At 46.8% G+C, this 65226-nt stretch overlaps 21 protein-coding genes across 21 annotated transcripts in view; 14 read left to right on the top strand and 7 right to left on the bottom strand.

Annotated features, from left to right (window-relative positions):
- Positions 1-1416: 1416 nt before the first annotated feature.
- Positions 1417-2864, bottom strand: HD556DRAFT_1302785 (uncharacterized protein; the record flags this gene model as incomplete). The annotated part of the gene is made up of 10 exons (XM_041299536.1): positions 1417-1464; positions 1514-1536; positions 1568-1768; positions 1876-1919; positions 2099-2175; positions 2225-2301; positions 2393-2427; positions 2477-2548; positions 2598-2607; positions 2678-2864. The coding sequence occupies 10 exons, from the start codon at positions 2862-2864 to the stop codon at positions 1417-1419; spliced, it is 774 nt and encodes a 257-aa protein (XP_041166736.1).
- Positions 2865-3272: 408 nt separating this feature from the next.
- HD556DRAFT_1302786 (uncharacterized protein) lies at positions 3273-4651 on the top strand (the record flags this gene model as incomplete). Its single annotated transcript, XM_041299537.1, has 6 exons — positions 3273-3410; positions 3462-3665; positions 3717-4124; positions 4176-4309; positions 4358-4554; positions 4575-4651. The coding sequence occupies 6 exons, from the start codon at positions 3273-3275 to the stop codon at positions 4649-4651; spliced, it is 1158 nt and encodes a 385-aa protein (XP_041166737.1).
- A 645-nt stretch (positions 4652-5296) lies between these two features.
- Positions 5297-7695, top strand: HD556DRAFT_1468175 (uncharacterized protein; the record flags this gene model as incomplete). The annotated part of the gene is made up of 7 exons (XM_041308400.1): positions 5297-5473; positions 5540-5859; positions 5912-6040; positions 6092-6207; positions 6262-6426; positions 6484-6950; positions 7002-7695. The coding sequence occupies 7 exons, from the start codon at positions 5297-5299 to the stop codon at positions 7623-7625; spliced, it is 1998 nt and encodes a 665-aa protein (XP_041166738.1). The 3' UTR covers positions 7626-7695.
- Positions 7696-9165: 1470 nt separating this feature from the next.
- On the bottom strand, positions 9166-10874 carry HD556DRAFT_303938 (interferon-inducible GTPase-domain-containing protein). Its single transcript, XM_041310208.1, has 2 exons — positions 10716-10874; positions 9166-10662 (listed from the first exon to the last, which is right to left on the bottom strand). The coding sequence occupies exon 2, from the start codon at positions 10626-10628 to the stop codon at positions 9306-9308; it is 1323 nt and encodes a 440-aa protein (XP_041166739.1). The 5' UTR covers positions 10629-10662; positions 10716-10874; the 3' UTR covers positions 9166-9305.
- Positions 10875-11545: 671 nt separating this feature from the next.
- On the bottom strand, positions 11546-14075 carry HD556DRAFT_1428478 (Metallo-dependent phosphatase-like protein; the record flags this gene model as incomplete). Its single annotated transcript, XM_041304716.1, has 13 exons — positions 11546-11863; positions 11916-12359; positions 12478-12540; positions 12588-12628; positions 12766-12849; positions 12903-13036; positions 13087-13117; positions 13300-13317; positions 13373-13494; positions 13548-13566; positions 13625-13710; positions 13764-13907; positions 13972-14075. The coding sequence occupies 13 exons, from the start codon at positions 14073-14075 to the stop codon at positions 11546-11548; spliced, it is 1608 nt and encodes a 535-aa protein (XP_041166740.1).
- Positions 14076-16588: 2513 nt separating this feature from the next.
- HD556DRAFT_1320926 (uncharacterized protein) lies at positions 16589-18569 on the top strand. The gene is made up of 2 exons (XM_041301321.1): positions 16589-16890; positions 16968-18569. Exon 2 carries the CDS (start codon positions 16987-16989, stop codon positions 18253-18255), a length of 1269 nt encoding a protein of 422 aa, XP_041166741.1. The 5' UTR covers positions 16589-16890; positions 16968-16986; the 3' UTR covers positions 18256-18569.
- A 1219-nt stretch (positions 18570-19788) lies between these two features.
- Positions 19789-21132, top strand: HD556DRAFT_1320931 (uncharacterized protein). Its single transcript, XM_041301322.1, has one exon. The coding sequence runs from the start codon at positions 19972-19974 to the stop codon at positions 21007-21009; it is 1038 nt and encodes a 345-aa protein (XP_041166742.1). The 5' UTR covers positions 19789-19971; the 3' UTR covers positions 21010-21132.
- A 72-nt stretch (positions 21133-21204) lies between these two features.
- HD556DRAFT_1320933 (Lipin/Ned1/Smp2-domain-containing protein) lies at positions 21205-25249 on the top strand. Its single transcript, XM_041301323.1, has 9 exons — positions 21205-21701; positions 21762-22164; positions 22215-22283; positions 22329-23395; positions 23445-23624; positions 23676-23818; positions 23870-24109; positions 24158-24385; positions 24439-25249. The coding sequence occupies exons 1-9, from the start codon at positions 21474-21476 to the stop codon at positions 25109-25111; spliced, it is 3231 nt and encodes a 1076-aa protein (XP_041166743.1). The 5' UTR covers positions 21205-21473; the 3' UTR covers positions 25112-25249.
- Positions 25250-26440: 1191 nt separating this feature from the next.
- HD556DRAFT_1302793 (uncharacterized protein) lies at positions 26441-27125 on the top strand (the record flags this gene model as incomplete). Its single annotated transcript, XM_041299538.1, has 4 exons — positions 26441-26680; positions 26833-26881; positions 26918-26968; positions 27007-27125. The coding sequence occupies 4 exons, from the start codon at positions 26441-26443 to the stop codon at positions 27123-27125; spliced, it is 459 nt and encodes a 152-aa protein (XP_041166744.1).
- A 138-nt stretch (positions 27126-27263) lies between these two features.
- On the top strand, positions 27264-28653 carry HD556DRAFT_304271 (uncharacterized protein). The gene is made up of 5 exons (XM_041310209.1): positions 27264-27317; positions 27376-27841; positions 27913-27943; positions 28002-28469; positions 28519-28653. The coding sequence occupies exons 2-5, from the start codon at positions 27750-27752 to the stop codon at positions 28525-28527; spliced, it is 600 nt and encodes a 199-aa protein (XP_041166745.1). The 5' UTR covers positions 27264-27317; positions 27376-27749; the 3' UTR covers positions 28528-28653.
- Positions 28519-29137, bottom strand: HD556DRAFT_304363 (uncharacterized protein). The gene has a single exon (XM_041310211.1). The coding sequence runs from the start codon at positions 29043-29045 to the stop codon at positions 28620-28622; it is 426 nt and encodes a 141-aa protein (XP_041166746.1). The 5' UTR covers positions 29046-29137; the 3' UTR covers positions 28519-28619.
- A 2262-nt stretch (positions 29138-31399) lies between these two features.
- HD556DRAFT_1302795 (uncharacterized protein) lies at positions 31400-34523 on the bottom strand (the record flags this gene model as incomplete). The annotated part of the gene is made up of 15 exons (XM_041299539.1): positions 31400-31895; positions 31945-32090; positions 32151-32288; positions 32350-32494; positions 32635-32762; positions 32811-32894; positions 33024-33180; positions 33235-33273; positions 33331-33532; positions 33619-33672; positions 33694-33704; positions 33836-33997; positions 34052-34120; positions 34251-34354; positions 34401-34523. The coding sequence occupies 15 exons, from the start codon at positions 34521-34523 to the stop codon at positions 31400-31402; spliced, it is 2058 nt and encodes a 685-aa protein (XP_041166747.1).
- Positions 34524-34725: 202 nt separating this feature from the next.
- Positions 34726-35698, top strand: HD556DRAFT_1302796 (uncharacterized protein; the record flags this gene model as incomplete). The annotated part of the gene is made up of 5 exons (XM_041299540.1): positions 34726-34929; positions 34987-35150; positions 35417-35432; positions 35507-35568; positions 35617-35698. 5 exons carry the CDS (start codon positions 34726-34728, stop codon positions 35696-35698), a joined length of 528 nt encoding a protein of 175 aa, XP_041166748.1.
- Positions 35699-49888: 14190 nt separating this feature from the next.
- HD556DRAFT_1436250 (uncharacterized protein) lies at positions 49889-51247 on the bottom strand (the record flags this gene model as incomplete). The annotated part of the gene is made up of 2 exons (XM_041305537.1): positions 49889-51070; positions 51125-51247. 2 exons carry the CDS (start codon positions 51245-51247, stop codon positions 49889-49891), a joined length of 1305 nt encoding a protein of 434 aa, XP_041166749.1.
- Positions 51248-52408: 1161 nt separating this feature from the next.
- HD556DRAFT_1436251 (uncharacterized protein) lies at positions 52409-53050 on the top strand (the record flags this gene model as incomplete). Its single annotated transcript, XM_041305538.1, has 3 exons — positions 52409-52456; positions 52515-52982; positions 53036-53050. The coding sequence occupies 3 exons, from the start codon at positions 52409-52411 to the stop codon at positions 53048-53050; spliced, it is 531 nt and encodes a 176-aa protein (XP_041166750.1).
- Positions 53051-53600: 550 nt separating this feature from the next.
- On the top strand, positions 53601-54510 carry HD556DRAFT_304464 (uncharacterized protein). The gene has a single exon (XM_041310212.1). The coding sequence runs from the start codon at positions 53804-53806 to the stop codon at positions 54473-54475; it is 672 nt and encodes a 223-aa protein (XP_041166751.1). The 5' UTR covers positions 53601-53803; the 3' UTR covers positions 54476-54510.
- Positions 54511-57083: 2573 nt separating this feature from the next.
- On the top strand, positions 57084-58136 carry HD556DRAFT_1302799 (uncharacterized protein; the record flags this gene model as incomplete). Its single annotated transcript, XM_041299541.1, has 6 exons — positions 57084-57093; positions 57171-57262; positions 57325-57501; positions 57557-57613; positions 57666-57791; positions 57843-58136. The coding sequence occupies 6 exons, from the start codon at positions 57084-57086 to the stop codon at positions 58134-58136; spliced, it is 756 nt and encodes a 251-aa protein (XP_041166752.1).
- A 409-nt stretch (positions 58137-58545) lies between these two features.
- On the bottom strand, positions 58546-60008 carry HD556DRAFT_1302800 (uncharacterized protein; the record flags this gene model as incomplete). The annotated part of the gene is made up of 3 exons (XM_041299542.1): positions 58546-58602; positions 58645-59808; positions 59859-60008. The coding sequence occupies 3 exons, from the start codon at positions 60006-60008 to the stop codon at positions 58546-58548; spliced, it is 1371 nt and encodes a 456-aa protein (XP_041166753.1).
- Positions 60009-61112: 1104 nt separating this feature from the next.
- Positions 61113-62818, top strand: HD556DRAFT_1532454 (uncharacterized protein). Its single transcript, XM_041309529.1, has 6 exons — positions 61113-61180; positions 61240-61316; positions 61386-61707; positions 62159-62311; positions 62359-62399; positions 62458-62818. The coding sequence occupies exons 1-6, from the start codon at positions 61133-61135 to the stop codon at positions 62600-62602; spliced, it is 786 nt and encodes a 261-aa protein (XP_041166754.1). The 5' UTR covers positions 61113-61132; the 3' UTR covers positions 62603-62818.
- Positions 62819-63244: 426 nt separating this feature from the next.
- HD556DRAFT_1320985 (uncharacterized protein) lies at positions 63245-63909 on the top strand (the record flags this gene model as incomplete). The annotated part of the gene is made up of 2 exons (XM_041301324.1): positions 63245-63306; positions 63367-63909. The coding sequence occupies exons 1-2, from the start codon at positions 63259-63261 to the stop codon at positions 63904-63906; spliced, it is 588 nt and encodes a 195-aa protein (XP_041166755.1). The 5' UTR covers positions 63245-63258.
- Positions 63910-65113: 1204 nt separating this feature from the next.
- HD556DRAFT_1320990 (uncharacterized protein) overlaps positions 65114-65226 on the top strand; it is a gene marked incomplete at its 3' end in the record, with an annotated part of 628 nt that continues 515 nt past the window's right edge. The window contains exon 1 of the mRNA XM_041301325.1: positions 65114-65175. Coding sequence (XP_041166756.1) covers positions 65128-65175 — 48 coding nt within the window. The 5' untranslated portion in view covers positions 65114-65127. The remainder of the gene's footprint in view (positions 65176-65226) is intronic.

Genomic DNA, 65226 nt, shown 5'->3' on the forward strand with positions numbered 1-65226 from the left:
TAATACTTCGTTAGCTACACCTATACTGTAGGGTATTGAAAATGTTTTCTTTGTTAACCGAAGAAAACATTCTCAATACCCTGCAGTATAGGTGTAGCCAACTTACCTCTGAGGCAGAACTCTTAACACGAACAGTTTTGAGGGCGGGCTAGCCTCTAAGTGGCCTGTAGGGTATTGAGAATGTTTTCTTCGGTTAACAAAGAAAACATCTTCAATACCCTACAGTATATGCCTCAGAGGTAAGTTAGCTACACCTATACTGCAGGGTATTGAGAAACCCTGCAGGCCACTTAGAGGCTAGCCCGCCCTCAAAACTGTTCGTGTTAAGAGTTCTGCCTCAGAGGTAAGTTGGCTACACCTATACTGCAGGGTATTGAGAATGTTTTCTTCGGTTAACAAAGAAAACATTTTCAATACCCTACAGTATAGGTGTAGCTAACGAAGTATTACCTCTGAGGCAGAACTCTTAACACGAACAGTTTGGAGATACCTCTGAGGCATATACTGGCTAGCCGCCCTCAAAACTGTTTGTGTTAAGAGTTTTGCCTCAGAGGTAATACTTAGTTAGCTACACCTATACTGTAGGGTATTGAAAATGTTTTCTTTTGTTAACCGAAGAAAACATTCTCAATACCCTACAGTATAGGTGTAGCTAACTAAGTATTACCTCTGAGGCAGAACTCTTAACACGAACAGTTTTGAGGGCGGGCTAGCCTCTAAGCGGCCTGTAGGGTATTGAGAATGTCCGTCAGTCCAAAATATGCTAGCAGCCCAGGCAGATGGTGACAATGACGCCATATGATGACTCCCCTCTGTGGTCAGAAGGCAATTTCAAAGAAGAATCAACCTTCTGACGGGAAGGGAAGTTTGTATCATATGGCGTCATGGCTACTTGTCCTAGTGTTCTGCCACCATCTGCCTATGCCAATAGTATATTTTGACTGGCAGACAATAATCAATGATAGCGTCCTTCAGCATGTCAATGGTGAGCCGCATCAAGGCAGAATTGAGATCTACATAACACATTATCTATCTAAGACATGTAGTAGATAATAGTTGCTTTGGTCTGTGCAGCGTTTGATTATTATACACTACTGTGCTTTTGCGCTTGCTTTCTTAATAAGGCTCTTTGCTAATATACACACGGTCACGTGACCTTTTCAGCCGGCAGCAAATAAAGTGCATCCATCAACATACATTTTCAAATACAAAGTACGAGTGACAATAAATTTTACTACAAGTAAGCAAACAAATAAAGTAACAAATACAAAAGGGGAGGCGAGACTTCAATGAGGGGGCCCTCCTCACCAAAGCCTCAACACTCCAGGTGAAAATGTATGTAGCAAATATATATATAATACAATACAAATTTGTCCTGTAGAAACGTTAGACCGAAATTTAAGACAAGATTAACACTTAACTAGAGAGCACTTGCCACACAAAAGTACCGGCAGGTTCAGCAGTCTAGAGAACAAAACAGATCAGTTAAGGTCATCAGGAATTGAGCGCTTACCACCATTAAAAAGTTGGAGCAGGCTATTAAAAAGTCGGAGCAGGAGCCACTGACAAGTGGCATGCACTGCGATACCGCCAATTCCAAGAAGCAGGAGCCACTGACAAGTGGCATGCACTGCGCTGAGCCCCAGTCCCAATAAGCAGGAGCCACTAACAAGTGGCATGCACTGCGATACCGCCAATTCCAAGAAGCAGGAGCCACTGACAAGTGGCATGCACTGCGCTGAGCCCCAGTCCCAATAAGCAGGAGCCACTAACAAGTGGCATGCACTGCGCTACCGCCAATTTCAAGAAGCAGGAGCCACTGACAAGTGGCATGCACTGCGCAACCCCCAGTTCCTATAAGCAGGAGCCACTGACAAGTGGCATGCACTGCGCAACCCCCAGTTCCAATAAGCAGAATACTAAATAGAACAGACATTAGCAAACGGACGCGAGAGAAGAAGGACTTACGTTTAAGGAACTGGAAGGCGCTCAAAGGGAGGAGTGGCTCTAACTGCGCCATCCAAAGTCCTGAAATTCGTAAGTATAATACTAAATAGAACAAACGTTAGCAAACGGACATGAGAGAGGAAGGACTTACGTTGGGAACTGGAGGGCGCTCAAAGGGAGGAGTGGCTCTAACTGCCATCCAAAGTCCCGAAATTCGTAAGTATAATCCTAAATAGAACAAACGTTAGCAAGCGGACGCGGGAAAAGAAGGACTTACGTTGGGAACTGGAGGGCGCTCAAAGGGAGGAGTGGCTCTAACTGTCATCCAAAGTCCCGAAATTCGTAAGTATAATCCTAAATAGAACAAACGTTAGCAAGCGGACGCGGGAAAAGAAGGACTTACGTTGGGAACTGGAGGGCGCTCAAAAAGAGGAGTGGCTCTAACTGCCATCCAAAGTCCCGAAATTCGTAAGTATAATCCTAAATAGAACAAATGTTAGCAAGCAGACGCGGGAAAAGAAGGACTTACGTTAGGGAACTGCCAGGAGGGCGCTCAAAGGGAGGAGTGGCTGTCACTGCGCCATCCAAAGTCTCCAAAATCCTAAGTACAACAGACATTAGCAAGCGGGTGTGAGCAATTAAGTACTTACCTTGAGAAACCTCAAGGGAAAGAGAGTATATGTAAATGAAAACAGTTAGTAAGTAGGCGCACCACCAAAGTTGAACTTACTATGTTTGAAGGGCGACTGTAGGGTAGTACCTTTGAATTCTTGCAGCTGCAGTCTGCAAGAACCCAAAGGAGTACACCGGAAGTCGCCCTGAAGTAACGGCACTGGCAGAAATAAAGGATGAAGGAGAATGATGAAGGTAAGACGAAAGAAGAGATTGAACCGTGAGAACTGATTGTTGTTGTTCATATTCACGTGTCAGTTTGTTATTGTTTGTAAATAGTCACGTGATTATCAACAATGAACTCAACAGCGTCATAATATTGGCTAATCCACAATTCAACGCGTCGCGTGTCAAAAATCCACAAATTCAACACGTGCCGGCGCGCCGGCACGTGTTGAGTGGATTTTTGACACGCGACGCGTTGAATTGTGGATTAGCCAATATTATGACGCTGTTGAGTTTATTGTTGATAATCACGTGACTATTTGGATCTGTTTGTCACAATCAACCAACGTTCAAACTTGTTCATTTCTTTCTAAGTACATTCAGCCGGCGCTCTCCTCTCTTTGCATCTGTTTGAACTACATAACTGTAAGTGCTATTTGCCGTGTCATCTACTAATTTGAATATATCTATAATAGTCTCTCTTCACCATGGTGAAGTCTAAACAAACCTGCAAGAAGTCCACCGGTGGCACCGCGCCACGAATTGCCTTGTCGTTGCCGGCATCTACTGGAGCGGTCACTGCGCCGGGTGAGCTGAATGTGAGAGAGCCGTCTGAACACAACGAGGTAAGTGATTAGTTACCTACTATTTGCACTAACACGCGTCTTTATTTGCAGTTTTGTCTCATCTGCAGAGACGGTTCTGTAGGGGAAGATTGCCTCTTCCTCTGCAGCACCTGTCCGCGGGTGATGTGTTCAAACTGCATGAACATCCCGCCTGCCAGTGCACACGCGGTGCAGGCCGATGACGTCACGTTCGTCTGCATATCTTGCCATGTTGGCATGGAACGACACGGGCGCGCATCTCAGTCGCCCTATTTTGTAAGTTTTTTCGTTTATTTCATGCTAACTAACATTCACTTCATTTTATAGGGTTTTTACAGGAAGGGGCAACCGCTCCTTCCTTCATTCCTCCAAATTCGTGCTACGTTGGAGGTTTCACTCCATTCCCAACTGTCTTCGGCACCCACGCTCATGCTCCATCTCGTCCTCGTCGACCATGACGTCACCGGCGGCTGTTTCGAACTGGCCTCCGAATTCCTTCAGCCATACTTCCCCAGCGGAGGGTTTGAATTTCGGTCCATCGTGTTCGACATCGGCAATGCCTCAAAGATCGACGAGTACCGGTTGCAGGCGACTGCCATCATCCAGTCGCTGATGAGCTCCAACTGGGCTCGTGTCGTCGTCGCCATCACTAACCACACCGACAACGAGCATGGAGATCCATTTATTGGGTACGAGGGCAACAAGAAGTCATACGTTTCGGCACGCGTTCACTCTGTAAGTGGCATTTTTTTGACTAACATTGTATTTGCTCATTTGACACCAAAGGTTCTCGATGTTCTGCTTTCACCTTGGCATCCCCTGATTCATGGTGCCGCGGAATCATACTTATGGCTGTTTTCGTGTGGCGCGCTCATCAACAACGTCACTTCCTTTTCAGGCTTGCAACAGGCGGTCATAGAGTAAGTCCATTTGATCTTATCTTTGCAAATACTAACTAACCCTAACAGTCATCGCATCACAGCCACTATTGGCTTTAATGCTGTTCGTTTTCAGCCGAGTTTCGCCACCCACCTTTTGCTCGCATTCGCGGAGCTGGTCATCATCGAGCGTTTGCCCATTCACATCGTCTTCCCTGACATGTTGGGCCAGTCCTACAAACTTGGGCGCCACACTGACGTGTTCTTGCTGATGCCTGACAACTCAGGTTCGTTGGCCGTTACCAAGTTCGCCTGGACGCATTCCCAACTTCGCCCCTGGGGTCAGTACCTGCCGGTCCAGTGCCCACAGTGTGGGTGGAGTAACGCCTGGTGTTCTGTCAACATGCACAAAGATTACATCTTTGAATGCAAGAATGGCCAATGTAGGAAAAAGTATGTATTCTCACAACCACCTCATTCCAGGATCCTTTTGCCAGGCAAAAGACCTGGCTCCTGCTGGATTTCAGTTGTCTTGAGGCCCATGCCTAGTGTCCCTGATGAGGATGAGGATTAGGATACAATTATTTTGTCTTAGCTTTTTCGTACATCCCTTCATGTTTCATTTTTCTTCATCTTACTTGATTAGATACCCTCACCGCTCAATGGAAGTATAACGTGTTTTGGATCTTTTTACCTGATGTGAATTTGTCTATTATCTACACTGTCTAACTCCACTCAATGGAAGTATAATGTGCCTTTAATCTTGTTACTTGATGTGAATTTGACCGTCTCAATATATCCAATTTGATAATTGATTCAAGATAAAAATTGCAGGTAGGCTGGTACAGGCGGTAGGAGGGTGGCTAGCCGAAATTAATTTGAACACCCATGTTTATCAACAATAACGTGTGACTTATGAAAAGTCACACGTTATTGTTGATAAACATGGGTGTTCAAATTAATTTCGGCTAGCCACCCTCCTACCGCCTGTACCAGCCTACCTGCAATTTTTATCTTGAATCAATTACGATGTCTACCGACTGGTCTATTGCCTTTAAGCCAATTCTCGACCTTCACTCTAAGGCCATTTTTGCTGCAGGTTCCTCATCTGTTGGAAAGCCTGTGGTGAGGAAGATTCGGAGGGCCATACTAGCTGCTCAAGACGAGCAAGAGGAACCCATTGCCTTGCCTACTTCCTTGAAAAAGGTCACAAAATTCTTATACTGTACATGTATTTAGTTGTCTGATGATATACATAAATGTTACCTACAGGCAATAAAAGAATACTATGCCAAAAGTCTCAAAGACAAGGAAGAGGCAGACGAACGTGAGGCAGCGAGTCGCCCAAGAGAACCATCTTTCTATAAGAAACCCCTGTCTGAGTGGGACGTAGCACAGAAATTATTTAAGCAGGAGATCGACTCATATGACAAGGCCCAACAACAGAGTAAAGGCTTGGAGTATTCAATCAAGTACCGCACTGGGAATGCCAGGGAGTGGTTCAACAACATGACACCTTCACAACAGCAGGAGGTCAAGTTTGCCATGAAGAAATGGAATGAGGAGGGGGCGCCAGAAGAAACTCAGGCAATGTAAGTTTTACTTCAAATCTACAGTTATTCCAGTCTAACACTTTGGCTTGAGATATCGTAAGAATAACCTCAAGAAAACTCTGGAAGATTTTGCAGAGCAAATTCGGCGCACCATGGGTTGTCGCATAGTAATGCTTGTTAGTCATAAGAAAAAAGCTAGTCAGACATTGTCCGTCAGTCTGTAAGTCATCAAATCAACATGGAAATCTCAAGACTAACTAAACTACTATAGACACGAAACTACGCCTCAGAATGCCAAGAAAAAATTTTCTGTGAGCTCGAGTGGTATCAAGGAGTGGGCTGCAAATGGATTTGAATCCTTTGGAGAATGGTCTAAGACTGAATTTTGTACGTGTTTCATTTGATTTTAAATATCATGCTCACTGACTATTAAATTGATAGACCCTTCAGAGGATTCAGACCATGCGGCTTCAGACTGTGAGGATGGACCTGTCTTACCTGAAATCATAGTAGATGATGAGGGGTATGCAAAACTTCCTCTTCGTGATGGTATTGGCCTCAAGGGCCAACACGAATTGATTAGAAGTATCTTTCATACTTCATACAGTAAGATCTAACATCTTCAATATGTGCATGACATTTGATTGACTCAATGGTTTGTAGAAGTCTGCACAGGTGGCTCTAGACCTGTACCTTGGGGCGTGATAACTGCCAGCCCGTCCAATTATTTGGAACCTGGTTCAGTTCCCACAGGATTTGTGGTCAAAGACCCTTCTCATATGAAGACAGAGGAGGTAAATCGTCTATGGATGCATTGGGAACGACGTTCTGCTACAAATCAGAAGCTAGTTGTCTTTATTAAGGCCAAGGATGCTGATATTCGGGTCACTGGGAAGTCCAAGACGAAAGTAGTGAGCACCCTAGACTTAGATGAAGAAGATCAAGGCCGGCCGGCTCCATTTGCCTCTCATTTCACAGAACGTACAACACAGCCGGCCGCTCATGAGACAACACCAGATGATGTTGCCATCAATGACCGATACACATTTTTAGAAACCCTTAGCAAGAATGAAAACTACTTGGAGCTTGTGGACGCCACTAGGGACCTGGCAATATTAGCCAAACAGAATGTTAGTGTCACTTGGTGCTGTTTTCAATTTTATGGCTTATATGTCCAACAGCCAATTTCAGAGCGACACCAAGATTTGCCTACCTGGGCTGACTGGTCTTGGAGCGAAAATTATCTTTCCGAGGACATTCACACCTCATATGCGACATTGATGGCCAGCTTAAACAAGCTACAGACCTGTCCAATCTCAGGGCCATCATCGGCAATGCCAGTAATACTAGGAATTGGGCTCCTCTATAGGGAGTCTAAGCGTGTGATAGAGTATGAGGAAGACGAGGCTGATCCCAATACCCCTTTCTACCTACCTCATTCTGCTATTGATCTACAGTTCTTGGTCGCTCTGGATGAGGCTGTCCGGGAAGTCTTATTCTCAGTTGTTGGTCAGATTGAGAGGCTGAACAAAGAGGGACTCAGTGACGAGGTTGAGGATGAGGAGATGAGGATGGTGGTAGAGAAGGAAAGGCATGAGGTTGAGGAGAAGGATGTTGAGTCAGAGGAGAATGTAGTTGGGGGAGAAGAACAGCAGGAGCAGGAGGTTGAAGAGGTGGTGCAGAAAGGAAGGAAGAGAAAAATTAACCATGCTTCATCAAGTAAGTCCAAGAAGCCTAGGACTGAGCCTGTGGTTCGTAGATCAGGTAGGGTGAGGCAACCCTCTAAGAGATCCCAGAAGATATGATCTTGTATCCTCCATTGTCTTCATTGCTAGTCAATCTTGTACAGTAATTACATATGCTTGTCTAGACTCTCGCACTGCCTGGTGATAAGTTATGACTTGAGTATAAACTGGCTTTCCTCGCTCTATGTACATATATATTGGCCAGCCTGACTCCTACATAGGTAAATGCAGGACGGCCGGTATGCTAGTTTAATACCTGCAAACAGGCCAGCCTGGCTCCTACATAAGTAAATGCAGGACGGCCGGTATGCTAGTTTAATACCTGCAAACAGGCCAGCCTGGCTCCTACATAGGTAAATGCAGGACGGCCGGTATGCTAGTTTAATACCTGCAAACAGGCCAGCCTGGCTCCTACATAGGTAAATGCAGGACGGCCGGTATGCTAGTTTAATACCTGCAAACAGGCCAGCCTGGCTCCTACATAGGTAAATGCAGGACGGCCGGTATGCTAGTTTAATACCTGCAAACAGGCCAGCCTGGCTCCTACATAAGTAAATGCAGGACGGCCGGTATGCTAGTTCAAAACATACAAACTGGCTAGCCTTACCCATACATAGGTAGATGCAGGGCGGCCGGTTTGCTAGATTAAGACCTACATACTGGCCAGCCTGGTTTCTACTGAGGTAGAGATATGGTTGGCCAGTATAATCTTAATCCCACATATTGGGCCACCCCACGTCTGCCTATGTAGAAGAAAGGCTGGCCAGTTACAAATATAGATGTGAAACAGTCAGCATCCTAATACACCAGCAAGCCTTGATATTGGTATACCTACAGCCGGCAGTTGTCTTACATCTACTGGCTGGTCATGCTTTTACAATAGTATGGTAGTGTATTATACATGTGGACTACTACTATACAAGGCCGGCCAGCATGTATTCTACATAGACCGGCCGGGGACTGGCTGGCCATGATTCTACAGGGTTTTGGCACATCCGGGGCACTGGTTCTACATGGGAAATTGACTGAAGTATGTGCCCTCAAGTTGTCGAGCACACCCAAGGATGCCCATCCCCGATTCGTTTACAAAACAGCCTTATGGCTACAACCTTTTTATCGCATATACAAATACAAATATGAGCGCTGAGCTTCGCTACACTAGAAATCGATTACCTCTCATCCAAAATATTACTCCTCAAATCACAAACTAGAAATCCATCCCATCGTTGACTCGTTTACACTGTTCGACCGCTACAATTATCGTCCGGTCCAAAGAAATGTACATACCTATCGATGAAATTGCAATTTCAGGCCTTTCGTGTAGCACGTATAGCACTAACGTAGAACGACGCCTTGACGGCGACCATGCGAAGATGCAAATAGATGCAAACGCGACCTTCACTGAGTACTGCACTTATGATGCTGCTGCGCTGCGCCGACATGCCGTACGTCTTACTTGAATCAAGACCACGACTGAAGAGGAGACGGGTCCGGGATTCATCGCTTGGGAGTCAGAGTCAGCGGAGAAGGTCGGTCAATCGGTTACGAGCAGTATTGTGAACAGATTATGAATATGTCAAAAATGAAGATGCGAACGACACCAGCGCAGAGAAAGAAATACATCACTGACTACGAGTCGGCAGCCAAGATCGGTCACAAGCGATAAGATCGTGTCGAGAACAGAGAAATATCAACAAGAGCCCAAAGGAAGAAATATAGGAGGAACTTTATCATCACCGACTACTTCTCCTTTACAACAGTCGCTGCATCAGCATCACGGCGTGCTCGCCTGGTCTGAGCTTCTCCGATTAAGTCGTTCAACAACTCAATCTCGTCGATGACCTTCTTCGGCCGCTTTTCTTTCATGACACCGAGCATAGGTTCGTTCGAAACGATGTAGACCCTTTGGTCGGGCATGTTGGCATTCTCCAGGTTCTCTTTCACGCTCTGGCGCGTCTGCTGAATGAACTGCTGCCGTGCAGCCTGGTAAAGCTTCTTCTTCTGGTCCTCGCTCTCATCGTCATCGCTGTCGTACCCCATGTCCTTCATGATGTTACGGATGTGCTGGTCTGCCTTAGAGCGCACGATATACGTGGGGATCTTGAAACGCTTGCAGTTGGTGAGGATGGCGATGTCGGTCATGGTGAACCGATTGTCGAACAGCACGATGATGCAGTCAAAGACGTAAAGTCCTTGGGCGTTGAAGTACTGCCAGTCAGGGATTTTGAGCGTGCCTGCGCCCGGGATATCGTACCAGACATATGGGTATTCCGCGTTGGGGCTGGCGTATCTGGCCATGGCTAGCGTTGTCTCGGTGACCCCAGTGGCAGCAGATCCGGCGTCCTTATTACGCAAACCGCGGAAGGCATTGATAAGAGATGATTTCCCTCCTCCTGCCACCCCGGCTACTGCGAAGTGGAAAAGGTCCTCGCGATATTGAACTTTCCGCTTGGCGGCGCTAACTTCTGCAGGCGTGGGAGTCACCACAGGTTGAATGCCTTCTTTCAACTTGCGTTCAGCCTCCTTCTTGGCAGAATTGGCCGCCTTCACTTGCTCTTCTGCCACTTTCTTCGACTCGTTGGCCGCCTCCTGTGCGGCAGTCGCCTTCTTCTTCTCCTCATTAGCAGCCTCCTGTAGTTTCTTGGCCTGCTCCTGGGCAGCCTGGGCGTCTCGTTTGGCTTCTTCTTGGACAGCGGCAGTTCGCTTACGCTCTTCCTCTGCTTCCGCTGCTCTCTGCTTTGCTTCTGCGCTGGCGGTACGAGCAGCAGCTTCCGCAAGTAAGCGAGCTTCGTTGGAGGCACGTTCGGCCTGGACCATGGCCATCATCTCCTTATGGGTCTGAGCCTGTGAGTCTGCCGCGGCTTGCAAGGAGGCCTGCTGAGCCTCCATAAACTTTTGCTGCGAATCTTGATTCGACTTGATGAGCTCGGCGATCTGTGCTCTGGCAGCAGCAGCATCCTCCCGGGCTTGAGCAGCAGCTTCCTCTGCTCTCTGGCGCGCTTCTATATCGACGAGAGACGGACTGGGCGCTTCTGGCCGCCCCCGACTGAATAGACCTCCCATCTCTGAGTTTGCTCAAGAATGATAATACGTGGACCTGTCAATAGTCACGTCGCATGATGCTCCCATCTCTCAGACTGAGAAACTTACTGGTATGGGTATGCTTTGGAAAGAAAAATCAGCTAACAGCGCTGTTCAAAGTCAGTCCTGTGGATAAGAACGAAGAACCGATCTCATGAACTATAACATATAATGTCCACCTTGAGGCGTTTTATATTGTCTATTCGTACCACGTGAAGACCAAGAGAACGACTAAATGTGGCCAAGCGCTGATCATAAGTCACCCAGGGCTGTGGGCTATTCCACATTCATAGGATTGCGCCGTGAAGTGTGACCTGGAGGTGACGAAGTTATGGATGAAGGGAGGACGTTCTGTGCATGTCCTTCCATTTTGTGTTCAAATGGATCTTCGTAGACCGCATGTTTGATCTTCATAGAACTAGCGTCAGAACTGCAGTCGTGGTTATGGTTAAAGTTGGGAATGGCTTACCAAATCGTTGTGCAATGTACTCAATTGAGTTCATCGATAACCGTGACCTAGAGCCTGGCGCTGTCAGGCAAGTCGAATTGAGCAAGAATTCGAAGGACTTGCTGTTCTTGATATCATCATCGCCACCGCCTGGAAAACCATACTGCATCCACAAGCTGTGCGTGCATGCACCAATGATGGAAGATCCTGTGACACCGCCATTGGTCGAGCTCTGAGCCAAAGGATGCAGTCCTAGTTGGAACTGATCGAATATGATAATTGCGGTTCAAGAATACAGCTGGACCGCTTTAAACAAGATACTGTATGTAGGTGTAGCATAATACAAAAATAACAAATTACAACGCATTCCAGTCTTGCAACAAATACATCAATAATACATAGCCTGAATCTCGACGTTCTTGTCCGTTTCCAAATCAGACACTTGAAATAATCATTCCTCCACACCGCCCATGTACATGAACTCCTTGAACCTTAATCGAAGTTCCTTGTTCTTCGCAAGCCTCGTGGCAAGATCCAACCACGATGGGATGGTCAAGTCATTCAACTCGTAAGGCGTGTACTCTGACTCCACAGCACCAGGCTCGCGAAGTTCTTCTGGGAGAAGTTGAAGAGGAATAATATATTGGTGACTCGTGATATTCTGTGTTTGCTCATCGGGGTGCAAGCTTGAAATAGGGAAGGTCATGTACTCGAGTTCGAACTCTGGATCATGGGTCTGATCGAACTCTTCCAGTCTTGGCATGTAAAACTGTCAATAACATGCGTTATTTTAGGGAGCTACTCGTGGGGTATATGCGCACCTGTGCGAACCCTAGAGGCGACCACAGCGAGTTGCGCCTTGATGGCGATTCGCTATCGGAGTGCCAGAGTTTATGAGGCTGGCACCTCCACGCGTTACGGAACTTCTTGTGTTCACACTTCGGCTTCTTGAATGTGCGAACTTGCTCATGGTTCAAGGCACGTCGCCGCTGAGTGGCCTTTATCGTTTGAAGATATGGATCAGAGCTGATATCCTTCGTGAGTGTCGATAGTCCAGTGATATTATACGTAAAAATTCGGAAGGATGGAATGTAGGGATTTGGTACAATGGCAGCGTTGACGTTCACCACTGCATAGTCGTCGTAGCGAGTATCCTCGAGGGGTGCCGGTATCTCCGAAAAATCAGCGATGAGCGTCTCAAAGAGTGTACCGTGTGACGAGGTCTTCGAAGACATGTTGATCTCATCAGCGTCCAAGAAAGAGAACTACGCTGAGTTAGTAAACTGAGTGTAGCTTTGAAGCAACCGCGCGTACGTGATCAACGTTTAGGTGCTGAAACATCAAAATTAACTTCGACTACCTGGAACGAACATTGAATCTTACCCCATACAAATTACCCAAAATCGTGTCTTGGAATCGCAGGTTCAACTCTACGAATCGGGGGTACTGACGAGGTTGAGATGATTAATGCCATATCTACGTAGAGTACTCACGCATTCAGAAAAGTAGTTCGCTTTAGATGGAGGTACATGTCCTGCATTGACGAATATGAAAAGTTGTCAGGGTTCAAAGAAGCGATCCACGGCGTACCTGTAATCCACACCTACCCGACGACATGAAAAAGTATTTTTGGAAGATATCTGAGAGTTCTTACCTGCATCTGTCGAGAACGGAATGCCTCCAGTTGTTCTTCAAGCCAATCAAGCTGGATAGTTCCAGGGTCCTTTGGGTCGGTATAATCACATCCTCCAACAGCTAATTGTTGTACATCAACGAGTAGGCCAACCAGAGAATTATGCGTCACTTGCCGTGATTTTTCTTATAAAAGTACAAGGTATTAAGGCTGATAGCAGCCACCGCATCAGGTATGATCTCCGTTGAGAAGTATGCTCCTTGATGAAATGATGCTGATGACGTCGGGGGTATAAATGCACTCCATATCCTGATTGTTCTATAAGACCTCGGAAGTGGCTAGATCTGCGATAGACGTACGAAGAGAACTCCTCTATAATTTCATTAGGTCCTGTTTGCTACGGATTAGCGCTGGACAGAAGGATAGCAACAATCATACCAGCAGATAATCTATTCTGATAGCAAGGTAAATGGGATCAGTAGAAGAGCCCGTGATACGCTGTTCTCACATGAGCTATATCAGTCGACAGTCAATATACTCGTCGCGTGCTTAAGAATGTTAGAAGCACTTACGCCATATGTCATTGTTTCCTAATAGAGGATGCACTGTTCAGGAAGTCTCTGCGAAGAGGTGCAAAAGACCTACCCAAACTTGGCACAACTGGGATGCCTTTCTTCAAAAATACATGTTCCATCCTTTTAGCTACAGCGCGATTCAAGTCATAAATTTCGTCAAGGGTTCGTGGTATATCGTCATCGTTGTCGTGTCTAGATGCTCTTGATTAGATTGCATCTCAAGAGGTCCAACACCAATTTCAAACCTTGCATTGTCGCCAGTCCCTATATGCGGCAAATGAGTGAGATCAAATAACACAGATGGACTAGGTTAGACGCTCACAAATTACAAAATCGATTTCAGAGCTCCAATGTTCATCCAAAAAGTCAAGCGTGAAATTCGTGAGGCTGAATGGTGAGTCACAGAAGCTAGACAGAATGAACGTCAGGTAACGGATCAAAAACGAGGATTATCAACATACCTATAAGGTGTTCCGTAGTAACCTGCCGGACGCTCGTCCTTGAAATTGGGTCGATGGCATGCAGAGGATTGGGATGCACCGAGTTCATAAAACGGATCAGGGTGGATATCTGTGATGTGCAGAAAACGACCGTGAAGCTGCCTACTAGGGAAAGGTTCTTTCAATCGTTTGAGCGACTAGCGGTGTGATTGAAATAACCACAAAACACATACGAAGTTCAACCTGTGATGTGCCCAGTACAACCTGAGTAGGGGACGCGAGGCTTGCAACGCAGCATGATCCCAAGGTAAAAATCAGACTTCGCGTCCTCATGAGTTCTCGGAGAGGTGGTTAGATGCTGGGGTATCGTGTTGTAAGCTCGCATTATTAATAGGGAGCAGTGTGCACAGCTGCAGTCGGCTTGGTGGCAACTGTCACATCCTAGAATGGGTCAATGGGATTCAATGGTAAGCACGTTTGTCACTCTGGCCTATTACAATACAGTGTGAGTTCTTCGGACTGTCCTTCGTGAACGGAAGTGCACGTTTTTGGGTGAACTCCATGGACTACGGCATAAAAAAGTTACATTTCTACGAGCTGCATCCGGGACCCGTGCGTGTACCAGTAGGGGTGCAGTGGGATGAAACGTTGATAGTAGCATCATCGTGTGTAATCGAACAGAAGATTTATAAATTTGTACATGTTGACATCATCCATATCGATACTGATCCACTCTTGATCCACTCGAGTCGTCGTCGATAACAATCGTAGCATCTAATAACAGTAAGTTCGATTTCAACCCTGCATGCATGTGCATCCCGAAAGCGACTAGGAGAAATCTCGTGTCTCGCACGTTCACCACCACCGTCCGGCTCCGACCCGACGCCGGCCCACCGTGTACACGTCAGCCTCCCGGAGATTCAGAGCACGGTGCCTTAACAGTTGTTGCGGTATATAAATATAGAATTTTTTTTCTTTCTCTCTCTCTCCCCCGTAGATTTCGGATCACAGGTCTCTGCCAAGGCCACTTATATGATTGCATTTTCTAAACCACGGCGTCCGACTCTCAGGCCTCAGGACCAAGACTTCGCTCCTTCGACATGACCAAACATGGATGGAACACCTTGCATTATGGAGTCAACGATGGCAACTTCTTGATGTCGCTATTCAAATTGTGTTTGACTGGTGCGCCGAGACATGGTCATTGTTTGATTATTTTTGTTCATCGTGTTTTTCTTTCGGCGTCCTGCATTAATTGAATTTTACGAACTATCGAAACTGCAATCATGGCGAGGCCCCGAGGGTTCGTTCATGCAAAGTCAGCAGACTAGTCGCCGTCACATAAGAACCAGCCCCTAATGCTCAACGGCGCGCGCTACGAGCTCGTGATGTCGGACCAGTACATGGTTCGAGTTGCACTATGCAAGGCACACGGGCCTCGAGGACCTGATGATGTCAACATTTTCCTGAGGAGGTTTTCATTTGTCCTTTTGTTACTTACCGAACAACTGCAGCAAAATAATATTCATGGAATGAAATTGGTGCAACCTGTACATCGTGAGTTAGACCAAACACGCCTCGGAGTATTTAATACTGACTGTGCGAGGCGGTAAAGATAGATTAACAGCGTTTATAAGACCTGTATATGCAGTATGTGTTTACAATGGCCTGGCTGATCAATGTATATACGGGAGCCGCAAGGGGGGCGAAGCTATACCTCATTGTTGTCATTGTGCGTCAACTGTTGGAATCTATCAGACCTATGACTCGGTGCTCGAGGGCAGTGCAGGACGACTGGTCCTAGTCTTTCGAAATTCAAGTGCTAAGCTGAGGTTGTGCTGTGGGCAGAACTGGCACAGCAGCCAGCTGAGGTTTTACCATGGCAGGCAGATCTCAGAATGAGTAAGTAAGTTGCTGTGACAGTGCGATGGTCATCTGGTATCTGGACGATGCTACATGATAATCCTACTAAATCCTCTGAAGCTCATCATTCGATCCTCATATCTAATCCTCACTCAAAGTCTTTGGGGTCTGTTTGCATCTTTGGTTACTAACGAAATGGAATTTGAGATACGCTGTTTATGATTGAATCGACTCGCACCACTGGTGGTGGGCTCCCGAACAGAGAGTCTCTAGGGCGCCGCGGGCCTGCTTGGAGGAAATGAGAACTGAACTCCTCGTAAGTATATGTCAAAACAAACCCGAGGACCCGAAAAGGGTACACAGGAATAACAATTTTTTTTATCTCGCGAGGGACTCGCCGGTCCGAATTGTTCATGTTTGTTCTTGATTTGTCAGCTCTTTCGACCTCTCTGAATGTCTGAATCACATAATCAATGAACATGATGTATGTACATCACCATCGCATTCAAAGTTTAATTTGTCATGGCTGCAGCCTCGTTGTCTTCGCCCCGCCCTCGTGTTGTGTCGGATCAGGGAGCTCCCTAATGACGGGATGTCCGTCGTGTTTTATGCAAGTTCTTTGAGGTATTTCGAGTTCGATGATCAGTTCGTGACCAGCGTCCGGTTAGACGTTTGTTGCCCGTCACTGCTCCTACTTTACAGCATGTGGAGGAATTTCCTTCCGACAATTATGTTTACTACTTCTGCCCCAGATTGCCAACTGCCATGTTTTGCCACGGATGGCAACAACACTGGCCACACTAACAAGCGCACATTTGAATATTTAAAACTCGATCCACTTTGCTGTATGCTCGAATCTGAGATAGCGGCAAAGCTCCGATCATCCTTGTACTAGGAAGCGCGCAGCCTTTACCCCTAGTAGCTTAGTACAGCCAGGTGCGATGTATAGTGGTAAGATCGGGTAGAAAATGAAAAGCCTTGATGTTCAACGTTGCAACGTTCATGTATTGCTGGAATGTGTTGTCGTGTCTTGCCATCACGTCATGAATCACCCTAGATAGAGAATACGCCTCAGTGGCGCCTTGCCACTTCAAGGTACAGCCTTTACTACCTGTAGGCCGCAGGGTATATATGTTCATCTTCGACCTTGATCTTACAGTATTCCGACGTATTTGACAGGTGTCGTGCAGCCTAGACAGGGCTACCGTTTAAGAGCACTTTCAGAACTCCCAGGTTCAAGCGCCCGTCGCTCACAAGGCTATTCTCAAGATTCAACCTGTATCCTGTGCGTGTTCATATAACTACTCGTTTGCGACTGCTCAGCAAACCAGAACATCCTCACACTGACATGTACATATTCAGAAATCTCATCCAGCCAACAATGTCTAGTATTCCTCTTTCAGGTTCCAAGTTCACTCTCGATGCCTCTGGAGTAGCAGGTTTTTTCGGTGGCGATGAGGCTGTTGCCGCGATGACGATCGTACACGTGTACCAGGGGAGAAAATGGTTGGGATGGTACAATTCACCAGGATCATACCTTATCGCCAAGAAATGTAGCCAACTCGCCAACTCGCGTTTCTGGGATGGTTCATTCCCGGGCGTCAACACAAACGCTGCTACGCTGGGCGGGTTGGATGGTTCAAAGGGCCCAAAGTTCAAGGGTGTAGAGTCTGGGTCGATTCTCCCCGAAACTGGTCCCCTCGCTTCTTTGATGGCAAAAGAATGCCAGATGGAGCGAGGCATTGATGTGCCAGGGAGGAAAACCCAACCAGTGGGGGTCACAATCGTTGACCTCCACTACACCCCTGAAGCGACCACGACACCAAAGCAACTCACGAAATATACCAGCGTTTTCGCTTTCATCCCTATGTCAGTATCCATCGGCACTTGCATTGCGTCCGCTCTCTTCGAAGACTGGTACTCCTTCAGTATGATCCTGCTCGGAATCGTCGCAAACGGATTATCATGTCTTGTCCTCGGATCCGGAAATTTCACTTTCTCTCATCCCATCCCAGCCCCGGGAGCGCCGCGAGGTGATGGATTACTCCTCGCGGATAACAATACCATCGTCCTAATTGGCCAAGAGGGCGCTGTCAATTCCATTACCCGTGGGAAATTCTCTCTAAACTTCGACAGTGAGACAGAATACAGAAACATCGGCATATGCTCGTCGATCCTTACGGCGCAGTGCATCGCACAGCTGCTACTCATACCACAGGCCACGCTCTTCGGACAGATCATGTTCTTAGCTTCGCTTGCAGTCTCCTTTGCATACACCTCATGGTTGTCATCGTTCGATAAATCGGAGATCCAGAGAAGGCTGCTAGTGGATGCAGTCCTCAAGCGGCCGTTGATGACGAAATATATGTTGGGCACGCGCACTACCATGGCGGTCTTCGTTCTACTGGCGTTGAATCCATCAGATCCAGCCAAGGTACTCGATGATCTCCTCCCGAACGACACCAAAGTGTGGAGGACTTGGAAAACAATCATTCTGTCAAGGCTACAGGACGGCGAAAAGATGCATTTTGAAACCGGCGATTGGGACGATGGAAGTTTCAACGGGAGTGAGAGTTCACTTCTGAAGACTCTCTTAGGGGACGCCCAGGCCGCCTATGATGGGTATTGCGACCACCAGAAGTTGCATTAGTTGCGCGATGAATTGGCTCCCGCCGTATTCGACTGCTTTGTTTGTGATACTAATTGTAAAAATTATTATGTTCTAGTCTTCAATTACTTACCCATATCTTGTATCCTCGCCTCCGTTCTGGGTCTCTTGCCTTTATTTTCAGTCCGATATTTCGAGTGTTTCGACTAGTGTTTTTTTGACCATGTATACGATATACCGTGATACCCCCCCCCCCCCCCCCCTCTTTGTATGAATCTCCTCGTGGAGATGATTTTTTGCCACTATCCTGGTATCTTATAAGTAACGTTATAAATCATCATATCTCTTGGCCAGCAGCTCTGTAGGTCGGAAATGTTAAACTGCCTGACTCAGTATTATATTCGGACGTCCTGTCATTGTGGCCGTCCATCCTTATGCAAATGAGGCGAGGCCACTGCGTGTGAGCCTTCATAATGATTCGATTAACCTTGGACTCCACCTCTACCACATTTTCGCGGCCTGTAATTATGGAATCACAACCAGCTCCATGATATTACTGTTACTACATTACAAACCTCAAACGTATTTCACAGCGAATGAACTTACCCTGCAGGGGGATTGCGAGGCTCGAACAGACGGTTCACGTTCGTGCAAGAAGAGAAGCAAGGGAGTCTGTGGAGATGAAAAGGGACGTTTTGTGGATATGTAGGTGGACATCTTAGTGGATTAGGGGTCAAAGATGATGTATTAATGGTTTACTGCGCCTAGCAACAAGATACCTGTCGAGCGTCCCGTCCCACACCCCGAGGTACCTCTCCTTCCTGCGAGCTTCTTCGAACTGCATGAATAAGATTAGCACTTCTAATTATAAATGGACCAGTCATTTGCTATCGTCCAAACTCTATAAAATCCAATGACTCGCTCACTATGGTAGCTTGTTGATATTGATGTAGGCAGTGATCGTTTCGAAGTAGTCTTGATCTTTTTCCACAGTGTTCTTCTCGACTTCTTTGAGCTCGCCGAAATCGAGATCCTCTCCAGTATGTCTCTCGATACTGCCACGTGCACTGCATGTACTTCTTGCTTGGCATTTCCTCGGTCTCCTTTCTCGCTTCTATGCAGAGTACTTTTTTTGCATCGGATTTGCTGATGCATGCAGGCCGCCATCTGGAAAGTAGAATATGGATGTGACGTATTTGGGACTCTCTGACATCACTGATGTTAGAGTCATCTCGGCCACCGAATTGGCGGGCTGCATCGACATGGTCGTCACGTCTTCGGGAGCCAAACTGGCAAGAAGTCAAGACGTATTCGAGGTGGCAGGGAGTTCAAGGATGGTCAAGGCCTAACGTCGATAGTGATTGCCTGATGAAACTAATCGTCAGTTCATCGATGTTACCAAGCAGGTCGCCGCTACTGATGGTAAGGAGGAAAACTCCGAGGGCGTGGCTATTTTGACGCGGTCCTGCTCATCTGACAGTTGTGTACATTGCACCTTTACTTCTATTATTGTGTCTTCTCGCTGCTTGGTTCACAGTCGTGGAAGTGGATGAAGGACATGTGCACATCCGGATCAGGAAGTTCGGCCCGAACCCTACTAGCCTGAGTATGGGTATGGTCGAGGCTGGTAACCTTGTTCGTTGCAACCTTCACTTTGCTTTCGACACCAGGAGCTCAGACGAGGCGACACATGCAGACCATTGCACAGTACTAACGAATAATTTTGAGCAGATCATTTAGCACCAAGTAAATGTCCCGATGCCATCGTCTGAACCATCCACCGATGTCGTTGTGGAGCGCACACTTATCCAATCTTCTGCTATTAGTACTTTCCCAACAATTTCACGCACACTTGCAGATGTGCGTGAAGAGGTTGCCCAGAGCCTCGCACTCCGTATGATCACAAAAGCACGCACCGTCGATGGTGTCCGCATAGGTGTCCACTTCACTTTCTCCAAGAAAGATGATGGTCGCTTTCTTCGACTTATCACTTCCCATATCCGTGCACGACTACCTTCCTCCCGATATCTCTTCGCTATAGCCACAACTGGTTCATCCCCGACAAGTCGTGATACCCGGGACCGCGCACGCACTTCAAATGCGCTCGTTATCTGCGGGTCAGATGAAGATGATGTTCAGCGTGCTGTACTCCTCGCATCCTCTAAATTTTTGGGACGTGTCGATGCAGTTCAAAACACGGGTACTCTCCTTGCTGCCTCTGTAAGGCATATTGGCTCATCTTATGATGACGCTGCCTTATGGGATGTATTATCCAAGTCTGTACGCACTCCCATCGATCCTCTTCTTCCTCCACCCGGATCTCGCAGCATTGATCAACTTCTATCTGATGCCCGATCAAAGCTCGAGAGAATGACGCCACCACAAGCCTATGAAGCCCTTCACGACCCCACATACCCAATGCCGGTCTTTCTGGTAGATATTCGCCCAGCTTCCCAGCGCGCTCGTGAAGGCGGGATTCACGGATCCCTCATCATCGAGCGAAACGTTCTGGAATGGCGTTTTGACCCTCGTTGCGAAGCACGACTTGCAATCGCAGATCGCTATGATTTAAAGATAATCATATATTGTCAGGAGGGGTACACCAGCTCTTTGGCTGCGGCATCCCTCCACGAACTTGGGTTGCTCAATGCGACTGATATAGTGGGCGGTTTTGCCGCATGGCGTGCGGCTGGCCTGCCAGGTCAAATAAAGCCCCCGTCCACTATCAGCGACGAAGAAAGCTATCAAATTAGCCAGCCTTCGTTTGATTCTGACGATGTGATTGACGGTATATGACTAGTTTTGACGTCAATCGCGTATTTTAGTATACCCAGATTTATGAGCCGTTATTATTATTGTTATGCACAAGTGCTATGGAAATCGATCAGGATCAAAAATACATGAGAAAACGTTTGTCGGCGTGACGGACAGAGGATGTCATATTTGTCTAGCTGGCCCAAGAGCTTGCAGGCCTGTGATTTTGTATATTGTTATGAATCTTAGTACGGATCATCAGCGCCATCAGCGCTTGACGTTACTAATAGTCATGAACGTTGATGATTACATACGTACACCTCCTCCTTTTGTTCAACGGAACTTCAATCTACAAGCTTGTTTCATCGCGCAAACCATGAGCCACGTACTATTAGCTTTCATATAGTCCATCCTACGATCTCCCCAATATCCTAATAATCTACGCCGCGTAGACCCCAGCAACGAACTCGAACTACCTGTAACACCGACACGACATCGCGAACGCGATGAACTACATTCGTGGCGCTGTGAGCGCAATCAGTGCCCCATACCAGTACTACAAAGATATCAACCCATCGACCCTGACTGGAGCCATCGATGTCATCGTTATTCGGCGCCCACCATCGCCCACTTTATCTGCTAGCTTCGGTTCACAAGACGGCGATGTTTACGCCTGCTCTCCATTCCACGTCCGTTTCGGTAAGCTTCAGGTACTCAGACCTGCTGAGAAGAAGGTGCGCATTGTCTGCTCTTTTCGTAAAAGTGTTCGATGGATCATGAATGGCTGGGAATAGGTCAACGTATCAATAAATGGCTCGCTCATCCCGTTCAACATGAAAATAGGAGACGCAGGAGAAGCATTTTTCGTGTTCGAGACAGAAGAAGATATCCCAGAAGACCTTGTTACAAGTCCTCTGCTCTCCCCAACCCCGGAACCAGGCGAACTTCAGGGTGACTTTGAACATGAAACATTTGGAGCTAAACCGGGTGGGGAAGAGAAGTCAGATCTGAGTTTACAGATGCAGGAACCTGAGTTTCTCGATTTGAACGCTTCGTCTGTGTTGAAACATCCAATTCCAATCCATGCAGGCGCGCAACCAAAGCTCGGCTCGAGGAGCGTTTCTCATACCCCTCCACCAGAGGATCCTGTAGTACAACCAACCGACGTGTTCGGTCCAGAAGTTCAATACAAGGCTGGTGCGTGCGTTCTACACACAATATTTGATATGATTCTCAAGGCGTTGCAGATGTCGCGCTTGATATGGATGGATATCATTCTGCTCAAGCACGCGACGCGTCTTCCTCACGTATATCTCGTGAGTTTTATGTAACTCGCCATATACCGAGCTAATGAGCTACAGATCCACCATCTCCAACCCCAACCGCGATCCCCTTCCCATCAACCATTCCTCCAGTCGCTTCCCCTCTGAGCAAACACTCTCCATCATTTCCCGCAACTACGTTTCTTGCCTGCCATACTGTTTCAGAATCCCAAGATGATATCCCGCTTCCTCAGTATTCCTGGGAATGGGGCGCGTTCCCCCAGCCCTCACCTATGGCGACACATTTCCCGTCTACCCATTTATTGCGCATGGGTAAAGCACCTGCTATGGATGAACACGCGCCAGCCGATTTTGATGCTGAAGAGTTTTTGACGCGTAGTAGGAGTGTCCCGCTTGAGCTCGAAGGCAGTCCACATACCATCCGCTCGTCTCTACCACCTCAGGACGAAGCACATACTCCTGAAGATGAGCAGGAACACGAAATCAGATGTGATCATTCACCACTCCCACTCCCTGAGTACGGGTTTGGTTCAGGTGGTGTTCTTACCACACACCCATCTGATTCACGTACGTTCCTCGTTCACATCGAGGGCCAGGCGCTGTCATTTGCTCTCTCACTTGTACCTACAACAAAACGCGGGATCTTCCATGGGAGTGATGAAGTAGAAGTCGTACGTCTATTCGAGGCAGGGAGAATCGACTATATGCAACTTGTCTCTGAGGAGGTGGTGATCGGGGAGGTGAAGACGAGAGTGGTAGAGGATGAGGGATTGGTGATTAGGTGGGCGGGCGGGCAGTATATCACGAGGGAAGATGGGAGTCCGTTGATGGATGCTTTGAGGTTGTGGGTTGAGAATGCGCCGAAGGAACCATCGAGGGCGATGTCTGAGCCCCCGCCGGCCATCACAGAAGCACGAGATCAGCGTGTAGAACAGAGGGAGGAGGAAATGGTGAGCAGTGCCGATGAACGGGAACCGCTATCGAGTGGGGACGAACGAGAGATGAAGCGTGCGGATTCTGAACCGCCGGAAGCGCACCGGAAACCAACGTCAAGCAGTTGGGTTAGATGGTGGATTCGAAGCCGGGATATAACAGAGGCTGATCGGCCTCCTTTAAGGGTGTCGAATACCTCTCCAATGGAATCTGTGAGTTTCGTGAGACTCAGAAAGATAGCGGCTCATGATGCTTTTCCAGCCACTGCCAAAACATGCTCCTATTGTGGCTCGTCATATGACATTTCCTCAATCTGTGTCTGCCCCCCCTGCCACACCCGCTCCTGGCATCATGGAGCCCTTGAGTAAGGCGTTGGAGGCAAAGATTACGAGGACACGGAAGAGGTATGCCAAGACGCTGCGGTTGACCTCTGATCAATTGGTGGGTCTTCAACATTCCGTACAGCTTTTAAATATATGATGTTTTCTCCAGAAATCCCTCGACCTTAAACCTGGTGCCAATACCATCACGTTTTCCCTCTCTAATTCTACTGTGGCCGCATGTACGGCACGGATATTTGTATGGGACTCGACTGATCTTGTCGTCGTGTCTGACATAGATGGTACAATCACCAAGTAGGTTTCTCCCCTTTGTTTGTGTCTTCATCCAACCTGGCTTTTCCGCAGGTCTGATGGGCTAGGTCATGTATTCGCTATGATTGGCCGCGACTGGACTCATTCCGGTGTTGCAAAGTTATACACCGATATCAGGCGCAACGGGTACAAGATCATGTACCTTACCTCACGAGCTATCGGACAGGCAGATTCTACGCGCGATTACCTGAAGGGTATCAAGCAGGACGACTATCAACTTCCTGAAGGCCCTGTCATCATGAGTCCCGACCGATTGATGGCGTCGCTGCATCGGTAAGATGCTTGAATTATTTGAGGAGGGAAGATGCTGATGTGCACTAGCGAGGTGATCATGCGGAAACCTGAAGTATTCAAAATGGCATGCTTGAGGGATATTCAGCGTCTCTTCGGTGAGAGCTCGCGCACGCCGTTCTATGCCGGGTTTGGAAACCGGATAACGGATGCGCTGTCATATCGCAGCGTGAATGTTCCGAGTGCGAGGATATTCACCATAGATTCCTCTGGTGAGGTCAAGATGGAGCTCCTCGAGCTTGCAGGGTACAAGTCATCGTCCGTAATTTGTTGTGCTCATGTATTCGGCGCACTCATTTATCTCTTATTAGGTATATACATATGACTGACATTGTTGATCAGATGTTCCCTCCGATAAATCGGCAGTGGGCAGTGGAGTTCACGGATTTTAATTATTGGAAAATGCCAGTCCAGGAATTTGCCCTTCCTGACCTCACACCTCCCTCCCCCGCCCTGAGCGCGCGATCAGATACGTCTAACCAGAGTACACTTGCACGGTTACGCAACTTCAGCCTCGTAGGGCGGAGACAATCGAGGGACATGACGCAGTTTTCACTTCCACCGCCTGTGTTAGCGCGCGAGGGCACGCCGAGTCGAACGATGGGTCTGCGCAGTACACATTTGCGGCAGATGTCCTCTCTCGAGCGTCTCAGCGGTAGACTGGCAGCGCTGGCGCAGTCGTCTTCATCCAGCGGCATCGACTCGCGGTCGTCATCGTCTACATTCCTGGATTCTGATGAAGAGGATGCAGATGTGGAAGATGGGAGTGTGCGGAAACGGCGTCCGAGGAGCACAAGTATGACGAGTATGCCTGGGTCGTTGGATGATGGACAGTTTGGGGAGGATGGTAGGGATGAAGAGGAGGAGGGGTATGGATATGACGGGGAAGTGCAGGGTGGAGAGAATGAGGAGGAGGCTGCTGAGGAGGCGTTTGATGAGGATTTTCTTGCTACGGGGGAGATGAAGAATGTGCCATTTTTGTGATGCAGGCGATTGGACCTTGGTAGTGTAATTTGATAAGGCATTGATAGCTGATTTGGATAGATTCAAGGACGGCAGATTAAGCATGTATATTGATAGTGCATTCGATAGATACGAAGACTCCCGTGTCGATTAGAATAAATGTGTTTACTAAGTCTGTCAGTACGAGCATAGGTACAAGCTTCTTGCAAAGGCAAACACGCCTCAGTGAGCAGGAACAAACGTTGTTTATTGTCCGTTGCAATTGGGCCGAACCCCATGGTAGACACCAGAGACAAATAATACGTGCGCATTGGGTGAGTTCTAAGTAGCAAGATAATACGACCAAGCGGCTAAATGTCGATATTCCTCTCCATGCAGGGGTGCCCAAGAGTTGACGCAGGAGCTGCTGAGGCAACGTTTCTTGGGCTCAGTCGAACAACATGCCCCGTCACAAAAGCGTTTGTCCACAATCCGTGGTGTTACTATCGTAGTCTCCAGCACAGAACGGCGAAGTGTCACTCCACTGAGGGGAGAATAGGCTAGGAGAGTGGTGAACCGTGACATTTGAAAGTCGGCAGTATCAGCTCGGATTGCTGGCCGGAAGGTTGTCACTGGATGACTTGTATTGTATTCCGCATGGGCAGCAGTTGTGCTGAAGTACCACCCATTTTCTTTTTTGGAAACCTGGGTTATTGAAATATTGAGAGCTTGAGTCGCCCAGTAAAAGACAACTTTTAAGAGACGATTTACCCGTCACGGTCACACTGATAGTATTAGTCACAGCGACGTCCAGACTCCAGATATCCGAGTCGCGCATGGGATGATAATATTATCACAACAGAGAAGAAAAGACTGTTTTCCCTAGACCGACGTTCGCTTACTCCATCGAGCATAATTGCGAATTCAAAACAATCAAGACATGATTGGCGTCCACTGCATCAGCTAGTGGTGTATGACTTACCTATTACTACATCGAAGTTTGTTCTCGCTAACACTTCTCGAAAATGTCCTCCGCTGAAAGCCAATTGGAACAAAGTTTACGAAGACTTCAGGTGAGTCACATCTTCAACTCATATCAATTTGGCGCGTACTACCACTCATTTTATTCAAAGATATCAGAGTCTAGCTCGCAGGAAACGTCTACCGCGGTCCAGGCGCAATAAGTGCCCTCTAAATACAGCTCAGACGTATCTCAGTACGTTCTCGTGAGACCTCCCCGGGCTCCTTGCGGCAATCGTTGGCTGTTTGGGTTTCCTATCGTCAAGAGGGAACTTTGGAACATAGGGACCATTGCTTTCAAACATATCCAGCCAGAAAAAAACTTTACCAGACAACAATGCCTTTATCGCCATGAATTCCCTTACATTTCTCGAGGTATATCTTGGTCTTCGCGTTTGTACTATGGCACGTGGAAAGGTGGTTGGAGACTCGGAGAATATTCCAGCGGAGTGTATGCCGTCGCCGGGAAAGGTGCTGTTGTTAGTATTGTGGAGGGATACAGAACCTGAGGCGACCTGTCCAACGCCAAGTCAAGTGCATTCCCTGGAGGTGAAGCTTAAGCGCTCACCAGGATGGTGGGTGGAAGTCCCGGTGCGTATGCGTGTTCATTTCGGGAGCCGTTCAGTTGACATCCTTGCATTTTTAGCAATTTTGATGAAAAAAAATATTCCGCCATCATTCCATGACTGGCTGTGTCGCCTAAGTGCCTCATTTCTACCAATTCATCTATTTTTTTGCGGTAGAACCAATCACTTCATCGCGTCAACGGCCATCGAGCCAAATGCCTTTTCGGTAAGAAATGCTGAGTATCTTCGCCGAGTTTCCTAGTAAGGGTTCCTTCTACCCCTGGCCTGTTCCTGAACCAAGATGCGCCACCGGGTAAACAGATTTGATTGCTTATCACATATTATTTACAGGACCACTTTTACGTTCCTCGAGGCTCGTCGACGCGCTCGGGCTGTTCTCGGTGCACCGACGTGCTGTTCAGACAGGTTCAACCCTCGAGGAGACGGTTGCAGTTAGCAACATAATATAACACACGGCAGCCGTGCTACGCCTGGAGTAATAGAACAATCAATGGATTATCCGATGACGATCTTACTCGGGCGACCAAGGAAGAAGATTTCATCTTATTTGTGTTACGAAATAACCGAGTCAAAAGCTCTATAACACGGGAAGAAATGACAACTCGCCACATAACGACAAGCAAAGAATCGTGCTGTTGCTTGTAAGAAGAATGCTGTGATGCTCTTCTTGTGAGAAACCACTGATAAATCAGTCGACAGTTGGAAGATGGGAAAAATCGTACACACATATGGTGGAGCTCGAATACACTAGGGACTTGCCGATGTTCGTAACTTTGATGGAAGACCGGTTGAATGCCTAACCCACAGGGGAGAATACGGGAGTGAAGACTTTTGAAAGTCGGGAGTATCACTGTAGTTTGCGAAGGCAGTAGTACTTGCGCATGTCAGGTAATCCTTACTAACGGCCAAATTGATTCAAGGAAAATTAGGACATGCCTACCTTTCTCGTGTCTTAGGTTGGGATCACAACATCCCATCCGCTGCGCTGTGTGGTTGAACGCATCACGGTCACACTCGTCACAGCGGCGTCCAGACTCCGATGTCGCCGATTGGCATATCACCACAGAGAAGAAATGACTGTCGTCCCTGGGACCGACGCTCACTTACTCCATCGAGCATACTTGCGAATTCAAAACAATCAACACATGCATGATTGGCGTCCACAGTTGGTGGTGTATTACTTACTGCAACCAATCGCTCTCGCTAACACTTCTCGAAAATGTCCTTCACTGCAAGTCAATTGGAACAAAGTCTAGGAAGACTTCAGGTGAGTGACTCCTTCATCCGATCAATTTGGCGCGTACTGCCACTCATTTTGTTCAAAGATATCAGAGTCTGACTCACAAAAAACGTCTACCGCGGTGCAATGGGTGCCCTCTAAATACAGCTCGGACGTATCTCAGTACGTTCTAGTAAAGCCTCCCCGAACTCCATGCGGCAATCGTTGGCTATTTGGTTTTCCTATTACCAGGAAGGAACTTTATAACCTGGGGACCATTGCTTTCCACCATGTTCGGCCAGGCAAAACTTCATCAGACAACAGTGCCTACATCGCCATAAATTCCCTCACATTTCTCGAGGTATATCTTGGTCTTCGCCTTTGCACTTTGGCAGGTGGAAAGGTAGTTGGAGATTCGAAGAATATCCCATCGGAGTGTGTGACATCGGGAGAGGTGCTGTTGTTAGTATTGTGGATGGATACGGAACGTGAGGCTACCTGTCCAATGCAAAATCAAGTGCATTTCGTGGAGATGCAGCTTAAGCGCCCACCGGGATGGTGGGTAGAGATCCCAGTGCGTATGCATATTGATCTCGAGAGCCCTTGAGCTGACATTCTTGCAGTTTTGTTAATTTGATGAATATTCCGCCATCGTTCCATGACTGGCTGTGTCGCCCAAGTACCCCATTTGTACCAACTGATCTATTTTCTGCGGTAGAACCAATCATTCCATCATGTCAACCTCCATCGAACCAAATGCCTTTCTGATAAGAAATGTCGTATGTCTTCGCTGAGTTTCCTTGCTTTCTAGAAGCAAGTAAGGGTTCCTTATACCCCTGGTCTGTCCAGCGTGACTGATCATCTGAACTAAGATGCGCCACCGGGTAAACGAATTTGACTGAATTTGATTGTTTATCACATTATTTACAGGACCGCTTTTACTTTCCTTGCGGCTCGTCGACGCGCTCATCAGCGAAGGAATATTGAAGCAGGCTGAAGAGCTCCCTCTCAAAAGTACGAGTTTATCGGGCGGTTCTTGGTGCACCGACGTTCTGTTCAAACAGGTCCAACCCTGGAGGAGATGGCTGCAGTTAGCAATGCAAACGACAACTATACTACACCTGGAGTAATGCAATAGTCGATGGATCATCAGATGATGATCTTGCTTGTTATGCCCAGTCAAACGAACTATAGCTGTCAAACAGGTTGAGTGACACGGTTAAATCCTGGTCCAAACTAATCATCTAGAACACAGCTGGGTTATATTATTACTCTAGGCACCGACTGTTCTAGTTCGACTTGTTGTTATATTTGTGTCTCTGCACAGTATAACAGATGGCAGAGGTTCTTGCCGTCATCTTCTTATATCTTTATCACCCCACTGTGGCATTCCTATGTCTTAACAAATCAGATTTCCAAGTGTCCTCCCAGGTCAGAACTGTTGGGACTTACTCGGCTATGAAATATTGACCATCAATGTCGCTCTCTTCCTTAGGATCCCCGTAGTCAGTTCCTTTCGCGATCAACTCATCTCTGGTGGGTATCTAGACGTAGGGTCCGCATCCTTGGGCTTGCTTGATGCCGATGATGAAGCTGGCACATCACATCTCGGGCGGGCCCGGGGTCGTCACTCTTGCGATAATATCTATCTTCTACCGTTATCATCCACCTTTCGAGATCAGGGTTTAAAGCTCACGACATGGCGGTTCCGGACGTCTCATAAGGCGACTAGAACAAGAACAAAAGCAACAGTTGACGACGTTCAAAAGGGGCCGGGCACATCGGGATATTTATCAGTGCTGAACACCTACAACACTATTTGGCCGGCATATGGGAACAAACGCTCAACCTCTGGTTTTATAAATCAAAAGGAACTTGTCGATGGAAGAGTTATCATTTTAATCCTCGAAAAAAGTTGCGTTCTGGAATCTGCGATGCTTTATTGAGTTCCACAAGTGTGGCGCACACCACAAATGGAAATTAGTAATAAGTACTACCATGTCGCTGCTTGTCCAATATACTCAAGGGACCTGCCCTCGAAACGTCCGCTGGTTAGAGGCGTGTCGCTGAGCTTGTTGTCTCTGTTCTATTTCTTATCCCAATTGAAGCAAGTCGAACGTGTCACGAACCGCGTCGAAATTCCGCATCGATGACGTATTCCACAGTTCAGTCACGTTTATTTTATTCACTGAACAGTGCAGAGCTCGAAAATGACCTCTACTACAAGCCAACTGGAACAAAGTCTAAGAGGACTTCAGGTGAGTGACCTCATCTTCAATTAATTTGGCACGTACTGCCATTCATTTTGTCCAAAGATCTCAGAGTCTGACTCACAAGAAACGTCTACCGCGGTGCAATGGGTGCCCTCTAGATACTACAGCTCAGTCGCATCTCATTGCGTTCTTGTAAGGCCTCCCCAGGCTGCATGTGGCAACCATCAGCTGTTTGGTTTTGCTCTTATCAAGAGCGAATATTGGGACATGGGAACCTTTGCTTTCAAGCAAATTTGGCCAGACAGAACTTTACCAGACAACCACTTCTTCATCGTCATGAATTCCCTTACCTTCCTTAGGGCATATATTGGTCTTCGCGTTTGTACTATGGCGTTCGGAAAGCTGGATTGAGCCTTAGAGAATATCCCATCGGAGTGCGTGTCGTTGGGAGAGGTGCTATTGTTAATATTGTGGATGGATACAGAACCCGAGGCATCCTGTCCAACGCCAAGTCAAGTGTATTTCGTGGAGGCGAAGCTTAAGCACTCACCGAGATGGTGGGTGGAAATCCCAGTGCGTACTATACATGCTCTTTCGAGAGCCGTTCAGCTGACCTTCTTTCTTTTTTCTAGCATCTTTGATGAATAGTGCGCCATCATTCCATGGCTGGATATATTACCTATTACCCCACATCACCAAAATTTCCCATTCCAGCGATGGCATGCTAAGGTCGCATCAGCCCTTAGAAGGCCTCTAAGTGCCGGCAGGTGTATCAGGTCACAGGGTCCGCTTATCTGGTCATACCTAGGTTCGTTTTTTTCGCTAATGTGCTGCTCAACTGCTGATCATTCCTCAGTTGCTAGCCATGTATCATGCTGATATGCCCTGCGAAGCCATTTTCATTGTTCTATCCGGTTATCACACTGATATGTCATGCTAGACAGATATTAATTTGCTATCATATTACATGGCATTAGCTATGAGTAAGGTCCTGATTGTACTGTAAAGCGTGTGGTGAGTTACAACAGAGGGAAGTTGCAGTCAGAAACCTGGATCCTGGTAGTAGTACAACAAATGATGAAACGGACGGAAGTCAGTGCGAAAGTGTCGATGCGAAGACACAGCGAAAACAACAAAGAGATGGACAGCACTGTGAAGACCTTGATGTGAAGAGACATGATACAACGAGATGGAATGGTGTGCGAGCCTGAAATATGAATATCATGCTAGTCAGCACAACGATGGTAAGCAAAGCATGCGGTGACCTACAAAAGTAAGCGATCGTGACCATTCATTTCTTCTTGCGGCTTGTCCTGGCCTTCTTTGGTGCTGGTAACGGTGACTGTACAACAGCCTTACGAATACGGCCCCTCTTGGCTTTGGACTTTGGTGGCTGGGGTTCTTCGTCGAGTTCGTCAGGCTCACTAAGATCACTGAAATCATTAATGGCTGGTTCCTTAGCAGATACTACCTGCTCCTCGGGCTTTTCGAATGTCGCAGATTCCTGAGGCTTTGGATCCGGGCTGGGAGGTGGAATCTCAGGTGGCAGACTCGTGCTAGATTTAGCGCCGTCAGATGCAGTGACAGGAACAGATGGACTCTTTGGTGGAGTAGGCAGCTCCTCTCCACCAGGACCAGAATCTGAAGAAACCATCTGCGCAGTGGCTTCGTCTGCAAGCCTCTGCTCATACTGCTTTCGCATTAGAGCGAAGTCGTCATCATCATCATCATCGGTGGTGTTCGTGGAAGATGAGGCGCGAAGCCCAAGTTTGTTTTTGAACAATTTGCTATGAAGTTCAAGGTTAGATACTGCTCATAACAGAAGTTAATACATACAGGTTCCAATGTTCGTGCAGTGCCTTTGCCCAACTAGGGTCTGGGGCGTCACGGATTGTCGAAATGATCCGATAGTACACATCTTGGTAATTGTAAGTGCCGTCTTCTTCCTTCCACTTGTCGCGTGAACCAATGGCGAAACGGCTCTGTATAAGGACATTGAGTAGTAGTTAAAATGTAAAAAGTAAGCATATTGAAAGATGTACCTGAATCACACCATATGCAATATTCTCTGCTTCTACCTCCATCATATTATGGAGACGTGCATTACATGGACACATCCCAACAGATTCACTGTCTGTGCAAAGAGCGGAGGACGGTCCTGTGAAGAGATGCCTCATCACCTGAGAGAGACAGGTTTGATGAATACTCAAAGATCAATTGGTCTAATAAAAAATCACTCACTCGCTCGAGAAGGTATCCTTCAAATAGCCCGTTCTGCACCAGCTGAGGGTTGAAATGTTCCCCAGCGATCTTACCAGAGTATACCATGGCCGGCCAGACCAATGTACGCATCTTGATATCTCCGTTTTCCAACTTTTGGCATGTTCTGATCACAACCATCAGTAGCTTCAACCAATGGTGGAGAGTACTTATGCTATAGGATCTTTCAAATATTCACCCAAGTGCTTCACAGGGCAGAGCATCCTGGCGAGCTGCGGGTGATTAATACCCATCTTTGCGCGTGACCGTTGATTATTAGCACGAATGGGAGGATCCAGATCTTTGTCGTCAGGGTCATATGCTGCATACTGTCCAATGACAGGTTTCAGATGGCTAGCATCCTCCGAACGAACTTGTCCGATAATCATTTGCATCTGTAAGTGGCATTAGCATGCAAACCAGTGCATATATGCATGCCTTACCTCAGTGAGAAGTCCCTCAAGTTCTCGCCGCTTCTTCTTGTTACCATTGACCAGTGTTAGTAGGTATGGGGCAGCCGTGGTTATCTTCTTGTAGGTTCGCATCATTCATGCCTCTTCATCCTTGGAGCTAGAGTAGTGTTATCAGCGAAAATGAAATGTGATCACGAGCTGTACTTACATGTTCTTCAATATTGCTTCACGGTCACTCTTAACTTGTTCGTCCTCAATATGGTCTGCTTTTTCGGCTGCTTCTCGCTGCTCGACAAGAGGTGCGACCCGAAAGACATCAGTAAGTTTGCAAAACATGTCTACCCCTCGGGGTATCCAACGTGCAACGTGTAAGCATTGCTCTTGCAGTGACATTCCTTTCCTGTATCGGACATTGAGAGATAAGCATGACTCAGATGTGCTGGCATGTACTTACTGTTTGGGTTTGTTGCCCGAGTCTGAGTCTTTACGTTTCCTAAGATGGAGGGATTAGATATGCATATATGCACCTGATAATGCGAAACTGACTTACTTTGTTCGTTTTTTGGGTTTTTTCGTGTCGGTGTCGCTATCTGATGATTCCCTCGCACGTTTTTGCAGGGATTTCTTCCGTTTCGGTTCTTCATGCATTGGCGAAGTCATGGGTGGCGAAGTGGAGCGTGACTGACTCATCATCGAGTCATTGCTGTCTGATGACGAGCTACTGGAGGTTGACAGTGAGTGATGCCTACGTGCTGGCATGATGGTAGTAGTAGATAAGATGGAAATAAGATGTGTGCATGGCATTATCGATTACAAGCTTTTGTTTGGTTCTATTGACGTGTTTCGAGAACACGCTGGGAAACCTCGACACGTCTATGCGATATCTTAAAATCTATGTTGACACGTCAATTACAATGATTAATTCTACAATTACATAATTCTTATGTACAGACTACAAAATAAAATAACATGAAAGTAGTGCGAGAGCAAAAAGAACGGTACAGCAAAATATAAACTAAGTAAAGCCTGCGGTAACAGGAGCAGGCACAGCTCACAAAACATCTAAACTGGCAATGCAATCCTTATCTTCCACGTCCCTGAAATGGAGATGGCGGCGGGGCGGCCAATGAGTGCTACTGTCGAATCTGGGTTTTTGTGGCAGAGGATCTTCGCAGGCTCCCACTAAGCGCACTGGTCTCGCTTTGACAGTGTTATTTCTGTAAATGGAAATTTGTCAGCATGATGATCAAGTAAATATAAGAAAACCTTACCCAGAAGTCTGAGACGTGATTTTGAGGCCTGCAAGATCTTCAGTGAGCTTGATGGTATCGGCCGAGAACCTAGAAAGTTTAATGTTAGTTAATATGACACGCAAGACCAACTCATGTTTTGATTTTCTTGCGCTCACGATCGGTTCTGTACATTGAGTTAGCAATCTATTTGTGAGAAGATTGGAACAAAATGACACACCTTTTCCTTTTGCGACTGCCTGGTATCAATAACTCCGCCTCGCTATCGGTAGATTCCTCAATATGGACCATCTTGACGGGATCCTTGAGCCGGATGATTAGTTTCTAAATCAAAGTCAGTAAGTAATATGAAAAGATCGAGATGACTCACCAATGGGCCCGGGTTCTCAGGCGTAAACTTAATCTCGTAAGTCGGCCAGCCAGTCAGGAGGTTCTCGATATCCATGACAATGACCTGGTCGGTACCATCAATGAGAATAGACTGGGCTGACATAGTAGTAGATGATTATAAAAATGATTAGTATTTGATAAAAACGATTATGAGAAACACGTAGTCGCGTCTCTTTGCATTTCTGGCATTTTCCGGCTGACTTTCAAAAGTCACGTGATTTTTGCCAACCAACCACAACCTTCACTTCTATTCCTCTCCATGCAGCGCACCCCTTTCGAATGAAGGCAGACGGACAGCATGAACTATGCCTGGAGGACATCTATATCTGTTCTTACAATCTAGCTCGTCCGAAAACTCGTTTCTGCGACTGCCCCACCGCACTCTCTGGGATGATGCCATGCGAGCAGGTGCACTCGATGCTTTGCCACACAACACCCGGATGCACCTCGCTTGTCATGGGAAGCAAGACCACAATGAGAGACGAACCTCTGAGACTCCAATTTTCGGGGTTCAAGAGCGTCATTGACACACTCAAGTGAGTAGTTTGACGCTTATTTTGTTCTAGGTCAACTCTGATTTTGGCGCTCCTAACCTACCAGAGATATTGACTATATACGCCCACTTTTACATCGCGCTTGCTATCCCTGGATCCCCCACTCCACTTGCGTCATTCCCACATTTGGCTCTATTCTGGATGGTTCCGGTCCCCTCCCTGTCTAAGTGTCAGAGGTGAGTTTTAGTTTTTGGATCTTCCTTCTCCATTCCACGACTCAAGTTGACTGGCGTTTTGTAGGTGAGCCAGCCTGGTAGGTCTCTTCTTACCCCTCTCGTCAACCAGGCGCTTCCCCTCCTGATCAGCATGGTGATTGATGAGAATCTCCATGTGAAAGATACAACAGCGTCTAACAGATGCCACTTCCAGTGCACCCATTATGTTATTTGTACTGTATGCTTTATAATATTCAATATCAATTTCTAAATGTTTGGTGTCGCAGTGTGACTTGTGGCTTGGTGAGCTTGGCACGCTGGTCGCATGAACAGTGGATCAGCCCACAACTCTTGAGCTTATCTTGCTCAAGGATTAGAATCGGCAGCAGTCAACACCAAGTCTTGGTGACTATAAAGACTTCAGATGTGTCGCGACCAGGTAACTTATCACTTTCCTCACTGTGTTGTATCTTGTTAACTATGTCAGGCCGTCCAATGTGCCTCAGTTGTGGGAGGCAGTTCAAATCGACAAGGCAGCTGTCGTCGCATGCTGCGCAGTGTGGGTATAATATGTCTGTTAAGCTGACCGACTCTATCTATGAAAAGCCAAAAAAGTGCAGGTCGGATAAGCACAGCAAGAAGAGGCCTCATATTGAAGACTCAGATGAGATTGTTCAGGACGGAATCCAGCATATCTGCAATGATGGCTGGGTTGACCCGCCTGATGATGACGTGCCCATGAGTATTTCATTTATAGCCTCTCATAATATTCATAAAACATTGTAGCAGCAGGATAATGATGTTGCTGGACCGTCACACATAGCTGGCGACAATGTTCCACTCCCTGAAGATAATGTGAGTGTTTTCTTTTAGTGAATTACATTGTAATGTCTTGTTGATCTTGATACAATTTCAGGTTACAGACCTGCCACCCCGTCCAGTTGTCTCACAACGCTCTGGGCGCACAATCCGAATGCCATGCCGCTATGTCGATTACCTTTCTGGTTCAGCAACACATCTTGCTCATATGCCAGGCACCAGTCGCCAGCAGCGTGGTGAGCAGCCTCAGACTGCAACATCGGCCTCGCATACAGAGGTCAACAGTGCTGTCAATCGCCCTCGGTCACCCAGCCCCACCCCTAGCCTAGAACCCACCCTTGTGCCTTTCGAGACCAAACCCGACAACATGGGCCTATATTGTATCTATCCCACCCATCCCACACTGGTTCCCACAGACGGCACCACTCTTAACACTGTGATGGATGCCCCTACTCTTGACTGCGGTCAACCAGGCTCAAAGTGCACGAAGATTCTTGCTGGACTTCCGTCCACAGATGTAGGGATGGATGAATTGTTCGATGCATTCACCAATCCAACATGTGGACTTTTGATGGCATGGCAGTATTCTGGGACAGGTCTGAACTCGGCTGCGCACTTTGATCGCCTTGGTACATTTCTCGATGATCCTCTCTTCTGCCAGAAAGACGCAGTTGGAATCACGCATACCTGTGAGTCGAAGCTGCTCAATAGATATTTGGACGACAAGTCCAATCCTTTCCAGGAGGAATATGGTTGGTGCGAATCCACAGTCAGGATTCATCTACCAAAGGAGAAGCAGAAATGGGCATCAGAGGAGGATGCTCCTGAGTTGGAGATACCTGGAGTATACCACCGCTCACTCATTGACATTATCACAGCCGTTTTCGAGGACGATATCTCGCAGACCTTCAATATGACGCCTTTCACTCAGTACTGGAAGATCTCAGAGGAAAAGACCGTCCAGGTCTTCTCAGAAGCTCACAGCTCCCCTGCCATGCTCGAAGCGTACGAGGAGATCAATAAGTTGCTGCGTGAACCTGACGATGGTCTTGAACGCATGGTCGCCTCCCTCATGTTTTGGTCCGATGCGACTCATCTAACTAATTTCGGGGACACTTCAATGTGGCTGTTTTATTTATTTTTTGGGAATCAGTCTAAATATACTAGAGGGAAGCCAACATCTGGTGCATGTCACCATGTCGCCTATATACCAACTGTACGTTGTCTCATCTGCTACTGCTAAACATTAGGGCTGAATATTTTGAGATAGCTCCCCAGTGATTTCCAAGAAATCTATATTGGCATATTTGGGGAACCCTCGACAGACCAGACATATACCTTCTGCAAGCGGGAGCTGATGCACGCTATCTGGACACTCCTCCTGGATGACAAGTTCATGGATGCTTATGAACACGGTATTGTCATCAAATGTTCAGATGGCATCACTTGTCGAGTTTTCCCTCAGGTTTTCACTTATTCAGCCGACTATCCAGAAAAGTAGGTATCATTTTTAACCTTGTTATTTACCCTGACATTATTCTCTAGAATTCTACTTGCAAGTATCAAATTTCTGGGTCAATGCCCATGTCCACACTGTCTGGTGAAGAAGGCGGACGTTCCAAAGATGGGAATGAAGTCTGATTTGAGATGCCGAGACAAGTTGCAGCGCGTTGTGACGCTCGGACCGCTTATCCGCGCTTTCCCGCGCATCGGACATGCGTTCCCGCGCATTGGATACCTCGGAAATGCATTAGGAAAGTCCCTCGTCCATCCATAGCCCGTCCAAACCCCATTGGTATGTGAATTTCCTTACCTCGAGGCTTGTAAAATGTGTTGCAGCCTTATTACATGTCCTTACATATTTACTATATTTCCTATCCCTTCCTACTCCGAGTGGGATTCTAGATAGTATAAGTTGCCTATACTTTGGACTACTTACTATACTTCCCTCGTACTGTATACCTCACCCTATAGGTTTACCTTCGAAGTAGTCCCTTGTAGTGCGCGCTTTTTAGCCCCTATTAGGTCCCTTATACCTCTCTATACCTAGGATCCCTTACCTCGCAATATACCTTTGCCCTCACTCCCTTGAAACCTCGTTCCTTGACTTCCCTATACCTTGTCTGCTCTTTCCCACGCTTTCCGCACCTTCGGCCGCGCGTTCCCGCACCTTGAATAACCTCGGATACATTCCTATACCTCGCGCATACCTAGTCCGCTATTTTCCCGCGCTTAGCGTGCTCTCGGGTCACACATATCCATCATCTCTCTAGTAGCAAATCCCTTTAGGGTCGAACGTGTCTGTATAGACATAGCAGCTAGGCATTAGCTTGACCCAACTTTGTCCTTGCTACTCAGCAGGACTGTTGTTACCACAGCGTCGATGACCATTCACGACGTCATAGTGTTGCAAGGGCTTGGTCACTCATATTCGAAAATGGGGCTCCAGTTTCTGGTATTTGGGTGAACAATCTTTTGAACAATAAATCCATGGTGCCTACTCGAGTAAGTACATCTACCTAATCTTATAACTTGTCCTGATCATATACTAGAACACGTTCTCAGAGAAACTTGCGAGGTTTGGATTCAACTTGTTCGTCCTGTTTGTCGTGGACCTCCTGCATGAGTTCGAAATTGGGGTTTTGAAAGCAATCTTTACTCACCTTATGTGAATTCTGCATGCAGCAGCAGGAAATTCCGTTCAAGACCTCAATAAACGGTAAGTAATGGTATACTGACAGCGTCAGCCCGACTGATATATTGCCAGGTATCGCATGGTTCTAACTTTCGGATGTGGCACTATTCGGCGTTTCCACAGTAATGCGTCCTCTATGAAGAAACTTGCTGCAAGAGATTTTGAAGATCTCCTTCAGGTACGTCTTATGGGCTATTTGTAAATTACGCTATAATATAATCATGCAGTGTGCCCTCCCTGTATTCGAAGATCTTCTTCCAAAAGAGCATGACTCGATCGTCCTCGACCTTCTCTTTGACCTAGCCGTATGGCATGGGTATGCAAAGCTCCGATTGCATACTGATGATACCCTGGTTTTTTTCGACACTGCGACCGTGGTCTTGGGTCAGTCTGTACAAAAGTTTTCCAAAACAACATGTGCGCACTATCACACCACTGAGCTCCCTCATGAATATGCTGCCCGTGGATGACGAGCTGCAGCCTTGGCGAGTCAGCAGACTGTTAGGGATGGGAAGAAAAAGGCCACGGATTCAGCGGCCATTGGGCCAAAGTTGAAGAAGCTCAACCTTAAGACCTATAAGTATCACGCACTCAGAGACTATCCTAATATGATACGGCACATGGGAACCACTGATAATTTTTCTACTCAGCCAGTACGTTTTTTTAAGAAATATCTAGGCTTTACATGCTTACACACACACTGGTAGGGCGAACTGGAGCATCGATCACTTAAGCGTTGGTACCCTAGGACTCCGAAGAGCAAGAAAACCACAGCAAAACATATGGCTCGTCAGGAGGCACGACACCGACTTATGAAGAAGATCCTGAAACGATGCGAGCAGCTGGCAGAAGCAGCTGGTCGGCATAATAAGAAACGTCAACGCACTTCGCCCTCTGATCATTATCATATATCACACTACCCGAAGGCATCGTACAACCTCACTGCATGGCTGAGTGAACTTGACAATGACCCAGCGATGCAGGTATGTGCGCTGACACGCACCAAACTTGTTTTGTGCATGGTCATGGCTACTTTAGAGCTTTGATATCCTCTACTGTACTCTACAAAGTTATTAAGAATTTTCTATAACACATTATGACCGGATTTGAGCAGTTTTTCAGACATAACAAACCCATAACACTACATAATAATTCAATTAATACTTATCCTATTCAAAGATAAGTTCCAAACATACCATAACATGTTACTCAGCATTTTTTCTCACAACATCCTAATTTTCTCACACATTCTTCACATTTCTTTTGTATGTTCTGAAACATATTCAAATCAACATTTCAATGTATCAACAGTTCATGGGTGACTAAGGGCTTAGTCAGATGAAATGGATTAGTAAGATGAGATGGATTAGTCAGGAATTTGAATGGAGAAAGTTGATAGATGAGAATATTTGAGAAGTGAACAAGTTATCATGAGACATCTCTACAATGACTCAGTTTGAGTCATTATGAGTCATTTTCTTGTCTGAGTCACTATGAGTCATCTTCATTATGACTCAGTATGAGTCAGGATGAGTCATATTTCCTTATTTAGATAGTTACACAGCCACATTTAGAATAGTATATAAGGGGCTCAATTTCCCCTCTGAAGAATGACAATCTCCCTTTTGAAATCAAACTTCCTTTGAAAGGACAGACAATCCCCCTTTAAGAGAGAGGGAGGAGGATTTGCGTATCTTCCTGAATTTCTCACCCTATATTTGTGTGAACATCTGAGTGAATATTAAGTTTATTCCCTCCATTCTTTTGTCATCTTTTCCCACAACATACTGATTTTCTGAGGCCTACCTTGAGCCAATCCTTGAATTACACTAGCTGGTACACGGTTATCAGTCGTCTAGTTGTAGTTTCGTCACATTCTCTTTACAACACAGGATACCTTTTCTGTGGGGAGAATTTACGTATTTTTAACGATTAGGAGGACGACAAATAGGACTAGCACGTTGGTCAACAATATTAAGAGCTTGGCTGCTTTAAGACTACATCCAGAAGGTGTACTCTGTTCTGATTCTGCGTCATACTCATCGTGAGTGCCTGAGCAGCAGAGAAGTTGGTTTCGAAGTCACGTATTTCGGTTGATTCGATTGTGTTAGAGGCTTAGTTTGATCTCCTCTAATTTTTGAGAATAGGGAGTGTTTATGAGATAATACTCTGATTCATTGGGTACCGTTGTGAACCATATCTTCATCTTTGTATTGCATACTTTTGCATTCATCTTCCAATAGCATCGTAGTACTGCATCAAGCCAGTTATCGATTCAGCTACACCACTTACGATCTTCATCTGTCACAACCCTTATAACGAATTAACGTAGGGGCAGAGACTAGGACTCAAACAAGGATAATCACAAAGAGATGAGAGACAGCAGGTACGTCTTGGATTGCTCACTAGGAGATACAAGAGGTTTGAACTAAAGAACTACTGACTACGATGAGCTACCTATATACACATATTGAAACTGAGATTGAAACTGAGTATGAACTAACTAACCAATCAGAATAATTAAAGGTATCGTACGATTCTATATATAACTATGACATCATAACATGTGCCGCAGCCGCAGTAAGACTCTGGAACATTCCAAGAGTGTCGCGTGGCATCACATCTACGTCATCATCGGCATTGTCCGTCAAGTCACGTGATTCTGGTATTTCTACAATAGACGCAATAATAGGCACTTCTTCAACAGTAAACGTATTCTTAGGAACAGGCGCTATGACTGAGCGCTTACAAGACTTAGAATTTAAAAACGAATAATGGTTCGTATTTGGAACTCGTGACATTACCCCCTCTCTAGGATGAGCGTCATCGCGAATGAAACTAGGGCGAATAAACTTTTTGCGCCATTCCAAAAACTCTTGGGTTTCGAACACCGATTTGTTAATTTTGCGGGGATTCAATGCCTTCGGATTTTGCCGGTGAAATTCTTGAACTTTCAACCGTGCATTCTCAAGGTTTTCCTCAGGTTCCCATGTCGCTTCTTCTATCGGATATCCTTCCCATTCTACTAGGTATTGGAGTTTTGATCTGTGCAGTCTCGAGTCTAGGACTTTTCGTACTGTCCATTCGGAATCGCTTTCTGATACGATCTCTGGCGGCGGACGATGATGTGGAGGTCTTTGGATTAAGGTCGAGGGGGAATGCGGAGTGAGTAACTCTACATGGAATACTGGGTGAATCTGATATTTTGCTGGAAGATTTAGGCGGTAATTTACGTCACCCGTCTTCTCAAGCACCTCGAACGGACCAAGTCTTCGATCGGAGAGTTTCTTATTCGGTCTTTTCTGATGGATATTTTTGGCATTGAGCCAGACCATGTCTCCTTTCTTGAACTGTGGTGCGTCTTTTACTCCTTTATCGTAGAATCTCTTCATCCGCTCATTTGCCATTCTCAGCATACTTTCTGCGTCTTCCTTCGCTTCCTTCATTACATCCACTCGTTCATCAGCTGCAGGTACTTTTGGAATTGGAAATTGGTGAAAAAGTAAACTCTGGGTCGTATCCGTAGAGTACTTTAAATGGACTATGACCGGTTACAGTGACGGAGTTATTGTGAGCGAATTCTGCTATCGGAAGCCAGTCTACCCAATCATTTTGGCGGTAAGACGTGAACATTCTCAGATATTGCTCTACTTCTTGGTTTATTCTTTCCGTTTGTCCATCCGTCTGAGGATGATAAGCCGTTGACATGTTCCATTTTATGCCTAGGCGTTTCGACACTTGTCCCATAAATTTGGAGACAAATTGTGTTCCTCTGTCTGATATCACCTGCTTCGGAGTTCCATGGTGTTTCCATATGTTATCTAAGAAAAGTTTCGCGATTCCTCGAGCGTCAACTTCCTTTTTCGTGGGCATGATGTGCGTTTGTTTCGTGTATCGATCAACGACAACAAAAATAGAATCGAACCCTTCACTTTTAGGCAAATCTACTATCAAATCACAAGTGATCGATTGCCAAGGTCCCGCTGGTATTTCATTTGGCTTAAGCGGACCATGTGGTTGCGTTGGGTGAATCTTCGTTGCTCTGCATCTATCACAGCCATCTACGTAATCGTGGACATACTTCGTCATTGAAGGCCACCAATAATTTCTGGAAATTAGTTCTAAGGTTTTGGCACGTCCTGGGTGTCCAGCCGGTGGAGAGTCGTGAAACAACTCCAATATCTCTCGGCGGATTTCCTTATCGTTTGGAACATAAACCAATCCTCGGAACAACACCAATCCATCCTCCACATTCCATTCTTCGACTCCTCTGCGCAATTGTACCGGTGCTGCTTTTAGCGTTTCTAATGCTTTAGCGACTTCGGGCTCTCGTTCTGTGCATTGCCTTATCTTTCTCAGCAATTGTTTTTCTCCTTGCACTAGAACTTGGCCTCTTTTAGCAGCTTTTACAACAAAAAATTCCGGTTTCAACAAAATACGATCAGAATTGTCGTTTTCTACCCCCCCTCTGTGGTCTTCTCTCCGAGATAGACGATCTGCCTTATCGTTGACTACACCAGGCTTATGTTGGAGCGTAAATTCATACTCCGCCAGGAACAGGCTCCATCTGGCTTGCCTTCTTGTCAATTTTTGGCTCGTCATAAAGTACTCGAGATTCTTATGATCCGTCCAGATCTCCACATGGTGAGGTTTTCCCTGCACATAGTGTCTCCACTCCTCCAACGCTCGAATGATTGCGAGTAACTCTTTGTCATGAATGTCATAATTCCTTTCTGCATCGTTCATTGACTTCGAGTAATACGCCACAGGGTGCCATAAGTCGTCTTCCATCAGTTGAGATAGAACCGCTCCTGTTGCATAGTCGGAAGCATCGGTTTCTATTTTCATTTTCTTCTCAACGTCTGGCATAACTAGGATCGGAGCTGATGTAAACCTTGACTTCAGTTCATCAAAAGCATCTTGCTGTTTCTCCGTCCAGTCCCATTTGGCATCTTTCCGCAATAAATCATTCATTGGTCTAGGCGATGTCCGAGAACCCGAAGATAAATCTTCTGTAGAAGTTGGCAAAGCCCATAAATGCCTTGTATATCTTTTACGCATTTAGGTGTAGGCCATTTCATTACTCCTTCTACTTTACAGGGGTCCATCCGTACACCACCCTTCTCCACTATCAACCCTGAGGAATTCGACTTCTGACTGTTCGAAGCTACACTTTTCAGGCTTCAGATACAAGTCATTCTCTTTAGTCGTTTTAAGTACCTCTCGTACAACTTTCGGTGTTGCTCCTTGTTGCCATTCGTAAACACGAGGATATCATCGATATAAACCACTACGGTCTTTCCATCAATTAGATCTCTGAATATCTCGTTCATCATTGTTTGAAACGTGGCAGGGGAGTTTGTTAAACCGAAGTACATAACGGTTGGTTCGTGGTGACCAAACGGCGTTTTGAAGGCCGCCTTCCACTCATCTCCTTCTTTCATGCGAATATTGTTGTACCCCCATCTTACATCCATCTTGGAGTACATCGTGGCACCGGTTAAAGTGTCAATTAAATCTTGAGATCTCGGTAGCGGATATGCATTTTTAACCGTCTTCTCATTGAGCTTTCTATAGTCCATCACCGGTCTCAACTTGCCATCTTTCTTGGCCACAAAGAAGAAAGGTGCTGCTACTGGGGATTGTGAATCTCTAATACGTCCCAGTGCAGTTTCGGCTTTTAACCAATCTTTCAACGTGTCCATCTCCTTTGGTGACAAGGGTAGGGTTTCGCATTCGGCGGAAGATCGCCATCATCTTTAAGATCTATCGCATGATTCCACTTCTTTCTTTCAGGAAAGCGCTTAGATTCTTCTTCTGAAAATACTTCCAGGTAATCAGTGAAGCCAATCGGGAACCATCTTCTTCAACTGATTTCTTCACCTTTCGTTGCTTCTTCTGCAACCTTCTGCTCCGTGGCAACCGAGGCTTTATACTTGATCCATTCTCCAGGATACTCTTCATCTTCTATTTCCTCGACCGTCGCCCTCTTCATCGCCATGTCTTCTTCGTCATCCTCTTCTGTGGGAATCAGATCTGGCACTACTTCTACTTCTGTCTTTTTTTGTTCTTTTCTTTTTTCTTTATTTTTTTGTCTTTGTTCTTTTTTAGTAATACATTTAACCGGGCAACGAGAAAGTGCAAAACGTCCAGCGTTCCAATCTATTTCCGGGTTAGTGATATCTTAGCCAATCTATGCCGATAATAACGTCATCGCTTCCTAAGTCCGTAACCATGAAGGCTGCTTGATCCTCCACATGGTCACCGATCTTTAGACCTAGTTCTGCGAAATGCGTCATCGATCCGGCGGCATTTAAGCGAGCCATCGATATTTTTAACCGGAATGGGCCTTAATAATTTACTGGCACCGGACATCAGTTCTTTTCCACAAACTTCTTACTAATAAATAATGTTGATGCACCACAGTCCACAAGTGCTTTCACATCTGCTTGTCGGTTCTTTCCCTTCAACGTGATCGGAATGTAAAAATGCTCAGATTTGGATCTAATAAATACTTCTGATACATCCGAGAACGTAGATAGGATGGAGAAACGATTGTTCGGGTCTAAGTTCGCAGACTTTGACTTTGACCCTTCTAAAAACCCTTGCCTTCCTTAGCGGCCCAAGCTTTGAACCAACTTGGCATAGAGTCTTCTTCTTTTGGCACTGTAGTAGCCTTCACCTGCGCTTTTGGCGCGACTGCTCCCTTGCAGTTTCTAGCGATGTGTCCATCTTCTCCGCAGCGGTAACATTTGAAGGAACCAGTCCTTGTTTGAGGTTTTGGGGCACCTCGCTGTTTTCTGGAGTCGACGTCCATGGCATCGCTTTCTTTACTAGGACCAGCCTTGTATTCAGGGACTCTGGGGCCTTGTCTAGGGGTCCACCAGGTAGTTTTCTTCTTTTACGCATCCAGCTCTTCGAAGTTGTGTCCAATCTGGATCGCATGTTCCACCAGTTTCTTCATGGTGTCTTTGTCCTTTATAGGGACATGTGCGAGCTGTAGCTTGACGCGGTCTTGAAGTCCAGCCCTGAACTTCTGTCGTTGGTCATAGTCTGAAAAGGAGGTATGTGCAGCCTTTTGTCTGAAAGCGGCTGCGTACTCGGGGACTGACGAGGATCCTTGTCTTAGGGAGTCCAAGTCTCGGATTGCCTTGCCCTCTTGGTCTTCTTGCTTCCACATAGCAGTGAAGTCATCGTCGAACTTCTGCATGGTCAGCTTTCCGCTTGCGTGCTCCTCGATATATTTTTGAGCCCATTTTCCAGCAGTTCCTTTGATGAAGGATAGCATGACCGACAGCCTTTGTTTCTCCGTGATGGCTGGCCATTGCGTCATGTATAGGCAAATTTGTGCTAACCAAGCACTAGCATCGATGGAGTCTCTTTCTCCAGTGAAGTCCGAGGGTTTGGCGAATCTGATGGAGGAAGACGAGTTCATAAGAGAGGTTCCAGCGGATCCGAAAGAAGGTTGTGTTGCGGCCAGTTTGACCGTCTCATCCTCGTTTGCCTTTAAGCGTAGTTCTAGATCTTGGTTTTTAACTGCGAATTCCTGGTTTCTTCGCTCTAGTTCTGCTATTTTGGCGAGGAGGATGTCGGTAGCGGCCCGGACCTGACTCTGAACATATTGCACGAATTGTTCTTCCGTGCTTGGCAATGGTTCCGTTGGTTGTGCAGACATAGTACCAGTTGTGTTCTGGAACCCGATTTACTGATGTCTATTGAAGAGCTGCTCGTAAGGGCTCTTCCGAAAAGGAATGATGGTGAAAAGAGAAAAGTTATGTAAACGGAAAACTGAAGCGGTCCCCGATATCTGATCGGATCTACCACGTACTTCAGGGTCAAAGGGTTCTTTAGTCAACCCAACTGACGCTTCCCTACTACTAACTAAAAAGGTCGGAAATCTATACTCGATCGAGTGGGAAAAACTAGGGACAATGCAATCTCCGTTCTGAGGGTACAAGCCTAGGACAAGTTATCACTCTTCCAGCCGAAGCTTACAAGTGCGAGTCTCACTAGGGTATGTCTCTAAATCCTCGTAGGTCGAAAGCACGGTATGTCGCTAGACAGTTCCGCTATTGACTCGAAGCGAATGCCTACGTGCGTAAAGAAGAAAGGATAGGTAAAATGAAACTATAGTAACGTTGAGCAGGCAGGGTCTTGGGCCAGCACTCAAAGTTGCAGCGATGCGCCTAATGTCGCAAACACCTCCGTATACTGGCGGCTGTGGTAAGACAGGGCCTGGTATAGGACTACTAACTAAGAAAGAGGTAGGTATGAAAGGGTGCGCTCAAATGAGCAAAGGGATGAATCAAAGGTCGCGGTTGTTTAGACCGGGCAGGATAAAACGTGTAACGGCTTTGTTTGAATGACGATATGGAACGATTTCCAATATGGCCAAGCAAAGAAAGAGATGTGCGAGAGTGTAACGCGAGTCGGAGTCTCCTATAGTTCAAACCTAATGTCACAACCCTTATAACGAATTAACGTAGGGGCAGAGACTAGGACTCAAACAAGGATAATCACAAAGAGATGAGAGACAGCAGGTACGTCTTGGATTGCTCACTAGGAGATACAAGAGGTTTGAACTAAAGAACTACTGACTACGATGAGCTACCTATATACACATATTGAAACTGAGATTGAAACTGAGTATGAACTAACTAACCAATCAGAATAATTAAAGGTATCGTACGATTCTATATATAACTATGACATCATAACATGTGCCGCAGCCGCAGTAAGACTCTGGAACATTCCAAGAGTGTCGCGTGGCATCACATCTACGTCATCATCGGCATTGTCCGTCAAGTCACGTGATTCTGGTATTTCTACAATAGACGCAATAATAGGCACTTCTTCAACAGTAAACGTATTCTTAGGAACAGGCGCTATGACTGAGCGCTTACAAGACTTAGAATTTAAAAACGAATAATGGTTCGTATTTGGAACTCGTGACATCATCATCTTTAGCGGTGTCCTAAGCACTGCATCAAGCCAGTTAACGGTCACTGTCTCAACACACCTAAAGTCAATAGAAGTTTGTTTAGAACGACTCTGCTATTTACGCCTCCTCCCACGAACGACCACGTTATCAACCGTTGGTATTTGTCTGAACCATTGACCGTGGAGGATAGTGAGAACTGGTGATTTTATTGCCAATCACATCCTAGTAAGACAGCGCTTATTGTGCTAATATCATTTCTAATCTACTGTGAGGTAGAATTTTATTCCACATTTAAAAGACCATATTCTAGGCCGCCTTTGAGGGATCGAATACTCAGGTGATGAACACGAATTTACTGATGAAGATTGGGACCAGGTCATATTTGCAAACAACCGACTGCACGAACATGGTGTGCTATACTATGTATGACCTTCGAAGGGAGCAAGATACAATTAACCCTCGGACTCGTGCTGATATTATGGTCCTGTCGCATGAAGAAGATGACGAATGCCATCCATACTGGTATGCACGAGTTGTCCGAATTTTTCACTTGGACGTTTGGTATTATGGCGGTGAGAATACAGCTACATCAAAACCGCTGCGCATGCACGTACTTTTCATACGTTGGTTTGGGCATGATACTACGTTCAAGGGTGGCTGGTCTGCAAAGTGTTTGCACTGGCTTGGATTCTTCAAAGGCGATGATCCCGCGTGTTTTGGATTCCTTGACCCTGATCAAGTGATTCATGGGGTGCATCTCATTCCTGCCTTCGCACATGGGCGCACAGATCACTACATGGGACCCTCATTTGTCTGTCGTGAAGAAGATGGTGATGAAGACTGGCGGTATCACTATGTCAATATGTATGTCCTACTTTGCTTCTATACTATTCGCAATTCTAACTACTGTACAAGGTTTGTAGACCGAGATATGTTCATGCGGTTTCGCAGTGGAGGTGTCGGTCATAAGGTCACACAAGAATGGGACAACTTCTTGCAGAGTGACGGAGCCCCTGCAAATTTCCCCACTGATGATGAAGAATTGGATGACATTGAGATGGATGTTAGGGAGGATGGCGAGGAAGACGGCAAGGAGGATGGCAAGGAGGATGGCAAGGAAGACGGCGAGGAAGACGGCGAGGAAGACGGTGAGGAAGACGAGGAAGACGAGGAAGACCTAGACGATAGAGTAGAGGCTGATTCAGATGAGGAGCTTGACGATGATGTGCTTGCATGAGAGGGTTATGGTGCACTTTAATTATACTACTCAATGATATACTACACATGGGATAGATAATGTCATAGCAGACCAAGATAAACATTAGCAACTCGCTGTCAGGTTGACATACAGCTTAGCATGACATTGTGCAAATGCCATATAGTTTAGCATGACACAGAGCCAATGATTACTCGAGACCATGACGTGGCACGTCTGAGAAGCGTTGTGGCGCAGCCGCAACCCAAATCAGGCAATTTCTGATTTGTGGACTTTTGGTGATGCACTTGTGTCAACCTCATCCATTTTTGCGGTCAAACTTATAACTCTTACAGGTTATCTGTGATACATACACTCAACATGAGAAATATATTGATATTGTGGACGAACACAGAGGGACTGTAAGACTATTTTTTATTCATAGCGCCGTGTGATGACTTGTTTTCGTTCGCTCTCAGTCTCTGGTATTTCATTAAATGATGACTTATGTAGGAAGTACTAGATGATATCTAATATTCGTCTAGACAACCTCCAGTGTCTCAGGTCAATCTATCGTCTGAGTTGTCTGGCATTGATTTACTCCTAGGTGTGCATGTTCTTCTGCTACTGCTACTTGTGCTGGTCACGGTCTCGAGACGGACAGTCACAGACTTTCAGTTGTATTTGAAGGGTGTCGGTTCTCCATTAAGGTCATACCACTAGTCGTGGTGCTGCTCACCGTCGCAATTTGCTTGCCGGGCACTCATTCATGTCCGCTGAACTACTGCAACTGACAATTTCATACATCTGTACTGCAGACTAACTTTGGCCAGCTCACCGGCTATGAGCCGGAAGTAAGCAGTAGGGAGATTACGACGATTATAACCAGTATCAAATTCAAAGATTCGTTACTCTTTTTTCTGCCCAGCTTGGTAATTGTGTTAGCCTCTCACCCGAATCGCGTCGGTCAACTTACATACTCATTTTCACCAAAGATGACCATAAGATTTGTATATGTAACATTCTATCTAACGTTGTTGTATACCACGTCATTACATCTTTATTCTATCTCGCAATCCCATCCCTCCTGTCTACACCATCAAGATTCCCTAGATCCAAATATCACTATTTTTACGGCGGAGGTCCTTTACAATTTCTTGAAAGGCTCTGAGGGAGTCTCCCCTGGCGTCCAGGAGATCAAATTGATACAAGGTGCCATTCTGTGCTTTGGGGAGAAAGTCGGGGATGTTTAACGAGGGCATAACACGCTGGACTTCCCTCTCCTCTACCACGGAGTCATCAGATGATGGTACTCGCGGTCCAGTGCCGCGCCAAGTTGGATCGCGCCTCTCTGACATTGTCCGAGGAACTAGATCGCCACGGTCCACAGTGCTATACACCCAACGACGACCAGCAGCTATGATGACTCCCAAGTATTTGAGAGTACGATCAGCCTCAAATGCATGAAGAACCTGCTCCTGCACTTGCTCCTCCCAGATTGACTCCCACTGGAATCTATCGTCAGGACGTGGCGCTTTGATTTCAACTATCATAATAACCCGGCGAATTACATGACCGGGAACGACCAGGAAGGGCTGTTGTGCATGCTCGAGTATTTGCACAAAGTCCGGAATTTTGAAAGATGCATCCGACAAGCCAGTAGTTTGTCTAGGTGGAGTTGTTGGGGGAATACCACCTAATGGAATTTGATATGGCGATGAGGATTGAGGTAGTGGACGGGTGCTGACTGGAACGTTGAAAGGATTTTCCGCATGACGAGCTTGCAAACGAGTGACGCGCTGTGCAAGAGGACTTTCAGGGTACGGTACATGACGCAACGAGCCTGAGTGTAAAGGGCTAGGTGTCAGGGGAGGCAGTGGTCCTCCAAAAATTGCCTGTGAATCAGGACTGAAATCTGGGGTATGGTTGTATGACACTGAGGGTGATCCAGGAAGGCGGCTCCCTGGAGTCATTGAATGCCGACCTGGTGAAGGGTTGCCCATGACTATGTCAGACCAACCGGAGCTACCACTCTGCGGCGAGCGACCTGAATCATAGGATACAACAAGGGAATACTGCGGAACGCAGGTACATGCTGTTTGGGGTGTATCCGCATTACGAAATATATATCTTTCCAAGACTTTGGACCACACCCCGTACCAGGGGCATTCTCTCCGATCGGCTTGAGCAGCCTGGATAGACAATGCGAGAGAGAAATCATGGGAATTCCGGATGACCATTGAATGGGAACTCGGTAGAGTCACACCAGTGGTCCCTCCTCCTACAGATAGCTGATATTATAGTAGTGAGCAGTAATGAGGACTTGAGTCATTACATTCACTTACCGGCGATGTGAAAGTCTGGGCACTCGGGGATGGTTGGCGTAGTGTAGTCAAAGCATTGTGATTCGTAAATACTTGAGAGTAGGTAGATGGGGTTGTGAAATGTCGATGAGGTGGAGATGACATGACAAGGCTCAGTGGGTCCTGGAGAATCGCTATAGTGGTATATATGGGCTGCGCTCGTGAGTTTGATGACGATGATACGATGATCCAGACATTTTAAAGGCCACAATAGATGTTTGAAAGGTTAGAACATTGATGGAGATAAGTATAAGCCGTACTCACGGTTTGCGGTAACCGTTATCACTGACTCGTTTTTCATCACTGGCATCAAACTTTTCGATACGGCCCAACAACACCCACTCACCATGGTTCTTACCCCATCAAGCACAATCGCAGCCTCGTTGTTCTGTTCGACGCACGATCCCACTCGTGACAGTAGAGACTGCGACTATAATCACGCATCACTGAGGGGTCTCGGCGCCGCCCATCCTTGCCCCACGGTGATCTCTGCACTGTCGAGCATAATCGCAACCTTGATCGTTTCGTTCTGCATGCGGAGCCAACTGCAAGCTGTGGCAATACAGTCAAATCTACATCACTTCCATCATGCATCAGCTTCGATGCCACTCACCTCGCCCACAGTGATTTCTCCAACGAGTGAATCAGTTGCATTCGTATGGCTCCCCTTACTATGACTCACCTTGCCATGAGCAACGGACCTTCTGCCAGCCAAATTGACAGATATCAGTGCCAGATCTTCAGATATGTTATCCGAAGTTACAGTTTTTTCACTTCCGGTTAAATAAATGACTTGCGCCCATGAAAAGCCGCCGTGCTTCGCAGAGTCCATAGAGGAAAGAAGACAATATAGACATCGTCTGTGATGTACCTAGTAGGTGGCGCCAGGATGATTGAAATAGCCAACGACATTAATGGACGTGAACCTATCATACGGAGAGGATGAAAGTTCACCATAGGTCTAGGACCTCCTAAGACAGCTGTGAAGTGTGCAATGTGAAATTGTAGATCGTATGCCAGTGAATGAATAAAGTAGTACTATACTCCGTCCGACGCCACATTTTTCGGCGTTGCCCATGTTACTGTAACAGCGCTTACGCTCGCTCGTGACGCGTGATATTCTTACTCCATTTAGCATGATCAGTGCGGCCTTCGAAACAATAGCATACAGACTTAGTGTCCACTGTCCACATTGATCAGTGGCGTGGGTGTATGCCAAAGTATTATATATTATAGTACAGTTTGTTCAACGCCTCTTCGACAAAAATGACCTCGACTGCAAGCCAACTGGAACAAAGCCTTAGAAAACTTCAGGTGGGTGCCTCGTCAACTTTCATCTGTTGTACGCGTACTGCTACTCATTTTTTTAAAGATCTCAGAGTCTGACTCACAAAAAACGTCTACCGCGGTGCAGTGGGTGCCCTCCAAATACAGCTCAGACGTATCTCAGTACGTTCTCCTAAGGCCTCCCCGGCCTCCATGCGGCAATCGTCGGCTGTTTGGGTTTCCTATTGTCAAGAGGGAACTTTGGAACATGGGGACCATTGCTTTCCACCATGTTCGGCCAGGCAAAACTTTACCAGACAACAATGCCTACATCGCCATGAATTCCCTTACATTTCTCAAGGTATATCTCGGTCTTCACTTTTGTACTTTGGCGTTCGGAAAGGTGGTTGGAGACTCGAAGAATATCCCATCAGAGTGCATGTCGTTGGGAGACGTGCTATTGTTAGTGTTGTGGAGGGATACAGAATCCGAGTCGATCTGTCCGACACCAAGTCAAGTGCGATCCTTGGAGTTGAAGCTTAATCGCTCACCGGGATGGTGGGTAGAAGTCCCAGTGCGTATGCATGCTCATTGCGAGAGCCGTTCAGCTGATACTCTATTTTTTAGGCATTTTATGAATAGTGCGCTATTGTTCCATGGTCAGCTGTGTGACCTACCCCACTTGTACCGACCCCATTCATTTTTTGCGGTAGAACTTCTAATTATTGCAAGTTATCTGTGATACATACACTTAAAATGAGACTGAACAATATATCGATATTGTAAACGAACACTGCGGAAGGACTGAAAGACATCCATAACGCCACGTGATGACTCGGACTTGCATTCGTCGATTCGTCCGCTCTCAGCCTCAAAGAACGTCTTCCTATACTTGCCACTGACCACTTGTCAGCTTCACTTGCGTCGACCAAGGCAAAACACCAGCGAATCTGTAAAGGGATAGTATGGCAGCAAAAAAGTATTGTATGGGAGGTGGTGGTCCAGTTCGTCACATTAGTTTTTCCACGTGTCATAGCCTTCGCAGGGGAAGACTATTTGAGGTTCATAAACGCCCAGGGCACTGCAATGCACAGCTGTTGTGCCACGCATAAGAGGCGTGGCAAGCGATATACATAGACGACATCGGCGCCTGAGTTCAATTGGTCACTTGGTCACTAACCTCTTGGTATGATCAAATCTTATATGAACACACAGTGCCATGGAATTGATGATTGTCTTTAGCAGGTAGTGATTGTGCTCGAGGTGGCCACAGTTATTATCAATAACGGGCCTGCAGTACAAGTACAGTAGACCTTGCTGTCGCTCTTTAAACGTGTCCAAGGAATCTCTGGCACGTACCTGGCTCTTTCTTTCTTGATTGAAAAGACACAGGTCATGGCGTCCACGTTAACGCAATCCAACACCGCAAACACCACAATGTTTCTGGCACCGGCAATGACCTTACGAGGTCATGAAGACCAAATTCGTTCTATATCCTACTTTCCGAAAGGCAAGCGAATGATCAGCGGATCTGATGATCTTACCGCTCGGCAATGGGACATGCAAGTGGGTAAAGAGATTCCCAAGTTGCGGGATGTTTGTAAGCGGCAAATCCGTGCGGTAGCAGTTTCCAGGGATGGTCGATGGGTTGTCACTGGTGGTTCACATTCTGGTCGCGGGGAGCTCAAAGCGTGTGATGTTCAGACGGGCATCGTCAAGACATTTGAAGGCCACTCAAAAGAAACTTATTGCATTGATATATCTACAGATAGCACGTTGCTTGTGAGCGGGGCAATCGATCGCTCGGCTCATATATGGAGCTTGGAGACCGGAAAATTGGTGGCTGGACCATTCACAAGTCTTCAGGGTCTGGGCGCAGTTCGATTCTCGCATGATTCGAAGAAACTTGCAGTAAAGTCAGATGTGGGGAAGTGTCTTGAGGTATGGGGCGTGCACACACAGAAGTTGGACGTCAGAGCAGGAACGTTTGGTTACGATCCCATGTCATATGCATCCGTGTTCTGGACAAAGAAGACACAATCTCGGCATCGACTTTCAAACCTTTGAGGAGCTCTTACAAGTTCTGCAGCAACATGGATATGCTCAGTCGCGCAACGGCATCACTATCGAAGAGCAGCTAGGTATTTTCCTGTATACGTGTGTTACAGGACTGTCGTCTCGCCATGTTGGTGAGCGATTTCAGCGTTCTCCAGACACGATTACCAGGTAAGTATGTCAATAATTCAAGATAAACTGTGCGCTGATGATTTTCACAGATATTTCAAACGCATGCTCACTTTCTTCTCGTCCCCTCCCTTCTACACTACAAATGTCCGGCTCCCAACCGAAAACACTCCCATTTCTGCGGCAATCCGCGACGACCCACGCTTCAGATTCTTCGATCAATGCATTGGTGCCATTGACGGCACTCACATTCGGGTCTTTGCACCACTCGAACATCACACCGTCCTGCGCAACCGAAAGGGATTTTTATCCCAAAATTGTCTATTCATATGCGACTTCGACTTCTACTTCACATACTCACTCACAGGCTGGGATGGCTCGGCTGCCGATGCCAGTCTATGGAACGACGCACGGTCTCACGATTTGCGCATGCCTGCGCGCAAATATCTTCTCGCTGACGCAGGCTTTGGTACTTGCGATGCGCTTCTCGTACCTTATCGAGGCGTACGCTATCATTTGAAGGAATGGCGTCAAGCAAATCTCATGTGAGTTCATTCGTTCTAGTGTTTTTATTTCTATTAAATTATTTTCTACTAGGCCACGAGATCCAAAAGAATTGTTCAATCTTCGACACGCAGCACTTCGCAATATCGTCGAACGGATCTTCGGTGTGTTGAAGCGCCAGTGGCGCATCTTGATGATCCCACCGGAATATAGCTTGCACATTCAGGCCCGCATCCCTGCAGCGCTGTGCGCCATTCACAACTTCGTACGCAGGTACAACCCTGACCTGTTTGATGTTGCCCTCGAACATGAGTATGATCTTGCGGAGGACGACGCTGTAGGACATGGGGCGCTCTCTGAAGGACCGGCGGATCCTGCTGAGAGGAGACGAGCGGATGCTCGTCGGGAGGCAATTGCAGCAGCAATGTGGGCCGACTATATCGAGGAACGTGAGCGAAGGGGGCTCCCATTGCCTTAGAAGTACTATACTAGTAGGATCATACAATCTATGTACAATATATACATTTGCAAGACGTCCGAGACAAACCGAGTGCAAGACGTAGAATAGATAGAAAGACAAACTGAGCAGAAGACGTCCGAGACAAACCGAGCGCAGGACGTAGAATATATTGAAAGACAAACCGAGCAGAAGACGTCCGAGACAAACCGAGCGCAGGACGTGGGACAAAACGAGCGCAAGACAACACTTGATATTTGAGACAATTGTTGAAACAAAATGATATATAGTATAGTACGCTATCAGACTACCATATGCTCCTGCGAGTCAGCTGATGCCTGGCGTGGTGCGCCACCACAAAGCACTCGCTTCTCCTCCAACCACTCAAGCCTTGTTGCCTCATCCAACGAGTAGAAAATGATGGCTTGGTTCTCGTGTTCGGCTAGGAAGTTGGCAATGGCGAGGCGCTCTTTGCTGGTAAGGTTTGTGCACTTGTTGAGCAGGGCGATGGCGCTCCCAACATGCGTTCCAGGCTGCACTGGCTGTGGCATTGGGAGCAGCGGAGGAGCTAGTGTGAAATTCTTCTGCATCTCGCGCACTACTTCTACAAGATTTTTCATCGTCTCAGTACCCTCCTGTTGTGCCATTAATGTGGCAGACGGTGGACGGTTTCGCTTCTGGGAGCTTGTGGCTGAGCCAGGAGCAAGTGCACTGTACTTACGTTTGCTACGGCTGATGCTCGTCCATGCTGAGTCTGTGGTGGAACCTTCAGTAGAGGGTGCGAGATAGGTGGATGGAACAGGTGGCTCGATGGAATCTGGATTGATTGATGATGGTGGAGGCGCTGCACTTGGTGCAGCGCTCTCTGTTGCTGGGGGAACTGAGGTTGAGACAGTTGTTGTGGTGGGCCGGAAAACATGTGCGCCCTTCGACTGGTTTGGCATTAACTGCTCCATGATCTCAAAGTGATCAAAGCCCTTTGACATAAAGGGCTTTGCATGAGGATGTGACTGAAGATAATGTCATTAGAGAGCATGCGATCTATTGCAGTACTGACCTTGGTAAAACGCGCCCAGACATCATCCTTTCGATCGGCAATACCTGCTCCATGCTCATCACTCCAGGTGAATCCTGAAGTGCACTTGATCTCAATGACACTATGATATGCTTTCTTGAACTACAAAAATATATGATGTCATTGGCGGTGGCGGAAAAGTTCACTAGACGTACCGCTGTCCATTTATTCTTACAAACTACACCAGTCTTTTCTGCACCTCTCTGCTGCGTAAATTTCTCCTTAAGGTGCGTAGCTGCCTGATTGAAAGTGGTTGTCTTGAAGCCCCCGTCGCCTGAGGAAGGAAGGGCCTTCAAGAGGAACTCAAGAAAGGCGGTCTCCTCTGCCTTTGACCACACTGCAGGCGCCTTACGGGATGTTCCAGATGCTGCTGCTGCTTCAATGGTACCTCGAGAGCGTAGGGAGTGTGAGGATCCGCTGCTGGATCTATCAGACATTTCGATAATGATAATACAATGATCAAAGGTGCGTATCTACGTTAGTCAGTTGTTGACAGGCTGGCAACACGTGCCATGATTCATCACGTGTTGTTTTGAGCTCAGATTTTCGAACCAGGGTTCGCTGTCCAAACAGCACCTTAGCATCTTCACAGCCCAGTGCACACAAAAACTCAAGCCTCGCTGATTTACTAAAGGTATGTGCAATACATACATCCCATTCTTCTACTCATCATGCTACCCATTGCAACTGTTGCAGTCTGATGCAACCCGCCGTCCTCGTAACCCAGTGACTATTTCGTACCCCCCTAGGCCAAGACCTACACCTACAGTAGACCCACAATCATCCATTTTCGTCCGCCGCTTCCGCAAACTCCTTCGATTGCCTCCTCGTGCGAATGCAGTTTCGAACAATCAGCCTCGTGACCCCCTAGATGTATGTCTTTTGATCTTTTTTTTTCGCCGCAGTTGACTCGAAGATCACTTTCCAGTTCCCTGCTACATCTGCCCTACCTCCCAACCACTCCTTCTTAGCCCAGGCAACAAACGTTAGTCTTCACTTTCAGTTGATTAGCAGTCCATGACTAAATGCGTATCCAGTTAGAAACGAATTCTCCCCGCCACGCGAGCGACCTTAAGCAGTTCCTGCGGCAGCACCTTTCCTTTCGGCGAAGGCCCAGCCACGAACCACCTGAAATTGAAGTCGCACCCGGACGCAAGTTCACTGTAACGTAGATCTTCCTGCTTCTTACCTTGGTGCTGATTGAAGCTCTTCAGCGGCTTGCAGCTGCTAAGCTACCAGAATACAAGAAAGCCAATGATACTCGACGTCCATCTGGACAGCAGCCTGTCGCGTCGTCGTCCACGGCCGCAAATGACCCACCGTCCGAGTCGTCTGACCTGGATTCTCTTCCAGACGTACACTGGTGCAAGGCGTTCTTCTGCTACTACTCGTGCTGGTCTCATGGAAGGCTGAGGATGCCTCCACGATGGCGCTTGGAGCGGGTTTACCCACTCCAGCAGGCTGGCACGACGAGTGGCAGTGGTGGAGGAGCTCATGGTCGCAGTTAGCTCCATGATCTACAAAACTCACCCTGCAACACATTTCAATGGATCTCGACAAATCTCTGTTGCGCCATGCGCCATCAGAGAAACCTTCCCTCTGACGCAAAATTGAGGCTACTCAATCAAAATTAACACTAGTTAACTCCAAGTCAAAGTGACAGTCATGGTATTGTTCACGATCGTAGTTTGCTTATTGAGCACCAATCGTGATTTTCTGCAACTGATATGATTTCATACCTCTGTACGATTCAGGTATATACATTTCGAATGGCGTACTTTCAAAACGGTTGAGATATAACAACCATTCATGGCTTCTTCATTGAGTCTTGTATACTGCATGTGGCGACTACATAACCATAAGATTTGTAAATGTAACATTCTACCCAACGTTGTTGTATACCACATCATTACATCTCTATTCCGCCTCGCGATAATACCAAACCATCCCTCCTGCCCACACCATTAAGATGCCCTAGAACCAAATATCACTATTTTTATGGCGGAGGTCATTTACAATTTCTTGAAAGGCTCTGAGGGAGTCTCCCCTGGCGTCCAGGAGATCAAATTGATATAAGGTGCCATTCTCTGCTTTGGGGAGAAAGTCGGGGATGTTCAACGAGGGAAGAACAGACTGGACGTCCCCCTCCTCTACCACGGAATTATCAGACGATGGTACTCGCGGTCCAGTGCCGCGCCAAGTTGGATCGCGCATCTCTGACATTGTGCGAGAAACTAGCGTGCCACGGTTCACAGTGCTGTACACCCAACGACGACCTGCAGCTATGAGGACTCCCAAGTATTTCAGAGTACGATCAGCCTCAAATGCATGAAGAACCTGTTCCTGTACTTGATCCTTCCAGATAGTTTCCCATTTGAATACCCCACCGGCATATGACTGCGGTTTGATTTCAACTATCATAATAACCCGGCGGATTACATGACCAGGAATGACTGGGAAGGGCTGTTGTGCATGTTCGAGCATTTGCACAAAGTCCGGAATTCTGGTAGATGCATTTGACAAGGTGGTGGTCGGTCTGGGTGGAGTTATTGGGAAAGTACCATCCGATGGATATGGATACGGATATGACGACGACGACGAAGATTGAGGCAGCGGATGGGCGCTGACAGGATTGTTGGAAACATTCCCAGCACGACGAGCCTGCATACGAGTGACGTGCTGCGTAGTCGGACTGTCAGGGGATGGTTCACGACGACGAAAATCTGGGTACACAGGGCTAGGTGTCAAGGAAGGTAGTGGTCCTCCGAAAATTGCCTGTGATTGAGGACTGAAATTTGGGCTAGGGTTGTAGGGCACAGGTGGTGGTCCCGGAAGGGGGCCCCCTGGAGTCATCAAATGCCGATCTGAAGAATGGCTGCCCATGGATATGTCAGAATCGGACCAACCGGAGCCACCACTCGGCGGCGAGCGGCCGGAATCATGGGATGCAACGAGGGAGTATTGTGGAACACATGTACATGATGTTCGTGATGCGTCCGCCCCGGCAAAAATATAATTTTGGAGGACTTTAGCCCACACTCCATACCAGGGGCATTCCCTTGTGTCTGCCTGAGCAGCCCGGATAGATAAGGCGAGGGAAAAATCACGCTCATTCTGGATGCTCATTGAATGGGAGCTCGGTGGAGTCTCTTGTGTGGCCCCTGCTCCCGCCACCAATCGCTGATATTGTAGTGGTGAGCAGTAGTAAGAACGACTTTATATTCACTTACCGGCAATGACGTAAAAGTGGACGTCCAGGCACTCTGGGTTGGTTGATGCAGTGTAGCTGGATTGTTTTGATTGCTAAATCTTTGAGAGTAGGTAGGTCGGTGAAGCGAAGATGGTTGCAAAGCTGGTTCTCGAGGTTGACGAAATGACATGACTGGAGAGCCACTAGAATTGCAGTTTACTATGGGCTGCACTTGTGAATTTATACCTACAACACTAAGATTATTCAGACATTTCAAAGTCACATCGATCCTTGATAACCGGCCGCGGTGGAGATAAGTAGTCACAGGTTGCAGTAAACCGTTATCGATTATTGCATGAACTTTGAACTTTTTCGACACCGCCCAAGAATGTCCACTTACAATGATTCTTACTCCATTGAGTACGATCGGCCCAAACCTTGTTCTTTTCATTCGATGTGGGTTTCCAGCTGTGACGCTAGAGTGATGTTCGATTTACGATGGCCCATGACTACCATCATGTATCACTGATAGGTCTCGGCGCCATCCGTCCTTGGTGCCTATAGTGATTTCTGCACCGTCAAGCATACTTAATAGCGACCTTGTCCGTTTTATTCTGGGCCTGGGACCAACGGTGAATTGTGGCAAATGACAGTCAAATCTACATCACTAACACCGTACATCAGCTTCGACGCCACCCATAGGCCACCTCGCCCACCGTGATTTTTCCGATGAGTCAGTTACGTTCGTATGACCTTCCTTACCAATATGGCGTCCCTTGCCACGAGCAACGGACATTCTGCAAAATCGAAAACCTCTGATATCAGTCAGTCACATTTTGTGAGAAGTCAGATAAGCTATCCGAAGTTACAGTTCCTTGAGGAATAGTTAGTAACTTGCGCCCCTAACTTGAATTAAAGTCACTGTACGGTGCCGTAAACGGACAACGAACAACGATTCAAAAAAAAAATACCCGTGCTTCGCAGAGTCTAGAGAGAAAAGAAGACAAAAAATAGGTATTGTCTGATGTGTCGCTAGAATGAATGAAATTCAAATATATAGCCGAGGCATAATCGTGAACTCACTGATGGATATACGAACATGAATTTAGACCATACGAATTCTGCAATACTAAGTGCCCACTAGTGGACTACAGCCGCATCCAAATCATTCAAGTCCGTGATTCTTACTCCATCGAGCAAACAAACAATATTTGGGTGTTGTCCAGCCACATCAGTCACAGTGGCGTGGGCGTGTGCCAAAGTATTACATATTGACCAATTTCGTTTTGTTCGTTGACAAAACACTTCTCGAAAATGCCCTCTACTGCAAGCCAACTTGAGCGAAGCCTTAGAAAACTTCAGGTGGGTACCTCGTCAACTTTCTACTGTCCTACGTGTACTGCCGCTCATTTTGTTCAAAGATCTCAGAGTCTGGCTCACAAAACACGTCTACCGCGGTGACATGGGTGCCCTCTAAATATAGCTCAGACGTATCTCAGTACGTTCTGGTGAAGCCTCCCCGGGCTCCATGCGGAAATCGTTGGCTATTTGGATTTCCTATCACCAGGAAGGAACTTTGGGACATGGGGACCATTGCTTTCCACCATGTTTGGCCAGGCGAAACTTTACCAGACAACAATGCCTACATCGCCATGAATTCCCTCACATTTCTCGAGGTATATCTTGGTCTTCGCCTTTGCACTTTGGCGGGTGGAAAGGTGGTTGGAGATTCGAAGGATATCCCATCGGAGTGTGTGACATCGGGAGAGGTGCTGTTGTTAGTATTGTGGAGGGATACGGAACGTGAGGCTACCTGTCCAACGCGAGATCAAGTGTATTCCGTGAAGATGAAGCTTAAGCGCCCACCGGGATGGTGGGTAGAAATCCCAGTGCGTATGCATATTCATCTCGAGAGCCCTTGAGCTGACATACTTGCACTTTTGTTAATTGGGCGCAGCTATTTTGACGCGGCCACTGGCGCGCCATTAATGCAAGTATTCCTATATGTTCTACATTTGACTCTCAGATCAGGTTGCATGGTTCACGATCATTCCCTTGTAATTTTATACATCATAGAGACATGCACAACTAGTACATCGACCAATGACTATTTTATTTTCCTCCCTCTCTGGACCCTCCGAGTCGACATCTAACGGGCGCGTATTCTTCAGCCAGCAGAGAACTATGTACAACTTGGAATTCCAACTTTAACAGCATGCTATTGTTCTGTTCCTCGTTTCGAGCTTTGACGCGTTTTTTGACATCACTAGCCTTTCAACGCGCAACGACGTAGGCGTGACACTTGAAGACACCATAATCATCTGTGAATGCCTAGTCTAGGGTTCCGGGAATTTGCACCAGGCAAATTTGCCCGGCAAATTTACTGCGTCAATTTCACACCCTCGAAAACATAGTGTCAATTTGGGTGAATTCGTGTCTACTGTACCCAGAACACCTGAAAAGCTAAAATCCGATATACTGGACAATCCTGACGTGCAACAGTCCTACTTGGGGCAGACAAGACATTGCAACATTAACAGAAACCATTCAAATTCGCCAGTGGCACCACTGGAAACCTGATGTAAGTTGCCTTTGCTCGTTTGGACTGTTAAGAGACTCCTGTAGTACATCTAATTCAGTCAGCAGCATCAAAAACGGCTCCTTCAGTCAGATGGCGCGATATGCATGCAACCAACCATCCTCGGTGGTCAACAACCTGAGAAGTCAACGGTCGTTCCGCCACCTGCCCGACCACCTATGAAACAAGATATCACATCAACTTAGCATCCGAGTCAGGATTCCTTCTCGATATTCTCTCAGACCAGCCTGTGCAGCTTGAACCAACCGTTTTCATGAGTCATGGACCCCCATCCAAGCTGACGGCTGACACTGCAACTTCATTGATGATACCAATGGATGACTGACGAGTGGGAGTCTGCGGAGTAGATTACAGTCAATTAGGTGAAATTCACCTGCAAATTAACGCAAAAAGCCAGAGCTTTCGGGGGCTCTGCCACCAAACCCTCGTCAGTAAATTTGCGTGAATTTCGTGTCATTCACACCTGTAAATTTGGCCCTCGCAGCATGCTAATTTGCCGGTCAACCAGACGCCATAGTACGTACATACCTTAATTCCCGGAACCCTAGCCTGGTCACGACAGCGGCTGCGCTGCTTGAAATGATGCACACCATGGTTATGCGAACATGAATGCAAACCATAAGAATCCAATGCTATCAGTGGACTTCTATGTAGCATTGGCCCAGCGTCCAGACTCCAGACTCCACCGTGTGGCGTCACAGCCGCATCCAAGTCCGCGATTCTTACTCCATCGAGCAAACAATGGGTGTCCAGTCACATTAGTGGCGTATGCCAAAATATTATGATATTGATTGGATATTGACCAAGTTCGTTTTGTTCGTTGACAAAACACTTCTCGAAAATGCCCTCTACTGCAAGCCAACTTGAGCGAAGCCTTAGAAGACTTCAGGTGGGTGCCTCGTCAACTTTCATCTGTTGTACGCGTACTGTTACTCATTCTTTTTCAAAGATCTCAGAGTCTGACTCACAAGAAACGTCTACCGCGGTGCAATGGGTGCCTTCTAAATACAGCTCAGACGTATCTCAGTACGTTCTCGTAAAGCCTTCCCGGGCTCCATGCGGCAATCGCTGGCTGTTTGGTTTTCCTATTGTCAAGAAGGAACTTTGGGACATGGGGACCATTGCTTTCAAGCAAATTTGGCCGGACAAAACTTTACCAGACAACAATGCTTACATCGCCATGAATTCCCTTACATTTCTCGAGGTATATCTTGAACTTGACGTTTGTACTATGGCATATGGAAAGGTGGTTGGAGATTCGAAGAATATTCCATCGGAGTGTGTGATATCGGGAGACGTGCTGTTGTTAGTATTGTGGAGGAATACGGAATCTCAGGCTGCCTGTCCAACACAAAGTCAAGTGCATTCCTTGGAGATGAAGCTTAAGCGCTCACCGGGGTGGTGGGTGGAAGTTCCGGTGCGTATACGTGTTCACTTCGAGAGCCATTCATTGACATCCTTGCATTTTAGCAATTTTGATGAAAAATAATTTGCCCACCCATGGCGCCACAACGCGGCACAGCGCCAAATAGCACGAGTCGCTCGATCATCTTATCAGTGGATAATTATAAGCTACTGGATTCGCAGGACAAAATCTTCATCTTATGCAATTTATTCAGTAAATTTGTCTCTTTGTCGCTCCTAGCATTCGCGACCCCCTCGAGTCATCAAAAGAGAGAAAATACAGGAGCCTTGACAAGACGACGACAATTTTACTTCAACTCTAACTTCACGATACACGCATCGTACTAGGAGTAACTTATAGCATGCACTAGTACCAGTACTACTTTGATACTACTGCCGGTTCTGCATCCTTCGTGTTAGTAGCTAACTAGTAGGTACCTTCTCATGACTCGTTGTCAGGCGACTTTCCTTTTCAGAGACTCGGAGGGTACTGCCAGTGGTACTTGGCCTTGTCGCGGATCAGGCTTTGTTTGTCGGTGTGAGTGCTCCCTTCCTTTTTTTCAAATTGTCACTCAAAATTATGAAGTTTTAGCCGGACTTGTTCCCGACCTTGAGTCAATATCATATATATGATAGGTGGGCGGCATTCGAACAGCTATGGCTCAAAGAAGATGCTGAGCTTACTACTGCTGGCGGCCATTCAGTTGGAATTCTACCCCGAAGCGAGGTACAAGTGTATCCAGCGGCCGTGCAGCACCGTGACGTGGCTTCCCCGCCTACCACACAGCTGCCAGGCTACACTCCAGCAAGTTCTGGGGCCGCTGTCTGCAGCCTGCCGCATTTCGGTTTTTCCTTTTCCTCTAGTACCACTCCCTTTCCTTTGCAGCCTACGTTACAATTTTCTACAATACTTATTCAACTTGAAGTTCCTCGGCTACATAGTCACATTCCTACTACTGGGCCCGGGTGGCTGGCACCCGATCATGCTAGGCCTGAGGCTGCCGACAGCGGCTGCGCTGCTTGAAATGATGTGCGTTATGATCATACGAACATAAATGCAAACCATAATAATGCAATACTACCAGTGGACTTCTTCTGTGTACCATTGGCCCAGCATCCAGACTCCAGGACCATTGGCGTTGTCACAGCCGCATGCAAATAATACAAGTCCGTGAATCTTACTCCATCAAGTAAACAATGGGTGCGACATGATTAATTGATTGTCCAGTCACATCAGTGGCGTGGACGTGTGCCAAAATATTATATTGGCCGAGTGGAACTTCAGTTGACGAAACACTTCTCGAAAATGCCCTCTGCTGCATGCCAACTTGAGCGAAGCCTTAGAAAACTTCAGGTGGGTGCCTCGTCAACTTTCATCTGTTGTACGCGTACTGCTACTCATTTT

This window comes from Suillus plorans (genome assembly GCF_016647745.1).
Source record: "Suillus plorans strain S12 chromosome Unknown HD556scaffold_2, whole genome shotgun sequence".
NCBI classification, from domain to species: domain Eukaryota; kingdom Fungi; phylum Basidiomycota; class Agaricomycetes; order Boletales; family Suillaceae; genus Suillus; species Suillus plorans.

Excerpts from the sequence above, each read along its gene's own strand:
- HD556DRAFT_303938 (XM_041310208.1), bottom strand. The coding sequence starts at position 10,628 with ATGGGAGGTCTATTCAGTCGGGGGCGGCCAGAAGCGCCCAGTCCGTCT.
- HD556DRAFT_1320926 (XM_041301321.1), top strand. The coding sequence starts at position 16,987 with ATGTCTAGTATTCCTCTTTCAGGTTCCAAGTTCACTCTCGATGCCTCT.
- HD556DRAFT_1320931 (XM_041301322.1), top strand. The coding sequence starts at position 19,972 with ATGCCATCGTCTGAACCATCCACCGATGTCGTTGTGGAGCGCACACTT.
- HD556DRAFT_1320933 (XM_041301323.1), top strand. The coding sequence starts at position 21,474 with ATGAACTACATTCGTGGCGCTGTGAGCGCAATCAGTGCCCCATACCAG. Across the intron at positions 23,625-23,675 it reads GGTTGACCTCTGATCAATTG|AAATCCCTCGACCTTAAACC; the intron begins GTGGGTCTTCAA and ends TGTTTTCTCCAG. Across the intron at positions 24,386-24,438 it reads CTTGCAGGGTACAAGTCATC|GTATATACATATGACTGACA; the intron begins GTCCGTAATTTG and ends ATCTCTTATTAG.
- HD556DRAFT_304271 (XM_041310209.1), top strand. The coding sequence starts at position 27,750 with ATGACTGTCGTCCCTGGGACCGACGCTCACTTACTCCATCGAGCATAC. Across the intron at positions 27,842-27,912 it reads ATGCATGATTGGCGTCCACA|TCAATTGGAACAAAGTCTAG; the intron begins GTTGGTGGTGTA and ends CTTCACTGCAAG. Across the intron at positions 27,944-28,001 it reads AAAGTCTAGGAAGACTTCAG|ATATCAGAGTCTGACTCACA; the intron begins GTGAGTGACTCC and ends TTTTGTTCAAAG.
- HD556DRAFT_304363 (XM_041310211.1), bottom strand. The coding sequence starts at position 29,045 with ATGATCCATCGACTATTGCATTACTCCAGGTGTAGTATAGTTGTCGTT.
- HD556DRAFT_304464 (XM_041310212.1), top strand. The coding sequence starts at position 53,804 with ATGGCGTCCACGTTAACGCAATCCAACACCGCAAACACCACAATGTTT.
- HD556DRAFT_1532454 (XM_041309529.1), top strand. The coding sequence starts at position 61,133 with ATGCCCTCTACTGCAAGCCAACTTGAGCGAAGCCTTAGAAAACTTCAG. Across the intron at positions 61,181-61,239 it reads GAAGCCTTAGAAAACTTCAG|ATCTCAGAGTCTGGCTCACA; the intron begins GTGGGTACCTCG and ends TTTTGTTCAAAG. Across the intron at positions 62,400-62,457 it reads GGCACCACTGGAAACCTGAT|TCAGCAGCATCAAAAACGGC; the intron begins GTAAGTTGCCTT and ends CATCTAATTCAG.